This window comes from Panulirus ornatus, chromosome 63 (genome assembly GCF_036320965.1).
Source record: "Panulirus ornatus isolate Po-2019 chromosome 63, ASM3632096v1, whole genome shotgun sequence".
Lineage (NCBI taxonomy): Eukaryota > Metazoa > Arthropoda > Malacostraca > Decapoda > Palinuridae > Panulirus > Panulirus ornatus.
The window spans coordinates 27,921,378-27,993,466 of NC_092286.1; the positions used below are offsets into that span (position 1 = coordinate 27,921,378).

The 72,089-nt window shown below is 40.6% G+C and overlaps 1 protein-coding gene across 1 annotated transcript; it reads right to left on the reverse strand.

Moving 5' to 3' along the window:
* Positions 1-14,001: 14,001 nt before the first annotated feature.
* LOC139746051 (methylcrotonoyl-CoA carboxylase subunit alpha, mitochondrial-like) lies at positions 14,002-57,333 on the reverse strand. Its single transcript, XM_071656883.1, is given in 15 exon segments — positions 14,002-15,227; positions 18,968-19,150; positions 20,677-20,864; positions 22,878-22,962; positions 22,964-23,029; positions 25,706-25,855; positions 26,790-26,911; positions 32,294-32,465; positions 33,664-33,873; positions 39,598-39,693; positions 44,115-44,252; positions 51,527-51,674; positions 51,803-52,020; positions 54,283-54,475; positions 57,178-57,333. Coding segments are annotated over 15 exon segments (2,121 nt in total). The 5' UTR covers positions 57,216-57,333; the 3' UTR covers positions 14,002-15,113.
* Positions 57,334-72,089: the final 14,756 nt, after the last annotated feature.

A 72,089-nucleotide genomic window follows, 5' to 3' on the forward strand; every position in this document is an offset into this window, starting at 1 on the left:
TCTTCATCATGCACCATTACCCCTACCATCATCATGCACCATTACCCCTACCATCATCCATATCATGCACCATTACCCCTTACATCATCCATATCATACACCATTACCCCTACCTTCATCCTCATCATGCACCATTACCCCTACCATCATCCTCATCATGCACCATTACCCCTACCATCATGCACCATTACCCATACCATCATCCATATCATGCACCATTACCCCTACCTTCATCCTCATAATGCACCATTACCCAAACCATCATCCTCATCATGCGCCATTAACCTACACCATCATCCTCATCATGCACCATTACCGCCACCGTCATCCTCATCATGCACCATTACCCCTACCATCATCCTCATCATGCACCATTACCAGTGCCATCATCCTCATCATGCACCATTACCCCTGCCATCATCCTCACCATGAACCATTATCCCTACCATCATCCTCATCATACACATGCACCATTACCCCTAATATCATCCTCATCATGCACCATTACCCCCACCATCATCCTCATCATGCACAATCAACCTGCACCATCATCTTGCACCATTACCCCCACCATCATCCTCATCATGCACCATTACCCATACCATCATCCTCATCACGCATCATTACCCCTACCATCTTCCTCATCATCCACCATTACTCATACCATCATCCTCATCATGCACCTTTACCCCACCATCATCCTCATCATGCACCATTACCCCTACCATCATTCTCATCATGCACCATTACCCCCACCATCATCCTCATCATGCACCATTACCACCGCCATCATCCTCATCATGCACCATTACCCCACCATCATCCTCATCATGCACCATTACCTCTACCATCATTCTCATCATGCACCATTACCCCCACCATCATCCTCATCATGCACCATTACTCCACCATCATCCTCATCATGCACCGTTACCCCTACCATCATCCTCATCATGCACCACTACCCACATCATCCTCATCATGCACCATTACCCCAACCATCATCCTCATCATGCACCATTAACCCTACCATCATCCTCATCATGCACCGTTACCCCTACCATCATCCTCATCATGCACCATTACCCCTACCATCATCCTCATCATGCACCGTTACCCCAACCATCATCCTCATCATGCACCATTACCCCCACCATCATCCTCATCATGCACCATTACCCCTACCATCATCATCATCATGCACCGTTACCCTTACCATCATCCTCATCATGCACCATTGCCCCTACCATCATCCTCATCATGCACCATTACACCTACCATCATCCTCATCATGAACCGTTAACCCTACCATCATCCTCATCATGCACCGTTACACCTACCATCATCCTCATCATGCACCGTTACCCCTACCATCATCCTCATCATGCACCATTACACCTACCATCATCCTCATCATGCACCGTTAACCCTATCATCATCCTCATCATGCACCGTTACCCCTACCATCATCCTCATCATGCACCATTACCCCTACCATCATCCTCATAATGCACCGTTACCCCTACCATCATCCTCATCATGCACCATTACCCCTACCATCATCCTCATCATGCACCGTTACCCCTACCATCATCCTCATCATGCACCATTACCCCTACCATCATCCTCATCATGCACCGTTACCCCTACCATCATCCTCATCATGCACCGTTACACCTACCATCATCCTTATCATGCACCATTACCCCTACCATCATCCTCATCATGCACCGTTACCCCTACCATCATCATCATTATGCACCATTACCCCTACCATCATCCTCATCATGCACCATTACCCCTACCATCATCCTCATCATGCACCATTACCCCCTACCATCATCCTCATCATGCACCATTACCCCCATCATCATCCTCATCATGCACCATTACCCCTACCATCATCCTCATCATGCACCATTACCCCTACCATCATCCTCATCATACGCCATTACCCCTACCATCATCCTCATCATGCACCGTTACCCCTACCATCATCATGCACCATTACCCCTACCATCATCCTCATCATGCACCGTTACCCCTACCATCATCATGCACCATTACCCCTACCATCATCCTCATCATGCACCATTACCCCTACCATCATCCTCATCATGCACCATCACCCTTACCTTCATCCTCATAATGCACCATTACCCAAACCATCATCCTCACCATGAGCCATTAACCTGCACCATCATCTTCATCATGCACCATTACCCCTACCATCATCATGCACCATTACCCCTTCCATCATCATGCACCATTACCCCTACCATCATCCATATCATGCACCATTACCCCTTACATCATCCATATCATGCACCATTACCTCTACCTTCATCCTCATCATGCACCATTACCCCTACCATCATCCTCATCATGCACCATTGCCCCTACCATCATCATGCACCATTACCCATACCATCATCCATATCATGCACCATTACCTCTACCTTCATCCTCATCATGCACCATTACCCCTACCATCATCCTCATCATGCACCATTACCCCTACCATCATCATGCACCATTACCCCTTACATCATCCATATCATGCACCATTACCCCTACCATCATCATCATCATGCACCATTACCCCTACCACCATCCTTATCATGCACCATTACCCCTACCATCATCATGCACCATTACCCATACCATCATCCATATCATGCACCATTACCCCTACCTTCATCCTCATAATGCACCATTACCCAAACCATCATCCTCATCATGCGCCATTAGCCTACACCATCATCCTCATCATGCACCATTACCGCCACCGTCATCCTCATCATGCACCATTACCCCTACCATCATCCTCATCATGCACCATTACCAGTGCCATTATCCTCATCATGCACCATTACCCCTGCCATCATCCTCACCATGAACCATTATCCCTACCATTATCCTCATCATACACATGCACCATTACCCCTAATATCATCATCATGCACCATTACCCCCACCATCATCCTCATCATGCACAATCAACCTGCACCATCATCTTGCACCATTACCCCCACCATCATCCTCATCATGCACCATTACCCATACCATCATCCTCATCACGCATCATTACCCCTACCATCATCCTCATCATCCACCATTACTCATACCATCATCCTCATCATGCACCTTTACCCCCACCATCATACTCATCATGCACCGTTACCTCTACCATCATCCTCATCATGCACCTTCACCCCCACCATCATCCTCATCACGCATCATTACCCCTACCATCTTCCTCATCATCCACCATTACTCATACATCATCCTCATCATGCACCTTTTCCCCACCATCATCCTCATCATGCACCGTTACCCCTACCATCATCCTCATCATGCACCTTTACCCCCACCATCATCCTCATCACGCATCATTACCCCTACCATCATCCTCATCATGCACCATTACTCATACCATCATCCTCATCATGCACCTTTACCCCCACCATCATCCTCATCATGCACCGTTACCCCTACCATCATCCTCATCATGCACCGTTACCCCTACCATCATCCTCATCATGCACCGTTACCCCTACCATCATCCTCATCATGCACCATTACACCTAGCATCATCCTCATCATGCACCTTCACCCCCACCATCATCCTCATCACGCATCATTACCCCTACCATCATCCTCATCATGGAGTTACTCATACCATCATCCTCATCATGCACCTTTACTCCCACCATCATCCTCATCATGCACCATTACCCATACCATCATCCTCATCACGCATCATTACCCCTACCATCATCCTCATCACCCACCATTACTCATACCATCATCCTCATCATGCACCTTTACTCCCACCATCATCCTCATCATGCACCGTTACCCCTACCATCATCCTCATCATGCACCTTTACTCCCACCATCATCCTCATCATGCACCGTTACTCATACCATCATCCTCATTATGCACCTTTACCCATACCATCATCCTCATCATGCACCGTTACCCCTACCATCATCTCATCATGCACCTTTACCCCACCATCATCCTCATCATGCACCATTACTCCTACCATCATCCTCATCATGCACCATTACCCCCACCATCATCCTCATCATGCACCATTACCCATACCATCATCCTCATCACGAATCATTACCCCTACCATCATCCTCATCATGCACCATTACCCGTACCATCATCCTTATCATCCACCATTACTCATACCATCATCATTATCATGCACCATTACCCCCACCATCATCCTCATCATGCATCACTACCCCTACCATTATCCTTATCATGCACCATTACCCCACCATCATCCTCATCATGCACCATTACCCCTACCATCATCCTCATCATGCACCATTACCACCACCATCATCCTCATCATGCACCATTACCCTACCATCATCCTCATCATGCACCATTACCCCTACCATCATCCTCATCATGCACCATTACCCCACCATCATCCTCATCATGCACCATTACCCCTACCATCATCCTCATCATGCACCATTACCCCTACCATCATCATCATCATGCACCATTACCACCACCATCATCATCATCATGCACAATTACTCCTACCATCATCCTCATCATGCACCATTACCCCCACCATCATCATCATGCACCATTACCCCTACAATCATCCTCATCATGCACCATTACCCCCACCATCATCCTCATCATGCACCATTACCCCTACCATATCCTCATCATGCACCATTACCCCCACCATCATCCTCATCATGCACCATTACCCTACCATCATCCTCATCATGCACCATTACCCCACCATCATCCTCATCATGCACCATTACCCCTACCATCATCCTCATCATGCACCATTACCCCCTACCATCATCCTCATCATGCACCATTACCCCTACCATCATCCTCATCATGCACCATTACCACCACCATCATCCTCATCATGCACCATTACCCCTACCATCATCCTCATCAATACCCCACCATCCTCATCATGCACCATTACCCTACCATCATCCTCATCATGCACCATTACCCCTACCATCATCCTCATCATGCACCATTACCCCTACCATCATCCTCATCATGCACCATTACCCCTACCATCATCCTCATCATGCACCATTACCCCACCATCATCCTCATCATGCACCATTACCCCACCATCATCCTCATCATGCACCATTACCCCACCATCATCCTCATCATGCACCATTACCCCTACCCATCATCCTCATCATGCACCATTACCCCTACCATCATCCTCATCATGCACCATTACCCCTACCATCATCCTCATCATGCACCATTACCCCTACCATCATCCTCATCATGCACCATTACCCCTACCATCATCCTCATCATGCACCATTACCCCTACCATCATCCTCATCATGCACCATTACCCCTACCATCATCCTCATCATGCACCATTACCCCACCATCATCCTCATCATGCACCATTACCACCACCATCATCCTCATCATGCACCATTACCCCCACCATCATCCTCATCATGCACCATTACCCCACCATCATCCTCATCATGCACCATTACCCCTACCATCATCCTCATCATGCACCATTACCCCACCATCATCCTCATCATGCACCATTACCCCTACCATCATCCTCATCATGCACCATTACCCCTACCATCATCCTCATCATGCACCATTACCCCTACCATCATCCATCATGCACCATTACCCCTACCATCATCCTCATCAGGCACCATTACCCCTACCATCATCATCATGCACCATTACCCCTACCATCATCATCATGCACCATTACCCCTACCATCATCCTCATATGCACCATTACCCCTACCATCATCCTCATCATGCACCATTACCCCTACCATCATCCACATCATGCACCATTACCCCCACCATCATCCTCATCATGCACCATTACCCCCACCATCATCCTCATCATGCACCATTACCCCCACCATCATCCTCATCATGCACCATTACCCCTACCATCATCCTCATCATGCACCATTACCCCTACCATCATCCACATCATGCACCATTACCCCCACCATCATCCTCATCATGCACCATTACCACACCAACATCCTCATCATGCACCATTACCCCCACCATCATCCTCATCATGCACCATTACCCCCACCATCATCCTCATCAGGCACCATTACCCCTACCATCATCCTCATCATGCACCATTACCCCTACCATCATCCTCATCATGCACCATTACCCCTACCATCATCCTCATCATGCACCATTACCCCTACCATCATCCTCATCAGGCACCATTACCCCTACCATCATCATCATGCACCATTACCCCTACCATCATCATCATGCACCATTACCCCTACCATCATCCTCATTATGCACCATTACCACACCAACATCCTCATCATGCACCATTAACCCCACTATCATCCTCATCATGCACCATTACCCCTACCATCATCCTCATCATGCACCATTACCCCTACCATCATCCTCATCATATACCATCACCCATACAATCATCCTCATCATGCACCATAACCCCTACCATCATCATCATGCACCATTACCCCTACCATCATCCTCATCATGCACCATTACCCCCACCATCATCCTCATCATGCACCATTACCCCTACCATCATCCTCATCATGCACCATTACCCCTACCATCATCCTCAACATGCACCATTAACTTGCACCATCATCCTCATCATCATGCACCATTACCCCTACCATCATCCTCATCATGCACCATTACCACCACCATCATCCTCATCATGCACCATTACCCCCACCATCATCCATACCATGCACCATTAACCCCACCATCATCCTCATCATGCGCCATTACCCTTACCATCATCATCATGCATTATTACCCCAACCATCATCCATATCATGCACCATTACCCCTACCATCATACATATCATGCACCATTACCCCCTCCATCATCACCATGCACCATTACCCCTACCATCATCATGCACCATTACCCCTACCATCATCATGCACCATTACCCCTACCATCATCACCATGCACCATTACCCCTACCATCATCATGCACCATTACCCCTACGATCATCCATATCATGCACCATTACCCCCACCATCATCACCATGCACCATTACCCCTACCATCATCATGCACCATTACCCCTACCATCACCATGCACCATTACCCCTACCATCATCACCATGCACCATTACCCCTACCATCATCATGCACTATTACCCCTACCATCATCCATATCATGCACCATTAACCCCACCATCATCCTCATCATGCACCATTACCCTTACCATCATCGACATGCACCATTACCCGTACCATCATCTATATCATGCACCATTACCCCCACCATCATCACCATGCACCATTACCCGTACCATCATCATGCACCATTACCCCCACCATCATCCTCATCATACACCATTAACCCCACCATCATCCACATCATGCACAATTATCCTGCACCATCCACTCTCCTATTAATGCACCTAGGACCTTAGACCTTTCTTCCATTCCGACTCAGTTCGGTTCCCGCGGTTGCATCTGCTGCCATGTCTACTCCCAGGTATCTAAAGCACTCCACATCCTCCAGGTTGTGCCTATCCAAACCATCCTGTTCTATCCACCCTACAGTACTCACTTTTGTTCACAGTTGCTCCAGATTATCTTCTTTAACACTCTCGCATACCCTGTCACTCGCCTCTGGAGTTCCCTCTGGTGTCTGCCACCCGAGTTATGTCATCTACAAACAAGGGTTGGAAATTACCTAACAACTGTGCCTAATTTTCCCATATGTTCCACAGGTGACGGAAGAATTTGGTAACATGACATTTAGAGCTAGAATATTTCCACAGAAACTAGATACCTAATATTCTCCCTACATGTGCCTGCCACTCTATCTCAAACTTATTTCTAGTGTTTGTACAATATTTCTAAATATATCTATGTTATTCCCCATCAATACTGGTCCTGTGTGTGAAATAACAACAGAGTCTGAAACCAAGTTACAGAAAGACATAAAACCTTCAATTTCCTCCCGTCATGTGCCAGCCACTCTCCCTCATCACACTCATTTCTAGTATATGCAGCATTGTACTTCCAGAAATACTCATGTTTTTCACAAAAAAAAATGGTGTATGAAAAAACAGTAGTGTTAAATCAAGCTGAAAGGAAAGAAACATGATCTCTATGTCCTTCTCACTGGAAGCTGTCAGGTAAGTCAACCACACTCACCCTTTGCCCTTTACTCATCAGTGGGCCAGATTAACACAAACATATTTGCACAAATCGGCCAACACTCGATGGGGTAAGACATGTGTCAGTGGTGCTCTCAGGCCACCTACAGGTTAACATGTCGACCTTAACTTTCTTACTCTCCCCCACAGCATGATACTTTAATTAAATGTGATGGGATCTAATATCTTCATGCAAAAGATATAGTGATAATGAATGAGATATACAAATCAGAAACCTTTAACAGGGAACTGGTGAATTTGTAACTCACTAGAGAAACCCATGTTGGAGATTCGGTCACCTCAGTGTAAACAACGGGCCATGGCCCCTGACCACTGGAGTTGTAGCCCAGCTAACCATAGCCACCCCATAAATTTCCTCCAGGGTCAGAGGGGTGATCGCCTGACCAACTTCCATCATCACAATCTACTTGTACCAACCAGCACTCATAAAGATACAAGAATTGTCCTATAATTACTTCCGTGAACGTCATAAACAATCCATGAACACGTGCACAGCTAAAGCAGCAAACAGCTTAGTTTTCTTGTAGTCATGTGTATGTCAACACTGTATTACTGTATTACAACCAAAGTCAAAATATTCATTGCTTAATGTTCACCATTAAATATACATGTCAACACAATATTCATGCGCTTCAACTTTACATCATCTAATGTTCACCATAAATATATAATATTTGTCAACAAATTACAACTGTAATTCAATCAGTATGTAACTTTACATACTTACTGTTCACCATTGAATACAAAATGCATGTCAACATAATACTATTGCAATTAAATCAACATGTAACTTTTCACATGCAAACTTCAATAAATGTATTTTATTTATTATTCTATTTTGCTTTGTCGCTGTTTCCCGCGTTAGCAAGGCAGTGCAAGGGAACAGACAAAAGAATGGCCCAACCCACCCACATACACATGTATATACATACACGTCCACACACGCAAATATACATACCTATAAATCTCAATGTATACATATATATACACACGCAGACATATACATATATACACATGTACATAATTCATACTGTCTGCCTCTATTCATTCCCATCGCCAACCTGCCACACATGAAATAACAACCCCATTCCCCCTTGTGTGCCAGGTAGTGCTAGAAAAGGACAACAAAGGCCACTTTCGTTCACACTCAGTCTCTAGCTGTAATGCAATAATGCACCAAAACCACAGCTCCCTTTCCACATCCAGGCCCCACACAACTTTCCATGGTTTACCCCAGACGCTTCACATGCCCTGCTTCAATCCATTGACAGCACATCGACCCCGGTATACCACATCATTCCAATCCACACTATTCCTTGCACACCTTTCACCCTCCTGCATGTTCAAGCCCCGATCACTCAAAATCTTTTTCACTCCATCTTTCCACCTCCAATTTGATCTCCCACTTCTCCTCATTCCCTCCACCTCTGACACATATATCCTCTTGGTCAATCTTTCCTCACTCATTCTCTCCATGTGACCAAACCATTTCAAAACATCCTCTTCTGCTCTCTCAACCACACTCTTTTTATTACCACACATCTCTCTTACCCTATTATTACTTACTCCATCAAACCACCTCACACCACATATTGTCCTCAAAATCTCATTTCCAGCACACCCACCCTCCTCTGCACAACTCTATCCATAGCCCACGCCTCGCAACCATATAACATTGTTGGAACCACTATTCCTTCAAACATACCCATTTTTGCTTTCCGAGATAAAGTTATCAACTTCCACACATTCTTCAATGCTCCCAGAATTTTCGCCCCCTCCCCCATCCTATGATTCACTTCTGCTTCCATGGTTCCATCCACTGCCAAATCCACTCTCAAATATCTAAAACACTTCACTTCCTCCAGTTTTTCTCCATTCAAACTTACCTCCCAATTGACTTGTCCCTCAACCCTACTGTACATAATAACCTTGCTCTTATTCACATTTACTCTCAGCTTTCTTCTTTCACACATTTTACCAAACTCAGTCACCAGCTTCTGCGGTTTCTCACACGAATCAGCCACCAGCGCTGTATCATCAGCAAACAACAACTGACTCACTTCCCCATGCTCTCTCATCCACAACAGACTGTATACTTGCCCCTCTTTCCAAAACTCTTGCATTCACCTCCCTAACAACCCCATCCATAAACAAATCAAACAACATGGAGACATCACACACCCCTGCCACAAACCTACATTCACTGAGAACCAATCAATAAATGTATAAACCATAAAATTTGTTCTGTAAAAGTTCCTTTTCTATGTAGGTTGACTTCACTCAAGTGCTTATCCAAAGAGTAGAAGTATTCTACCCAACCCTCATCTTAAGTTGTTTTGAGATTTTTAACTAGTTATTATGAAGTCCCCAGTTATGTTATTCTCAACTGTGTATTTTCAGTAGAGTGGTTGCTTGAATTCAATAACCATTGTTTATAAACTTATTCTTATTTAAAACCATGTATTTTTTTCTTACTTTTGAATGCCAGTCTATCGTTTCATAAAGTCATTTTCATGCATGCAGCTGGACACAGCAGTTAATATTGTTGTGTCCAGTGAACATATGCTTAACTACCCTGTACATGCAAATCATTGCCTTGCAAATACTTTTTTCATTACTAATTCTGATACAAGTCCTCATCATTGCATGGCTTAAATGAAGAAAGCAAAGAAACAGTAAAAAAGTGGACAAGATAGAAGTGAGGAGACAAGCTACAAAAGTATTTCATTTTTCTTTCATACTCTTCCCCATTTCCCACAATCACAACACAGCAACACGAAGAGATGAAGAAAAGGCCTCATTCGCTCACATCCATTCTCTAGCTATCATGTGTAATGCACTAAAACCTCAGCCCCCTATACATAACCAGGCACCAAAAACTTTTCCATGGTTTCCCTGGCTGTTTCATGTGCCCTGGTTCAATCCACTGAAAATACATTACCTTATGTATACCACATCTCCATTATTCACTATATCCCGTGCACACCTTTCATCCTTTTGCATGTTAAGGCCCCAGGTACTCAAAATCTTTTTCAGTCCAATCTTTTGTCTCTAGTTAAGTCTCCCCTTCACCTTTTCCCCTCCACATCTGACACATATTGTATACCCTCCTTGTCAACCTCTCCTCACTCATTCTTAACACTCAAAAGTTATAAAGGAAGTACTTCCTAACGGGGTTGGCGGCAACAGCATCCAAAATCATTACAATAATATCAGCAATGTTTGCACCTATACCATTACTACAATACTTGAGCAACATCACTTACTTGTTTAGACAATCGACATGTTTAAAAGCTTAAAAATCTTCATCCCTTCCCAGACTACCTCTCTTCGCATCAGGATATGAGGGTACTAACCATGAACAACAATGGGGAGCATTAAACATTTAATAGCCTCAGTCCATCCCCTTCTGCTTTCTTACCCTGTCTAAATCCACATGGATTAAGGGTCAGGTTAATGATACTGATATCCAGCAGATAAACTCATTACTGATCATCGGGTTTTCTGTTATCTGTCTTCCCCATGTACCTTATTCCACATGAATACAGACAAAAAAAAGAAAAAAGAAAAAAGAAAAAAAAAGAAGACCTGATGGTCTATAAGAAAGATATCAGCTGGGAAACAGAAGTAATTTTCTGAGGTTATGATCTTATTTGTGAAAGTGACAAGAGAGTAAAGCAGAGGGCACCTCCCTCTGCTTCATAATCATATGATATTAATCTCCACACACCAAACAGATAGATTTTCCACGGCATTTCATCCTAGTATCATGGGGTGAATGAGTAGGAAAGAGTTGTACAGGGTATGTCAATCACACTGTACCTTATAACACTAGTGGGCACATGATTACATCTACTGACTTTAATTTGCGTTGGATTCTGGAAAAATTTCTGCACAGGTTTATGTTTACACATATAGGCGCAGATGATAGTACAAAATTACATAATCCTATATCATTATGTGATTTTTGTACAAAGGATGTTTCATTAAGTCATAACCAATATTTACACTCTTTGTAAAAGATGTAAGACTAAATTATGTAATATTCAATTTAATGCTCTGAATACTAATAATGCTGGACCTCTTGACATATAATCAATATAGCACCAAGTGGAAATCAAAAGCTTCCCCTACTTCACACTTCAGCAACCTACACTGAACTAGGATCTCCCACTCCTAACAAACACAATGTGGGCAAAAAATATAAACACCAAAATGACCCAATAAGCTCTAAACAGCTGTCCTTCCAACCCATCTTGATCATCTCAAACAGTAATACACCCACCTGGAACCACACTTCCTAGACATGTACGAGTTACACCTTCCCGTCTAAATTCTGAACATCATCCATCCATATAGCACTTTAGAAACACCAGTTCCATAATTCCTTCACGCGAAAAAGGCAACTACTATTATGATGAAATTGGACATTTACTGTTCAACTGCCCTGCACACACCCTACATAGACAGTACCGTACACTTTATATGTAATCCTTCCTGGTGAACATGACCAGCTTACTAAGTACTGAAGGGTTCCTATGGAATGAAAGGGCTCCTGGACCAAGAATGTAAGCAAGTTGGTTGAAATTTATAAGAGATAAAACTTCTTTTTTTTTATCTTTCATTATTTTTTTTTTTTTTTTCAAAAAGAAGGAACAGAGAAGGGGGCCAGGTGAGGATATTCCCTCAAAGGCCCAGTCCTCTGTTCTTAACGCTACCTCGCTAAGGCGGGAAATGGCGAATAGTTTAAAAAAAAAAAAAAAAAAAACTTTTTATATTACTTTATGATGAACAAAAAAATTTGCCATAACTGACAGCCTCTACACTCATATATCTTTCTCCCTAACTGACATTAAAAAAGCCTCAATCTAAGAACACTCCAAGAATTTCCTACATTATATAAAATTCATCAAATACTCACATGAATTACTGTTCATCCAGAGGGTGGAAGTGTCTGGAATGAAATACTCAGGCACAACAAGTGGTGTGAGGTGGTTTGATCTAGTTAGTTTAGTAAGTTATTAGAGGGAATGAGAGAGGTGTGATAATAAAAAGTGTGGTTGCGAAAGCTGAAAAGGGTATGATGAAATGGCTTTGACATATGCAAAGAGAGGGAAGTAGAGGAGACAAGGAGAAAGGAGAGACCAAAATGAAGATGCAAGGATGGAGTGAAAAAGAAATTGAGTGATTGAGATCTGAACATGAAGGAGGGTGAAAGGTGTGCACGGGTTAGAGCGAAGTGGAATGATAAGGTATACAGGGTTGCCATGCTGACAATGGACTGAACCAAGGCATGTTAAGTGGCAGGGGAATAATAACAATAATCATAATAATGATAAAATAACATTTATCCCTGAGGACTGGGGAGTAAGAATACTTCCCAAATATTCCCTGCATATCATAAAAAGTGACTAAAAGGGGTGAGAGTGGGGCCTGGAAATCCTCCTCTCCTGTTTTTACTTTTCCAAAAGAAATGGTGAATGAAAACGAAAAAGTCAATTAATAATAATAGATACTTTATCATTCATATAAAATGAAACTTGCATTGTAAATGGAAAGGCCTGTGAAGTGTGGTTGTGGAAGGGGGCTATGGTTTCAGTGTACTGCACATGCCAGCTATGAAATGGATGTGACTGAAAGTGGCCTTTCTTTGCCTGCTGCTAGTGCTACCTTGCTAATGTGGGAAATGGATATCAAGTATGAAAACATAAAGTCATACAGCATAAAATACTCAGGATCTATTGTCACATACTCAAAATACAATAAAATACAGTATTTATTCAATGAAAATATCTACAAATTACTACATTAAACATTCTACCTCCTTGAGAAGATCTACTCATTACAATAGCCCACACATAAACTATCAAACAAATCTTTAAAATACATTAATTTCTGAACATAAACCATTCCCAATAATTCACACGGCTATATGTAGATCTGCTATATGTAGCTGGTTGCGCTAGCATTCACAATTACCCATATGAAAACTACCACATAAATATTTACATTTCTAAACATATCTGAACTACACAAAATAATTCCCAACAATACTCAGTCATTCAGATTCACAATATTTACCCACTTTGTTCACAGTACATGTCTGTATAAGCACACTTAAACATTCCACCCAGCAGGAGAACTGTCGACTTAATCCAAAAATGTGAATTACACGTACAGCAAAGACTTCTTTAAACCATAACACATGTATTACTTCTAGAAACTGAGTACTGACTGGTGAGCAAATATATTTGGCAAATTACCAACATCTTACTGCAATATGTCAGTACTTGACATCAAAAATATGAAATATTTCGAAGCTGAATATCAAAAGGCATTATGACAGGTGGATTTGATTTTGTTTCTTCTAGCAACATAATGCATCTTTACACATACAACTTTTATGCAGGTAAAACAATTAATATGATTAGTCCAAATCAGATCATTATCATTATCAAAAGATGTTATAAGGTGTGAAAAACATGATTATAATGACTTAGCCCTTATCTAATTAGAAAATGAAGAACAAGAGAAACAAGCAGTTCAGGAGATGGACAATGCACAGGTCAACATTGCACTGTCTAACAAAAGTAAAAATTCTTTTCATTGAATAGTTAAGAAAATTAAGACGATAGCTTTCCTTGCATCAATGACAAATAAATAATTTCATATTCTCTCATTGCTTAATTTTTCTATCATACTTTATCAGCACTTTTAACATCAAATAAATACTTACAAGCCCTCATTCAATCAAAACAAGCTGTACTGATTTTGGACTATTTTTTCTACTATACCAATAATCTCTAATACACATTAACAAAGATCTTTTCAACTATGACCAAGTGAGATGACTTCAAATGATGGAATAACTCAGCTCTCCTCAGTTTCTTTTATCTCTACAAGAGGTGTGTTCTTTGCTACGTTGTCACCCTGGCTGAAGAAAACCTTTTCCACCACACCAGCACTGGCTGCTTTGATCACGTACTGTTGACATCAAAAAACATTATTTACAAGACATTTGATCATGAAGGGCTGAACTTAAGTTTGTTTTAAACACCCTATTGCAATGCTTTTCCAGTGAGTAAGGAGACAGCCTAAAGCCCAGACACACAATAACTAGCTCTGAGAATACCATACTAATCAACTCCCCAAAAACTCCCACGACTATGTCACAGATATGGTTTTCAATCATCAATGCACCAAAAACTCCCACAATTAGGTCACAGCTATGGTTTTCAAACTTCAAGTTCACCATGCAACCTCTCAATCTTTGTGCAACCTGCAAAATAACTCAAAATTTACACAAGAGAAAACTTACTTTGACTTTTGAGATTGGTTTCTTCACCATTACTCCTCATCTATCTCAACAAAAGTCATAGTTTGTCCCCATCCATGAAAAACTAGATCAAGATGTTAAAAGAACCAACTGTGCTAGTTTTGTAATGATGTCTGAACAGAAAATGAACAAGAAAATAAATCAACTCAATTTGACGCAGAACCACTGGGCAACAAACATAAAAATTCATGGCGATTGTTAGCTAAAAGAGAAAATATGCTTTAATTGGAGACAAGACATTAATCCTCTCTAATGGCATTTCATACTGGAATCTGCCAAGAATCTGCCCTTCAAGGGCACCCAAACAGTCATTTCATCCTTAACTGAATTTAGCGTAAGAAAGTTTCACTTAAGAGCACTGGAGTGATGTGACATATGCTACACTATTACTCTTCTTCCTTCCTTGTGGAAACAATCCCTAGTTCCTGATTCTCAACATATAAAAGGCTTCCATTTTGTGTGCCCCTTGAATAAAGCAAGCCATTTTTCTAGGGGAATAAATCCCTTTAAACATTCCCTCACCATCTAGAACTAAATGTGAATATATGGCATCATGTATTTTATTCCAATTACTGCCATGAGATAATACTTAGCCGTCAGGTGAGACCTAGTACATTCTATGACGTCTACACCCCATTCAGGAATTACCCACCACTACTCATAAATCACATAAGATTCCCTTCCTCATTACTTTTCCACTGGTCTAATAAAAAGGGTCGTATAATGGTAGCAAGGAATTCAGCTGCCATTCTTAAATCTGTTGCTGCCCAATGTATTTCAGTTCTCATCTAAAATACAGCTTTAGGCAACTTTTGTGCACATAATAAGCTCTGGTTCTGATTTCATAAAAAAATCTAATCAACACAATAAAGGATCCTATTGCATTACTGGATATAACTGGAAAGTTAGAGGGTATAATGTACCCAGTGTGAATAAAAATGGTGAAGATCTTCTGGAGTTGTGAAATGAAAAAGTACGAGTGATTAAGAATATCTGTTTTAAAAAGGAGGACATGCATATGTGGGTGAGTGGGGAAAAATAGTGAGCAGGCATTATCAGGCTATGCACTACCTGATTAACATGTAAAAGAGACACTCTTGGAAGTGAATGTGTTGATAAGGGTAGCTAGTGGGATGTCTAATCATCACCTGGTGGAGGCAACAATATGGGTAAGAAGAGGGTGGTGAAAATTAGTGAGCTCGGAAAAGAAGCACGCATAAATAATATCACAAGAAATTGAGTGACAAAGAGCAAAAGGTAAAAGTAAATGAAACTATGAAAGTGGTCAACAAAAGGGAGGTATTTAGGGAAGAGGTGCTTACATGTGCGAGAGAAGTGTGCGGTATGCAGAAGGTGGAAGGTAAGCATGGAAAAGAGGATAGTGAGAGCTGGGATGAGGAAATTATGTTGCTAGTGAAAGAGAAAAGAGAGCTGTATGGGCATTACTTGCAAGGAAAGAGTGCTAATAATCTAATGACGTATGTGAAAAAGCAACGGGAGATCAAGGGGAAAGTACGCTGTGGAAAAAGAGCAAAAATGAGGGTTGGGGTGAGTGAGCATCAGTAAACTTCAAGGAGAATAAATTAATGTTTTGGAAAGAAGTTAGCAGCGTGAGGGGTAGATGAGGAAGTGGTCACAGGAAGAGATGAGATAAAGAGCAGGAGTGAGTATTTTGAAGGACTGTTGGATGCGTCTGGGGTGCAAGAGGAATTGGAGGTATGCAGAGTGACAGAGTCATGGCATATGCTTTGCTGGAAAGAGAGGAAGCAATGAAAGCCTTCCATACACAGAAGTGAAGAAAAGCAATGGGAATGGATGAGATTGCAGTTGAATTTCTCAAGAAATGGTGACTGAGTTGTTATCTGGTTAGCCAAGTGCCTGTATAAAGCCAATGTGTAAAAGTAAGAAGGACAAAGGAAATGTTCATTTTCTTTAAATGTTGGAGCTCCAGTCACGGACAAAAGTTCACATCAAGGCCGGGCCTTACTTGGAATATAAAAAGGCTAATGAAAGGGAAAAAGAGACAAGGAAGAGTATTTATGAATTTTGGAGGAAGTAAGGAAACTTTAAAACGAACCAGGTCATATTTATTTGGAAAGACATGAGAGGGTAGATTTCCAAAGCTTCGAGGTGTAGGGAAAGAAACAGTTATCAAAACAGCCCACCCTTGAGTTGCCAACTGCCGTACAGTAATCCTGTGATGCAGCAACTACCTGAGTATTGTGTGATCTACCTAGTGTTGGGGGTACACAAGCAGCCAGCCCTCGGGGGCAAAGTAATACCTATAGAAGAGGGAAAGTACACCAATATTGCAGCAAAGGGCAAGTGGGTCAAGTTTTGAAGTTACCCAGGATGAGTTGATAAGTCAGACTGTTTTCAACTCAATTCTGTCAAGTAAAGTTAGAGCTACCTCAGATGTGAAAGCAGTGTTCCACACAAGGGCAGATCAAGTCCTTGCATAAAAGGAGCAGCTTTTCAGAAAAGAAATTTCAACATCTAAATGGGACTCCCAAATTCTTAAAGACAAACTTAGCTGTTTCCGTAAAGTGGGGCTTTCAAGACAGTGTGAAGGTTACAGTAATACCAAGTATCTTGAGTCAAGAGGTGGAATCACAGATCCAACAAAGAAAAGAAGAAACTTGTGAGGACTTTTCGACAGAGATGGTCAGAAACTGGGTCTTGGAGGCATTAAACTTAGTCTGATTTCATCTCTCCAACTGAGATATCCTGTCCAAGTCTGATACTGTTGAGGAAGTTGTGTTACGATAAGATGCAGATCTTAAGTGAGAAGAAGGAGCTGATCTGAAGGATGTGGAGGAATGCAATGCTGAGTTGTCAGCATAAGAATAAAAAGAAGAAAAAGTGCAGGAGACAGGATAGAACCTTGAGGGGAAACTGCAGTGGAATGGTGTGTGCAAGGGAGGCATGTAAGAACAGGGATAACTGGAGACTTTTTCCCCCTTTCCCGCTTAATGGGAGTTCCCAGGGGGAATGGGCATCACAGAGATAGATAGAAAGAATGCAGTCCATTTTATCTCAGTTTTTTAAGGTTTCCTGTTTCACTCTTATAACTATCTCAAAACTTTAATTCAACCAACCATCCACTTTAATACATACTTTACTATTTTGCAAAATCATTTTTTAACATCTAGCAACTTTTCTCCTATCTCCCTGGCACAATAGATTTTCAGTGCCCCCAGCAATGCATTCCTGTTCACTTTATCATAAGCCTTTTCAAGATCCACAAATTAAAAAAACACAAAACTAGTAAATGAATCGACCTCGTACTGTACTAACAAAAACTGTGTTCGCTGGGGTTTCCTTGGATATAAAAGGCAACTTATAATACCATGTTCAAGCTCAAAAAAACAAATACTATGATAATTACCTCCATCTTCATGGCTATCATGACCACAAGAGGATCCCCTGGAGCTACAGTTTCACCTGGGGCGACAAACACTTTCTCAATCACCCCTGGCATTGGGGCAACTGCTCCACCGGCTGCACCACGAACTTTTCCCAGCTCTACCTCAAACTTAGGAACTGGAATAGACATTTTCCATCCACCAGTCTGCAAATAAGATAATAAAAAACATATCTCACTGATAAATCTGCATGTATATAACTGAAGTACATATTCAAAGGTATAGTAGTCCCAACAATATTGTATGGATGAGAGGCATAGACTATGGATGAGTATATATGGAAGAGAGTAAATGTGTTGGAAATAAAATGTTCGAGAACAACATTTGGAGTGTGTTGGGTTGATTGATCAAGTAATGACAGGGTAAGAGAAAGGAATGGTAATAAGAAGAGTATGGTTGAGAGAGCTTAGGAGTGCATGCTGAAATAGTCTGGATATATGGAGAAAACAAGGGAACAGAGGTTGGCAAAGAGGATATATTCGTCAGATGTGAAGGTTACAAGGAATACAGGGAGACCAAATTGGAATTATAAGGAATAAGCAAATATGATTCTGAGTGCCTAAACATGAAGGAGGATGAAAGGGGTAAACAGGGTATACTGAAATGGATCAATGCACTATACAGGGGCGATGTGCTGTCAAAGGCCTGAACCAGGGAATATGAATCTGCTGGGGAATCACAGAAGTATCTGTAGGGACTGTTTGTGGATAGGGGGCTGGGGTTTTGGTGCATTATACATGACAGATAGAGTGGATGTGGATGGATGAGGCCATTTCTTTGTCTTTTCCTTGTGCTACTTTGTTAACACAGGAAATGGCAAATGTGTATTAAAGATAAAAAACTCACTCTGCATGTAAAAGCAACTTCCTTGAAGGCCTCAATCATTAAGTACATATAATATGATGGACCTGATGGCTCTTAATTCAGTTCCATTGGTAGTTTTATCTCTTTAAGACATTAATATTGAGGATGTAATGATCTCATCCAATCATCAGCTCAAAAAATCTAAGGCAACTGGTAATATTTTGTCTAGGAATTTTTTTTTTTTGTTAAATTGGAATTTTTTAAGGTTTCTATTCTTTTTATGGTAGTCTTCCTTATGCATACAGCTGAAATCTGTTTTCTGCAGATTATCTTTTTTATGCAGATTGTCTACAGTCCATGTACCACTGTAATCCTGATATAAAACTGCTATCATTTACTAACATTTATGCTTTTCATTTCCTTCCTTATCTTAGAAAGAATCAACATAAAACACATCCCCAGATATTAATACATGAATTTTACATGCAAATTCATAAACTTACAATTTACACTATTCCTCAAAGAATGCTAGAGCAATCTTATCTTTTTTAACGACTCCAAATCCTTATGCATTTCTCCATATGGTAATCTTCCATTTCTCTACTTCTCTTCCTCTTGTACCACTTCCAGAAGCAAATTTTTTTTCTTCAGGCACGTAACTGGGTGACTTACAGCCCAACTTAAATTACCAAATTCCACATCAAAGTTTTGAAATTATCTTGTTGGGTCTTCAAAAACTGAGGAAATGGATATAATTTGCATAAGGCTTGCATCCTACAGTTATACGCAGTAAGCAGATTTCTACAAGCCTAAAAAACAATACTACAATGAAGTTAGAGCCAATAAAACCTAAATTCATAAACCTTACCTGTGTGAAGAGATGTATATCCCTATTCTCCATAACAACATGAGAACGAGATATGCATCCATCAACGATAGCTGTTAAGTGACGGACATTGTTGTCACACACGAGGGATCCACTTACATCAAAGCTTGTTCTACCCACAGTCATGCGGTATCTACCAGATCCTAGGTAGTCAACCTGGATGTGTTCATCTGCAATAAGTGTAAAATCACATCCATAGAAACACTACATTTATATATCAAAAGCTAATTCAAGTAAAGTTGTGAGGGGAGCAGAGTGGATGTAAACAAAAATTTCTCTTTAAGCCCTCACTTTCTCTAAAAGAAGCTTTCTGTTTTGGCCAAAGCCAAACAGTATACTGTAAAAAACTTTTCTTTCATGCTAAATAAACTGTATACACTTAACTTTAATTAATTATCTTCAGTATACTCACACTATGCTAATCTTTAGCTTTCATTTTCTTGCACCCTAACTACTGCTCATTATTCCATTGCACTTCACCTCATAAGAAATCCTTCAAACCTTAAAAAATTTACACCTTCACACTCTAATCCTTCAGTTATGTGACTAGACCACAGGCGAGACTGTTTTTTTCCCTAGTAGATGCATGGCTTGACGTTCATAATCAGTCAAAAAGTAGCAGGGAAATGTGGACTACTGTGGAGTGAGCAGTTCTTTGAAAAGAATGTAATTTCAATAATACAGCTTCACCAAAGATGACTTTTTGTCCATATTGTAACCTCATGTAGGTAGAGTCCAGTGACACCAATGTATGCATATGCTAAAGTACAACATACAAAAACCCATTAGGAAAATACATGAAAGAAGATTGAAAGAGAGAGTATATTCTTGAAGTTGAGTGGTTAAACGAGGATAAGTGCCAAAAGACAAGATCATAGGGATTCCACATCTTTAGAAAACAGGCTGACAAAAAAGACAATTCATAGCTCAATTTGAAGAGAAAAAGCACAGGTCACACTGCACAGTTTGGTCCAATGAGATTTGCAGAGGAAACTGATTGAAAAGGCCCATGTAAAAGAAAGCAAAAATTATGTTATCAGAACACATAAATAAATAAACCTCCACTGTGTATAAATCCTTGTTTCAAAATGTTTCAAACTTTGAAAAAGCACAAAAACATCTTCAAATGCACTTAGATTGTACTAAATGTAGTGTATTGTAACCTTTCAGAACTCTCAGACACTGTTCAAATGTGTATTTGAAGTCTCTTTGTATGTCTATAAATACAATCTGCCTAATCATACATAATTGTTCTCCTTTCCTTTGCTGAATTTTTACCGAATATAAAGCTATAGTATTTACAGTTGTTACACTATTTCATGAAAACACTGTCAGTGATGCTATTAACATGCTTCAGGGATATCTTATTCAAGTAATGGAGGTCTTTTGCCATATTTTATTACTATTTATTGATAATCAACCATTGTTTTTCACATTTTTTTAAAAGTAATATTTTTTACCATCCAATATCATCTGAGAATTTCAGCATCATAAATTGACAATTCATGGTAAAAGCACAAAAAAGTAAAACTAATAATTTTAATTTCTTAATGGAGATATGACATCACTAGGCCCCACCTGTCACAACCAAATATGCAAAGAAAGGGTTAAAACATTCTCACAGCGCACATAATCATAAAATCATGAAGCATACATATACGGTTAACAAGATATGAAGCACATTGATCATGTAAGGTAAGACGAGTAAGAGTGAGGTATGCTATGCTAGCAAATGCAGCCTGACTGACAGAGCCAACGAAGGGGTGCTGAAACATTTTACATTTCTAGGAAGGATGAACAAAGGACTGACTAAAGGGATTTACATGTTAGAAGTAGGAGGAAATGATTAGGAGACATGAAGTAAAAGAGGCACAGGAGAATCAAGATCTGAATATTCACAGGGGCAAGAGATATGCTTGAAATTGAATGAGATTGTTGTGGTATGAGGGGGGGGGGGGAGCAAACCATGAAAAATCTGCAGGACCTGGTTGTGGATAGGGGGTTCTGGTTTCAGTGTATTATACATGACAGCTAGAGTGTGGATTAAGCAAATGAAGTCATTTTTTTCATCTGTTCTTGGCATTATCTTGTTAACATGGGATATGACTGATGTATAAGAGAACTATAAACATGAGAATATGAATCTCTAACTTCTTTAATACATACAAAATTACATAAATTACCTGCTCCTTCACATTTGAGATTTATGGTGCGTGAGAGAGTGTGGTTGATCCGTGGTGTGGCCCCAGGGCGAAAAGGTGAAGTAGGGCTCCTGGGAGTTAGCCACAGCACGTACTCCTTCCTGTTCCTCTTCTAGTATGAGAGCCAGGGCAGTCTGAAAGTAGCATCGGAATGGCATTTAAGAAATCAGAAAGTTATCTTTTTTCTTTTCTACTGAAAAGAATATGGTATCTGCTCTGGAAACATAAACCAATACTGATCTGAAAATAATGCCAGGTGGGCGATTACAAAATATGGTATGACTCTGAACAAAGTCACAACTCCTCTCACAAGTCACAAGATGTCAAGAAATCTTCAATCATGAGTCGAGTATCCGAGATTAAAAGGTCAAGGATCTACCGACCAGGGGTAATTACTAGATGTTACATACCCTTAGCTCCACACACTGACTCAGATTCAGTAAAGTACATATAAGGCATAACATAAGAACTACAAGGGATCAACAGAATTGTAATCCCATTTTCTCTGAAGGAAGGGAGGGTTGGGAGGTGAATCAGCTGCTGTTTGTGGATGATACAGCTCTGGAAGCAAATACCACACAGAAACTAAAGATAAGCTGGTGACAAAGTTTGGGAAAATAAGTGAAATGGTCAAGTTGAAAGTGAATATAAACATGAGTGCAGCAATGAGCTGAAGACAGATGAAGAAAGATGATATAAGGGTGAGTTCAACCCTTAAACTGTGAGATTCTTTACAAAGGTACCAATTGACTGGCTGCAATGTGCCTTCTGGAAGGCACACTTTGTTTTAAACTGCATGCCTATGAGGGGTAATGGTTCTTATCCTCATTCAAATTTCTAGATGCCATACTGGTTCCATCTCTTATCCACAAATGCACCTAGGAACCTTACAACACAGCTGCAAAACATATTTTGCATCAGTCATCTAATATATCTTCAGCCAGTAACTACATTATCAGGGCAGGAACCCAGACTTAAGTATGGACCAATATGCAATAAAGAAAAGTTCTCTTGTATCAGTGTTTACAAATCTAATAAAAATAACGTTACACTCTTCTTTATTCTTGTAAATAATGTTCTGCGCATGTAAACAAAACATAACTTTATATATATACATTGCATGTAAAATATGTAATATGCATATGTAAAAAATATGTAAATGATAAATATGAGATGCGTACAATCTTGAATGGGAATAAAACCATAAAGGATGTAATATCCTTCAGCATATGTGGAATAAAAACAAACCTGAAAAATATGATCATTATACTGTATACTTATGTAAAGAAGGAGCATCCATGTCACCAGTCAGGACACTCCCCTATGAACTCAGCCCCATACCAATATAAAGGAAAGTATACTATTTTTCAGGGGTTTTCTTCAATAACATACTGCTCAGAAATATTTTGTAAAAGATAAGAAAAGGTCCCCCCGCCACTATCCACATATGGTGAGCATCATTTCATACCATAGCCACAAATTAAGAGTCACATAGGAAGGACCTACAGAAAGTGGAGTGCTTTAAGTACTTCAACCTTGGGGTGGATATGGCAGTGGATGGAACCATGGGGGCTGAGAGAAGTCAATGGTTAAAAGAGAGGGTTAAGGTCCTCAATGTGTTAAGAATCATGTAAAAGAAAATGTCAAGTCTCTATCAGGGTGAAGACACAGAAGTCCCTACAATGTAGTATGGATGTTTGTCTAACTGAAAAGGCCACCCTAGGCATGCTGAAATAGTTTGGACATAAGGAAGAGGATGAGTGATAAGAGACTTGTAAAGAGGATACATTTGTAAGAAGCTGAGGGAGCACGAGAGAATAATTACCCACCTCCAAGCGCCTTAGTAAGACAAGATTTTACAAGATGCAAGGCTAGCACATATGTTTACCACATATATCATTTGGTTCAAAATACCACTGTTTTCTGTACTGCACACTTTGTGCAGTTGTATATCCATAGATGATCTTGTTCTTCCTTTAGCTACATGTCAAGCTTTATTTCCAATGTTTCTCTTCTCACGCTGTTTAATTTCTTATACTGATCAGCATACTGTGAAGTCTTTCCATCTTTCTTGCCAAGTACTTAAGTATCTTTTTCTGGCATCATCTTGATATATCTCCAGGAATATCAGTATGTTAAATTAGATCTTCTTTTCACTATGTGGGACATTTATTCATTTTGTTTAAGGCTTTCTATCTATGCCATGCACAGATTGTTATATATCATTCTTTTTGCCATTCTACAATGAATAGTTCTAATTCTTTCAGCCAATGATGGTGATTTGTGTTTCAAAGGGAGGAGACAGAGGGATGTTTTGAAGGAGGCTATAGAGTACTGATGTTTGAACATTTAGGAGGGTGAAAGGCAAGCTTTGGATAAACAGGAGAGAAAAGAGGATGTATATGGAAACGTAATGCAAATGCTAATGGTTATGGATTAGGTAATATTTAGGTCATGGATTAGGTAATGCCTAAGTAATGGGGGGCTAGGACGACAATTTACCCGTCAAGTAACTCTAACTTCTGTGGGGACGATTTTTCTAAAATAGGCTAACCTATGCTTATAAAAATACTTATGGGCTGAATTCAAATATCTCCAAGCAGTTTGGCTTCTAAATATGGTTGTTCTCAGCAAGAACATGGAAAAATCTGTTTAGGTGAGTACATGCTTTGCACCGGAGATGAAATACTGAAAACAACCCTGCCCAAAAAATTATCAAATGACCTACAAAAACAAATGAACCACTGCCATGAGTAAGCATACTACATAAGAGGCATCAAGAAGTCTCTAGAGACACTGAAAATACTTACTTGACAAAATAGTTGTGGAGAAGGTTTCAAGTCCGGGAACAATTCATTGTGATGGTCAGGGATGAAATCTGTACTCACATCCCCAGCCATGAAGCTTGGATGTGTTGCCAGGCTCATAAGAAAATCAACATTGGTGTTCAAACCTACAATCTGTTGGAAAACGAACTGTGTTAACAGTGAAAAATTATAAAGGACACATATACATTTTAAGTGATATACATAACTGAGAAAAATCTACTATTGCACAAAAGAACAGAAATGAAGCTCTTTACTAGGCTTAATAAGCACTTGGGGAGACATGAAAATATTTTTCTTTCTGATTCATCTCGCTTAATAGGCATTCAGGGAGATGTGGATAAATGCTTCTTTCTGATTCATCATGTTAAAACATAATTTTCTTTAAATGAAGGATAAGTCATAAATAAGTTTTTTCATACCTGATTGACATTTCCCATGTTCAAAAGGCAGTGCCAGGAACAGAGGATGAAAGGCCACACCTACTCACATCTGTTCTCTAGCTGTCATGTGTAATGTACTGAAACCAAAGCTCCCTATCCACAACCAGGCCCCACAGACCTTTTCATGGGTTAACCCAGAAGTTTCACACGCCCTGGTTAAGTCCACTGACAGCATGTTAACCCAGTATATCACAGTGCTCCAATTCCCTCTATACCATGCACGCCCTTAACCAAAATAAGTATATTTCAAATTACAAGATGAAAGCTACACTTACAACTGTACTATAAAACACAAGTGCAATTTATTTTGTTATTTGCTTTTTCAAAAACTCCTCTATTGATTTCTTCCCTACTACCACTGCCAAGAAAAAGTAATCAAAGAAACAGGGTGGAGATAAACTTGATGACATGGAAAGGAAGGTGTAGAAAGGTGTCTATAAGGGAGGCATCTAAGGCAAGTATAAGTGGGGACTCTCTTGCCAAGGCCACCCTCTCGATGGGAGTTTCTGGAGGGAACAGGAATTAGAGATACAGATAGAGGAACATTTTAGATAGATAAGTCTACTAAACTGGACTTGCTGCCTGACAGAACACACAAGACATGAAGTACCTTCAGCAGTACTTACATTATAATCTGCAAGACAGGAAGTAAGAGTATTGAGGGCATGAGCTCGGTCATGACCCCAAACCACTAGCTTGGCTATCATGGGGTCATAATGGACAGACACCTCATCCCCTTGCCTCACACCTGGAAGCAAACACTCGTTATTTTCACAAAACATGAGAATTGGTTTGGTGAGAAGAGAAGGTGGTGAATGCCTTGTGTTAGATGGAACATGACAAAGCAGCAGACAAACCACATCAAACTAGGCATCAAGAAGTAATAACATACAGACGAATAAACCCATAAATATTCATATCCATTACAGCATATCTTTTTTAGAACATAGTGACATTATATATATATTTCGCTGAATGTGTTTGTTTGAATGTGTTTGATGATAGAGTGGCAGATATAGGGTGTTTTGGTCGAGGTGGTGTGCAAAGTGAGAGGGACAGGGAAGATGATTTGGTAAACAGAGAAGAGGTAGTAAAAGCTTTGCGGAAGATGAAAGCCGGCAAGGCAGCGGGTTTGGATGGTATTGCAGTGGAATTTATTAAAAAAGGGGGTGACTGTATTGTTGACTGGTTGGTAAGGTTATTTAATGTATGTATGACTCATGGTGAGGTGCCTGAAGATTGGCGGAATGCTTGCATAGTGCCATTGTACAAAGGCAAAGGGGATAAGAGTGAGTGCTCAAATTACAGAGGTATAAGGTTGTTGAGTATTCCTGGTAAATCATATGGGAGGGTATTGATTGAGAGGGTGAAGGCATGTACAGAGCATCAGATTGGGGAAGAGCAGTGTGGTTTCAGAAGTGGTAGAGGATGTGTGGATCAGGTGTTTGCTTTGAAGAATGTATGTGAGAAATACTTAGAAAAGCAGTGAAAAGTTTTTATCAAGGATGTAAGGCATGTGTATGTGTAGGAAGAGAGGAAAGTGATTGGTTCTCAGTGAATGTAGGTTTGCGGCAGGGGTGTGTGATGTCTCCATGGTTGTTTAATTTGTTTATGGATGGGGTTGTTAGGGAGGTGAATGCAAGAGTTTTGGAAAGTATGCAGTCTGTTGTGGATGTGAGAGCTTGGGAAGTGAGTCAGTTGTCGTTCGCTGATGATACAGCGCTGGTGGCTGATTCATGTGAGACACTGCAGAAGCTGGTGACTGAGTTTGGTAAAGTGTGTGAAAGGAGAAAGTTAAGAGTAAATGTGAATAAGAGCAAGGTTATTAGGTACAATAGGGTTGAGGGTCAAGTCAATTGGGAGGTAAGTTTGAATGGAGAAAAACGGGAGGAAGTAAAGTGTTTTAGATATCTGGGAGTGGATTTGGCAGTGGATGGAACCATGGAAGCGGAGGTGAATGATAGGGTGGGGAGGGGGCGAAAATTCTGGGGGCCTTGAAGAATGTTTGGAAGTCGAGAACATTATCTCAGAGAGCAAAAATGGGTATGTTTGAAGGAATAGTGGTTCCAACAATGTTGTATGGCTGCAAGGTGTGGGCTATGGATAGAGTTGTGCACAGGAGGGTGGATGTGCTGGAAATGAGATGTTTGAGGACAATATGTGGTGTGAGGTGGTTTGATTGAGTAAGTAATAATAGGGTAAGAGAGATGTGTGGAAATAAAAAGAGTGTGGTTGAGAGAGAAGAAGAGGGTGTTTTGAAATGGTTTGGTCACATGGAGAGAATGAGTGAGGAAAGATTGACCAAGAGGATATATGTGTCACAAGTGGAGGGAACGACGAAAAGTGGGAAACCAAATTGGAGGTGGAAAGATGGAGTGAAAAAGATTTTGAGAGATCGGGGCCTGAACATGCAGGAGGGTGAAAGGCGTGCAAGGAATAGAGTGAATTGGATCGATGTGGTATACCAGGGTCGACGTGCTGTCAATGGATTGAACCAGGGCATGTGAAGTGTCTGGGGTAAACCATGGAAAGTTCTGAGGGGACTGGATGTGGAAAGGGAGCTGTGGTTTCGGTGCAATATTACATGACAGCTAGAGACTGAGTGTGAACGAATGGGGCCTTTGTTGTCTTTTCCTAGCGCTACCTCGCACATATGAGGGGGGTGGGGGTTGTTATTCCATGTGTGGCGAGGTGGCGATGGGAATAAATAAAGGCAGACAGTATGAATTATGTATATGTGTATATATGTATATGTGCCATTGTACAAAGGCAAAGGGGATAAGAGTGAGTGCTCTAATTACAGAGGTATAAGTTTGTTGAGTATTCCTGGGAAATTATATGGGAGGGTATTGATTGAGAGGGTGAAGGCATGTACAGAGCATCAGATTGGGGAAGAGCAGTGTGGTTTCAGAAGTGGTAGAGGATGTGTGGATCAGGTGTTTGCTTTGAAGAATGTATGTGAGAAATACTTAGAAAAGCAAATGGATTTGTATGTAGCAAATATGGATCTGGAGAAGGCATATGATAGAGTTGATAGAGATGCTCTGTGGAAGGTATTAAGAATATATGGTGTGGGAGGCAAGTTGTTAGAAGCAGTGAAAAGTTTTTATCGAGGATGTAAGGCATGTGTACGCGTAGGAAGAGAGGAAAGTGATTGGTTCTCAGTGAATGTAGGTTTGCAGCAGGGGTGTGTGATGTCTCCATGGTTGTTTAATTTGTTTATGGATGGGGTTGTTAGGGAGGTGAATGCAAGAGTTTTGGAAAGAGGGGCAAGTATGCAGTCTGTTGTGGATGAGAGAACTTGGGAAGTGAGTCAGTTGTTGTTTGCTGATGATACAGCGCTGGTTGCTGATTCATGTGAGAAACTGCAGAAGCTGGTGACTGAGTTTGGTAAAGTGTGTGAAAGAAGAAAGTTGAGAGGAAATGTGAATAAGACACATATATTCTCTTGGTCAATCTTTCCTCACTCATTCTCTCCATGTGACAAAACCATTTCAAAACACCCTCTTCTGCTCTCTCCACCACACTCTTTTTATTACCACACATCTCTCTTACCCTATTATTACTTACTCAATCAAACCACCTCACACCACATACTGTCCTCAAACATCCCATTTCCAGTACAACCACCCTCCTGCACACAACTCTATACATAGCCCACACCTCGAACCATAAAACATTGTTGGAACCACTATTCCTTCAAACATACCCATTTTTGCTTTCCAAGATAATGTTCTTGACTTCCACACATTTTTCAACATTCCCAGAATTTTCGCCCCATCCCCCACCCTAAGATTCACTTTCGCTTCCATTGTTCCATCCGCTGCCAAATCCACTCCCAGATATCTAAAACACTTTACTTCCTCTAGTTTTTCTCCAATCAAACTTTACCTCCTAAATGACTTGACCCTCAACCCTACTGTACCTAATAACCTTGCTCTTATTCATATTTACTCTCAACTTTCTTCTTTCACACACTTTACCAAACTCAGTCACCAGCTTCTATAGTGTCTCACATGAATCAGCCACCAGCGCTGTATCATCAGCGAACAACAACTGACTCACTTCCCAAGCTCTCTCACCCACAACAGACTGCATACTTGCCCCTCTTTCCAAAACTCTTGCATTCACCTCCCTAACAACCCCATCCATAAACAAATTAAACAACCATGGAGACATCACACACCCCTGCCACAAACCTACATTCACTGAGAACCAATCACTTTCCTCTCTTCCTACACGTACACATATCTTACATCCTCAATAAAAACTTTTCACTGCTTCTAACAACTTGCCTCCCACACCATATATTCTTAGTACCTTCCACAGAGCATCTCTATCAACTCTATCATATGCCTTCTCCAGAAACATAAATGCTACAGACAAACCCATTTGCTTTTCTAAGTATTTCTCACATACATTTTTCAAAGCAAACATCTGATCCACACATCCTCTTCCACTTCTGAAACAACACTGCTCTTCCCCAATCTGATGCTCTGTACATGCCTTCACCCTCTTAATCAATACCCTCCCATATGATTTCCCAGGAATACTCAACAAACTTATACCTCTGTAATTTAAGCACTCACCTTTGTCCCATTTGCCTTTGTACAATGGCACTATGAAAGCATTCCTACAACCCTCAGGCACCTCACCATGAGTCATACATACATTAAATAACCTTACCAACCAGTCAACAATACAGTCACCCCCTTTTTTAATAAATTCCACTGCAATACTATCCAAACCCGTTGCCTTGCCGGCTTTCATCTTCCACAAAGCTTTTACTACCTCTTCTCTGTTTAACAAATCATTTTCCCTAACCCTCTCACTTTGCACACCACCTCGACCAAAACACCCTATATCTGCCACTCTATCATCAAACACATTCAACAAACCTTCAAAATACTCACTCCATCTCCTTCTCACATCACCACTACTTGTTATCACCTCCCCATTAGCCCCCTTCACTGAAGTTCCCATTTGCTCTCTTGTCTTACGCACTTTATTTACCTCCTTCCAAAACATCTTTTTATTCTCACTAAAATTTAATGATACTCTGTCACCCCAACTCTCATTTGCCCTCTTTTTCACCTTTCTCTTGACATCCTGTCTCTTTCTTTTATACATCTCCCACTCATTTGCATTATTTCCCTGCAAAAATCGTCCAAATGCCTCTCTCTTCTCTTTCTCTAATAATCTTACTTCTTCATCCCTCCACTCACTACCCTTTCTAATCAACCCACCTCCCATGCTTCTCATGCCACAAGCATCTTTTGCGCAAGCCATCACTGCTTCCCTAAATACATCTCATTCCACCCCATTCCCCTTACCTCCTTTGTTCTCACCTTTTTACATTCTGTACTCAGTCTCTCCTAGTACTTCCTCACACAAGTCTCCTTCCCAAGCTCACTTACTCTCACCACTCTCTTCACCCCAACATTCTCTCTTCTTTTCTGAAAACCTCTACAAATCCTCACCTTCGCCTCCACAAGATAATGATCAGACATCCCTCCAGTTGCACCTCTCAGCATATTAACATCCAAAAGTCTCTCTTTTGCGCGCCTATCAATTAACATGTAATCCAATAATGCTCTCTGGCCATCTCTCCTACTTACATATATATACTTATGTATATCTTGCTTTTTAAACTAGGTATTCCCAATCACCAGTCCTTTTTCAGCACATAAATCTACAAGCTCTTCACGATTTCCATTTACAACACTGAACACCCCCTGTATACCAATTATTCCCTCAACTGCCACATTACTCACCTTTGCATTCAAATCACCCATCACTATAACCCAGTCTCATGCATCAAAACCACTAACACACTCATTCAGCTGCTCCCAAAACACTAGCCTCTCATGATCTTTCTTCTCATGCCCAGGTGCATATGCACCAATAATCACCCATCTCTCTCCATCAACTTTCAGTTTTACATATATCAATCTAGAGTTTACTTTCTTACACTCTATCACATATTCCCACCACTCCTGTTTCAGGAGTAGTGCTACTCCTTCCCTGGCTCTTGTCCTCTTACTAACCCCTGACTTTACTCCCAAGACATTCCCATACCACTCTTCCCCTTTACCCTGCTTCATTGAAAAAAAGAATCAAATTCCCTTACCAGTTTCAATTCTGACACGCTGGCTGGGCAGTGGTGTTGACAGGTGTTTAAGTGGACCTGCTCCTGGAAGGAAGCCACCTCTAGGATCTTCAGCATATATTCTTGCTTCAAAACTATGTCCTGAAAGTTCAATCTCGTCCTGCGATAGAGGTAAAGGCTCCCCAGCTGCAACCTAATCAAAAATAAGAGGAAATTTCATATGTGTACAGTGCATGGGTAAGGTAATGTTCAGCAACCTATTCAAACTTATATGAAGAGATTTACATCTTAAGTTTGGTAACAGCAATTAAACAAGCACAAAGAACAGACAAAGAAGGTCCAGACTGAGGCTACAGATAAATGACTTAACAGGAAGAAGCTATAAATCGGACAACCAAAGAAGAACTTGAAGTTATCAAACCAATCTGATGATGCCATTAAAGAACAATTCTTCAAAAGATGCAAGACAAGAGCCACTATAGGCCACAACAAAGACCTGTGCATGAAACTTGTTGCAGCAGATGTAAATAAGAATTTTTATCACATCAGAGTCATGGAGAAATGGAATCAGGTAAATGACATAATTGTGAATGCTAACAGTCAACGAAAGTTTAAAAAGTTGTAAGAGCATAGAAAATTCAAGGTATAGGGCCATAAAAGTACAGAACTCCCTCCTTGTACTGTAGAAATAAGTAATTACAGGGCTGGGGTAACCAATGATATGCTCCAAGGCTCAGTCTTAAAGACAGATTTTATTCCTGATCGACATTAAATACTTACCATAAGGACTGAACTTACAGTTACAAATGTTTATGAATGATACTTGGACTCAAGAGAGAAATACGGACTGACCAAGAATGCATGAACTTACAGAGGAACTTAGACACAGATTTGGTTAGATCCTTGAAATAGTTGATAATGTTCAAATCCAGTGAATCCAAATTAGTGAGGATGAGACGGTAAAAGAAGGTATCAGTATGACTCGCATTTGACAGAAAACAAATTTTATGAATCTGTTTGTAAAGAGAAACAGCAATCATAAGCCATAACAAGAAATTTAAAAAAATGTGTTCCAAATAATGTAAAGATGTAATGCTATAGTACTGTATCAGAGTTGTGGGTGGATGGGGTAAACTAAAAGATGAAAAAATGAATACTGACCAAAGATTGATAAGTTGTAAGACAATCAGGAAAGCCTAAGAAATGGGACGTATGAGGTTAGGACCCTTCCAATATTGTGCAAATAATTTTCTTTTCTTCTAGTCTGAGATGGTAAAGGCAACTGAATGCCCTATTCATGGCCATCTCATTAACAATATGTATATATGTATAATAAAGGTCAGTTTCACCTAATTTTGTACATTAAACTTTCCATGGTAGCTATCACTTACCCTGAGCTGCCATTCAACCAAATCAGTGTTGGTAATCATCTCAGAGATTGGATGTTCCACTTGCAAACGTGTGTTCATCTCCATGAAGTAGAAGTTATGTGAGGCATCCAGGATAAATTCCACAGTTCCAGCACCAACATATCCTACAGCACGTGCTGCACGAACAGCAGCTTCACCTATTGAGCGTCGAACTTCCCACGTCAAGCCTGGCTAAAATATAAAAGTTCAAATCATCTTTCCATACTCTAAAATTTCCATAGCAGCATCAACCTTTAAAGGTCATATGAAATTTATTGGTAATATCATGCTCTGAAAAACAGCAGAGTTTACATTTATATATGTTAATGTGTAATATGTCACAAATGACCAATTATTTGCAACAAATATTATGAAACAGGAAATTCTTTTTACACTAATGTTGCATTGATTTACAAAGAGAATAACACATCTAGATAAATGGTAATCTGAATTTCCACTGCAGTGCCAGTGATGGCTTGCTATATATTACCTAGAAAATACTTGTTGAATACCTGGGAAAGTCTGAAGTCTTAAACTGCAAATCATTATTCAAAAATAACTATTTGCGGATTCATTCGTCACTCACTTTCATCTCTTGCTTTCTACCTGACTCTACCTTTTACATCTTCCTTACTTCTGCTCAGCCTCTTGAGTTTATTTACTCTGGCAACCCTCATTCTAATCAACAGATGAATTCTATAAACCCCAACTAACACCTCAATCACTTATGTGATAGCTACACCAACATGTAACATTTTTCAGCAGTATTCTAAGTGTAGATGTTGGGTCTTTTACACCTGAAAGAGTAGACCTAAAATGATTGTTCAAGACAGTGTCAATACCAACCTGCTCTGATGATGGAAAACAGAGTACCCTATGCTTTAGGCACACTCTGGTTTCAAAGCAGCATCATACATGACATATAGAGAATGGAAATGCGTAAATCAGGCCATCATTTCACATGTTCCTGACATCACTTTGCTAAGTGGGGAAACTGTGAACAAGTAGGAAATTATAAAGGTACTGCAGCCTTTTTAAGTGGTTCTCAAGGACACTTCCTGTATGCAATGCAAAATTTATCAAATGCATGTATCCAGAATCTGATCTACAGTTTAGTAATCTACATCATCCCTCAAAAGTTTGGAATAAAAATTAAAAAAAAGAAAAAAAAGAAAAAATTAAATGATCATATAGTGCATGAGGGTTCAAAATGGATGAATGTACAAAGGGATACAGTAATGGTAGTATATGAAAAGAAGATATTTACTGATTGCTCTAATAAAATCCATGTGATTTCTCTGATCAAAATATAGGTTTTTGTGTTTGAAAAACCATTTCCCTACCTTAAGGATAGCCCTAAGACCATCAAGAGCAACTGTCTGGGTGGGGGGTAAAAAAAAAAAATTTCAACCCAATAATAACTCAGCATATTCATGGTACACTCCATTATAATATCACATTGTTGGCTCATGCTTATCCACTGAGATCTAACAACAATAGACTAACCTGCTCAGGTCTATGAAGTCGAGGCATGAGGATGAAATGGTGAAAGGCTGACAGCCAAACCCATGACTCATTGACCAAGGGAATCTGTGCCTCCAGTTTTTCATGGTCAGGATTCAAGAAATAATTTTCAAAATGTAAAGAGAGGAAGGAAGGAATACGAAAATTGAATGCTCATAATACACGAAATATGGAATAGAAATGGCTTTTCATACTTTGGGACATACTATTCTAACCTACAAATAAAGTACAACAGACTTCTGAGACTACACCTACATGAAGGGAGGCATTCCTTAACAAAAAGCATTCATAAAACTTTACAAAAAGGAAAGATCTTTCACTTAGTAACAACAAAGCCTTTGCTCTGGAATGTACTCAAATAAAGTTGGCATATTCAGACTGACACAAATATAGCTATCATTTCATAAAGGTGTTGTTGAAAGCCAAACCTTCCTTCACTAATCACAACAACAGATTTCTACAGAAAACCAAAGAAGAAGCTCTTTGAGCATATCTTTACCATATAAAATATTTCCTTTTCCAAGACCAGGCTGATTCACAAATAAAGATCATCTTGAGCTGAGGTGTTTTGATTCTATTGTTATAGGCCTCATCAGAGTAGCAAAAATTAGGCAAAACTCAAATAGTTAAAATTCTAAGCCAAGAAACAAGTCTGGAATATCCTGACAGCAAGATAATGCTAGAGATAGAACAGGTGAACATTAAAGGGAAAGGATAACAAAGGGGCCTGAATATCATAAGAAGCATCAAAACACAAGATGTCTCTCCCAGGTCCTGGTTACAAGATGTTCAAAGCCAGGGACCAGGATAAGTTCCCAAGAATTCTACCTAAAAACATTGCTTCTCCGATCAAAAGGCTTTACATGCGAAATAAGGTTTAAGGTGGTATGTACAAGGCTGCTAGGAATCATAGTACCTAGTCAAGGGGTTTATACAAGGCTGCTGCCAATCATAGTACCCAATCAAATGGGGTCGATAAAAGTATCAATAAGATAACTGTATTTATTTATTTATTTATTTTGCTTTGTCGCTGTCTCCCGCATTAGCCAGGTAGTGCACGGAAACAGACAAAAGAATGGCCCAACCCACCCACATGCACATGTATATACATACACGTCCACACACACAAATATACATACCTATACATCTCAACGTATACATATATATACACACACAGACATATACATATATACACATGTACATAATTCATACTGTCTGCCTTTATTCATTCCCATCGCCAGCTCGCCGCACATGAAATAACAACCCCCTCCCCCCACATGTGCGTGAGGTAGCGCTAGGGAAAGACAACAAAGGCCACATTCGTTCACACTCAGTCTCTAGCTGTCATGTATAATGCACTGAAACTACAGCTCCCTTTCCACATCCAGGCACCACAAAACATTCCATGGTTTACCCCAGATGCTTCACATGCCCTGGTTCAATCCATTGACAGAACATCGACCCCGGTATACCACATCGTTCCAATTCACTCGATTCCTTGCACCACTTTCACCCTCCTGCATGTTCAGGCCCTGATCACTCAAAATCTTTTTCACTACATCTTTCCACCTTCAATTTAGTCTCCCACTTCTCCTTGTTCCATCGACCTCTGACACATATATCCTCTTGATCAATCTTTCCTCACTCATTCTCTCCATGTGACCAAACCATTTCAAAACACCCTCTTCTGCTCTCTCAACCACACTCTTTTTATTACCACACCTCTCTTACCCTATTATTACTCACTCGATCAAACCACCTCACACCACATATTGTCCTCAAACATCTCATTTCCAGCACTTCCGCCCTCCTCCGCACAACTCTATCTATAGCCCACGCCACGCAATCATATAACATTGTTGGAACCACTATTCCTTCAAACACCCATTTTTGCTTTCCAAGATAATGTTCTCGACTTCCACACATTCTTCAACGCTCCCAGAACTTTCGCCCCTCCCCCACCCTATGATTCAGTCCCACTTCCATGGTTCTATCCGCTGCCAAATCCACTCCCAGATATCTAAAACACTTCACTTCCTCCAGTTTTTCTCCATTCAAACTTACTTCCCAATTGACTTGTCCCTCAGCCCTACTGTACCGAATAACCTTGCTCTTATTCACATTTACTCTCAGCTTTCTTCTTTCACACACTTTACCAAACTCAGTCACCAGCTTCTACAGTTTCTCATACAAATCAGCCACTAGCGCTGTATCATCAGCGAACAACAACTGACTTACTTCCCAAGCTCTCTCATCCACAACAGACTTCATACTTGCCCCTCTTTCCAAAACTCTTGCATTTGCCCCCCTAACAACCCCATCCATAAACAAATCAAACAACCATGGAGACATCACACACCCCTGCTGCAAACCAACATTCACTGAGAACCAATCACTTTCTTCTCTTCCTACATGTACACAAGCCTTACATCCTCGATAACAACTTTTCACTGCTTCTAACAACCTGCCTCCCACACCATATATTCTTAATACCTTCCACAGAGCATCTCTATCAACTCTATCATATGCCTTCTCCAGATCCATAAATGCTACATACAAATACATTTTCTTTTCTAAGTATTTCTCACATACATTCCTCAAAGCAAACACCTGATCCACACATCCTCTACCACTTCTGAAACCACACTCCTCTTCCCCAATCTGATGCTCTGTACATGCCTTCACCCTCTCAATCAATACCCTCCCATATAATTTACCAGGAATACTCAACAAACTTATACCTCTGTAATTTGAGCACTCGCTTTTATCCCCTTTGCCTTTGTACAATGGCACTATGCAAGCATTCCTCCAATCCTCAGGCACCTCATCATGAGTCATACATACATTAAATAACCTTACCAACCAGTCAACAATACAGTCACCCCCTTTTTTAATAAATTCCACTGCAATACCATCCAAACCCGCTGCCTTGATGGTGTTCATCTTCTGCACAGCTTTTACTACCTCTTCTCTGTTTACCAAACCATTCTCCCTAACCCTCTCACTTTGCACACCACCTCGACCAAAACACCCTATATCTGCCACTCTATCATCAAACACATTCAATGAACCTTCAAAATACTCACTCCATCTCCTTCTCACATCACCACTACTTGTTATCACCTCCCCATTAGCCCCCTTCACTGAAGTTCCCATTTGTTCCCTTGTCATACGCACTTCATTTACCTCCTTCCAAAACATCTTTTCATTCTCTCTAAAATTTAATGATACTCTCTCACCCCAACTCTAATTTGCCCTTTTTTTCACCTCTTGCACCTCTTGACATCAAAATGTCCACTGTGCTGGCTAAGGGGGTGAAAATCTTTAGATAAACACATGATCAATGCTACAATGACAAAAGGGTAATCCTAGGCCAAATGAGATTTAAGACAAGTCTTGGCAGATGCCTCTCTCTACCCAGCTAGACATCTGTACTGGTGTCATCCAACCCATCTTCTTACCCCCTCAGCTTACTGCAGTTATTTTGAGGTCCACTGCTCCTCTCGTACCCATTCAAATAAATATACCATTAACCAATATTAAAAAAGGTCCTCTTAAAATACATTAAAAGGCTTAGAGGTATTTTGGCACTCAGCTAGCTTATTTAGAAAACATATGTTAATAGCTTATGGCAGAGATAGAAGTAACAGCCTTGCTTTACATATCCCCTTTTTGATTCATCAGTAACATGCATCAGGTATCCACTTAAGAGTGAACGAATGGAGACACAGCCTCCAAAACAGGCGTAAACAAGACTTACAACCAAACTCTAAGATTGGCAGTAAATGCTCTAAACAGTTACTGTTGCTACCAGGATTTAACATTTACAAAAAGCTGAGGAGGAAGGGAAGTGGTATAGCACATTTGTGTTGAAATCCCACCCAAATAATCATGGTAGGATGCATCATCAACAAATCAACTAGGATGCACAATTCATCAACAATCAGGAGGTTTTACACCAAAGCTGTGTATAATCCAAACCTCCTATAATTACCATGCTGCCCGCAAGAAATTTCTCAATGATAGAAAACAAATGGGGTATACATAATTTTTTTTGTATATCACACATAATTACCTCTCCCCACCTTCCAAAGGTAGTACTAGGGATAAATGAACAAAGGCCTCATTTGCAAACAACCATTTTCTAGCTGTTATGTATAATGTACTTGAATCAAAGAGTACTATCCACAATCAAGCCCAAGAGATGAATCCCTGTTTACTTTACATGCCCTAGTTCAACCCATGTCTTTCATCAAACCCCCACCCCTTTTTTTTAAATGATCAAAATGACACGAGTTAAGCATACGACAATCATGGTCATCTCAGGTCATCATCAGGTGATACAAGGAAAAACTATAAGTAGTAAATGATAAACAAAAACTAATTACTTACAGCTGGGGCTTCTTCAATAATCTTCTGGTGGCGACGCTGAACTGAACAATCCCTCTCAAACAAGTAAACGTAGTTGCCATGATGGTCTCCAAAAACCTAGAAAATAAAATTGCACTTAGAATATGAATGGATATCTTTCATGGATCCACTATCTCGCTAATGCAGGGAATGGCAATCAAGTTTAAAAAAATCTTTCATCGAGTCCAACTTTGTCCATGACTGAAAAGATACAATAGTTAGGAATGAGAGCTTTTAAATACTTACATCTAAAAATCCTACATTTAAAGTTGACACCAGTGCAGATACTTGTGTAAGTGAATGGTGGGTGGGGTGAGGCAGAAGTGAGACAGCAGTTTGAGAGTACATAAGATGGAGGAGGAGGTGAAGGTGAGTATAAGCATGATTAGATATTAGTAATGTACGAGAAAGGATTTTTACACTTATGAGCTCAATCTCTTAAACTTTAAACATCATGCAACTTCCTAGATTTTACAAGACTGTCTGCATTCACAGTCTTATCACAAATCTTATTCTATTCATACCCAGTTCTGTTATAATAGAAATAGTTCAATACATCTTTTCTAACTTGTTTCTTGTTAAGTCTTCTGGTTGCACTTTGCTGATTTCAAAAACTTCTCTCTTAACTTAGTCATCTTTGTTCAAAACTTAAAAGTCATAATCGAGCATCAGCAAATCCATGTTTCCTATAACTCAGCTTCCTTAATCCAAGCACCCTATTGCCTGCCCTCCACTGAACCCCATCAACCTGACGTATGTTTCTTCAGCTTCCTTAATCCGAGTACCATATTGGCTGCCCTCCACTGAACCTCATCTAGCTGACCTGTTTCTTCAAAGCAAATGATGAAACTAGTAAGACATATTCTAATCTATATCCATCTATATGCTATGAGTATTTTGACAAACATTTCCTTATCAATGCACTACAATACAATTCTAACTTTTACTAACACATAATTTGCACCCTTAGTTCTCCTAATATGGTGCTTTGGTAAGAGAAAGGTGTATCAACTCCTGAAAATCCCATTCATACCTAAGTTTATAAGACATGTTTGCAACAGGTCTATTATAATAATGATGCCTTCTTTTACTTTCTCCCATCTTCCATCAACATATACTAGGCTGTTTCTCAATGACTCAGGAGCTTGTCCAATTCTCTTCATAGGATGGCACAATCCTGGTCATTCCTTATTCCTCTCATGATCTGAGTGTTACACAGATATATTCTAGTCTGACACCATAAGAGTTTACCAACCACTCCTCTAACACATTCTCCTTTTCTATCTCTCATTATATAGGTACACTATTTCTGCCACTGTTGGACCATGTTATCATAATCTTATTCCATCATTTCCAACTGGGAACATCCAACCCCTAGCCCCTTCTTGAAAAGCCAACTTTGGAACTATGGGAGAACACAATGATCTTCCTTTCACAGATTTCGTACCAAACTGATTTTCCTTTGAGCCAATGCTACTTCACTGGCCAGGACACATCTAAATGTGCTGCCCATACAGCAGAGGTCATCTTGGTTAGGAATGAGTCCTGCATTCTTTCTTCTACTAAACCTTTATCTCCTCAATTACGGTTAAATCACTTTTTAGATACTTGGTGCATCACAGACAAAGCATACTAGGTATGAATTTTTCACGTTCTGAATCTCATCACATCTTTATTTCTGCTCAGAATCATTGCAAAGCTATTCTTTGTTGAGTCAAGAACACTTTAAAAAAGTATGAGTTGATATGAATTTCTCTTCAAGAGATAAATCTGTCTAGCATTAAAAAAAAAAACCCTTACTTTATTTCCATTGGACAAGGTCTTCAGGGTTCCCTCACAGATTTAGGTTGGCAAGACATATGAACAACATGGTGTACTTTCTCATGGCCTTACAGTGTGTGTTTCCAGCTAGCTCTGATTGTTTAAAATCTATTTCATCTCTGTCTAAAAGCGCAAACTTTCCCTTCTTCTAGGATGCATGCCTTGGTTTAGCCCATCGCTAAGAAAGTATAAAATTCTGGGCCTTCTACTATTTCAATAAGCTGACTTTTGTTATCAGCTGAGACTGAAACTCTACTTAACTCCCACTTTCTTGAACACTTAGAATCCTATTCCTTACTTATAGATCACTAACATATCTTTCAAAGTGCAGTTCTTATATGACTCACCTCTGGTTCTTAAGAATACTAGCAAATCTTTTTATGTGGTCTCTGACATTTCTAAAGCATTTCACCAAGTTTGGCACAAGACTTCGCCTATTAAACTTCCTTTGTAGTCTCTGCTTCTCTCATTCTCTAATATGTAACTTTTTTCTGGTCGTTCCATTGCATCAATAATTGATGGAGTGCCACCTCTCCCTTTTCTTATCAAAAGTAGTGCCCTTAGGGTTCTGTCCTATGGCATATTTTCTTTCTTCTCTCCATTAACTTTTAAATGGTGGTAAATCCCATCAGAAAGTGCAAGAAAAAAAATCCACTTTCTAACATCAGCATTCAAAAGTAACAGAAAATAACAAAAAAAGGCAATTATATTTTTGTACTGGTCAATTCAGAGCTAAGATCCAGTTGAAAGCATGAACGATATGTTTGATGACTCCTGTGGAAATGACGTCTCCTTTCTATTGAGCAAATTTTCCATCCGACCTCTCTTCACAAACAGGTATGGCATTAGTGGCAAATAACATGAATATATTAAGGAATATTATGCCTTTCACACTAACACTGAGGGTGAAAGAGATTGGTCAGCAAGTGTGGGAAATACATTTAAAGATTTGTTTCCCTTGTTATAATGGACCCTCTATTCTATTTTCATAAACATGTACACAGCAGGCAGTAAATTACAAGAACATGAAAGGAAATACTGCACCTTTCCAACTATCAATAAGTGGTTGGACTTGTAGGAAGAATTCTGGAGGCATTTATTCTCTAGAAAATATTCAAGCACTTTACCTGTTATATGTTATCAAAGTCCTCCATAACTCTAGGATTCCATGAAGAGAAAATTAGGTGCGCTAGTTAGTTAATCATACCCTTATGTAATTCTGCTAAAATCATCATGTCACTTACAATCTCACTTTTCTTATATTATTCTTCTTCATTTTCCTTACCAACCAATGCATATCATACCTCTTCCTCACATCAACTTCACTCATCTGACAATCTACATATTTTCTGCAGGGTCACCAAGTATGCACAACCTTCTGGTGGAAGGCTGTGTACTCATTAAGGTGGTAAATGGGGTACCAAGGAGAGCAGAATTTTCCCCTCCACCTTTTGAGCAGTGAAGAAGAACCCTATTGTATACTAATGGTAGGATACGTCAGCTGGACATTTAAACAGATGCAAGAAAAGCTATCACATCAACTGCCATTAGCTGATGGTAGCTGTGATTTCAAGTGTTAATGATCTTTTTTCTACATCCAGCCCTATTCACTGTTAACAATGACCACTCCACTCTGCATAATTCAACTTACTTTCCCTACCCCACTAACTCTGATGCTCACTCATTTTCTCATAATGAACATATTTTCTCTTTTAATCTAAACCTGTGCAACAGGTAATCTGGTTAAATTCAACAAAGCAAAAATGGTTTCTACATACATTTCTGTGTAAATCTCATCTAATTTCTATGATTCAATGATAATTTGCCAAAGCTCAACCCTACAATACTATACACATGCTGAATATAATTATATCTTCCACCTCCACCCACATTAAGGAAATTGCAAAAATCTGCTTCTCAAAAGCACAGGTGCTTGTACAGGTGCTCTGATTATTTGATATGTGAGCAACTATTCCAGCTATTTTGAGGAGTATGAATATTTCCAAAGATGTGCACGAATACAAGGAAAGACTGACCAAGAGGATATATGTGTCGGAGGTGGAGGGAACGAGGAGAAGAGGGAGACCAAATTGGAGGTGGAAAGATGGAGTAAAAAAGATTTTGTGTGATCGGGGCCTGAACATGAAGGAGGGTGAAAGGAGGGCAAGGAATAGAGTGAATTGGAGCGATGTGGTATACCGGGGTTGACGTGCTGTCAGTGGATTGAATCAAGGCATGTGAAGCGTCTGGGGTAAACCATGGAAAGCTGTGTAGGTATGTATATTTGCGTGTGTGGACGTATGTATATACATGTGTATGGGGGTGGGTTGGGCCATTTCTTTCGTCTGTTTCCTTGCGCTACCTCGCAAACGCGGGAGACAGCGACAAAGCAAAAAAAAAAAAAAAAAAACTTTAATACTAAGTTTACATCAAATCTATACAAAGAAAACTGTCATCAAATGGTGGGAGGTGGGCTAAGGGCCCTCAGGGTAAGAGCAATGAGACTTTATTGCACCTATTATGGGAGCAAAAACTCTTTTTTTTTACTGTGCTCAGAGGCCTTCCTCATTAAGAGAAAATATTTTCTTTCCCTAAAGTTCCATTTTTCAGGCTAAAAACACACTGTGGAAAAATTTTGTTCAGCTGCTTCAACTTCAAGATGAAACTCTGGCTCATACCTGAACTTCCACATGTCGAGGACGTTCCACAAATTTTTCAATCAGCATTACATCATCACCAAAAGATTTAATAGCTTCACGTCTAGCTGATTCAAGCTGTGCATCAAAGTCTTCTGCTTTCATAGCAATACGCATACCCTGTAATAAACAACCAGAATTTAATTCTAATGATTCATGAACTGAAGTTAGCCAATATATTTGCTTTTAATGCAAAAACTAGGAATGTTATCAGTTAATTTTAGAGAAACAAAAAGGAGAGATATTTCAAGTGTCAGAAAACATGTCAAAATGTGATCAGCTGAGTGACATTATGGAAAGGAGCAGAAAAACACAAGCATGATTTATACAGTAGAAACACAAAATACCCACACATACTTGTTTCAAAATTTGAAGATACCAGATTACTGGGCTATCATCAAAATTGTACTTTCTTCTCGAAAGAGCAACACTAACTAAGCAGTAGCTATCAGATAAAATGTGCTTGGGCCCCATGTTCATGATGAAAACACAGCAATCCTTGCATGTGCAAAATCAAACTATCTAAAATACTACTTGACAAAGCACTTACCCAATGTCCACATTGGTGCTGGATCATGAACCAGGTATTCAGACAAAAAAATAAGTCACCACACATGCAAAGTTTTAACTATCTGATATGTGAATCCAAGAAAGCCATCCATGAAAGAGAAAACAGGTAATGATGAGAAGTTTGAGGGAAAATGCCAAATTTCTTCTGATTTGTATGAACAGTGGATATCATGATAAACAACACTTCAAACACAAAAGACTGGCGAATGATAGATGCTAACATATAGATGTAATAACAATCTCTGGGGATGGGGAGAAAGAATACCTCCCACCCATTCCTCACGTATCATAGAAGGCGACTAAAGTGGACGGGAGCCGGAAGGCCAGAAACCTTCCCCTCCATGTATTTTGCCTTTCTAAAAGGGGAAACAGAAGAAGGAGTCATGCGGGGAGTGCTCATCCTCCTCGAAGGCTCAGATTGGGGTGTCTAAATGTGTGTGGATGTAACCAAGATGAGAAAAAAGGAGAGATAGGTAGTATGTTTGAGGAAAGGAACCTGGATGTTTTGGCTCTGAGTGAAAAAAAGCTCAAGGGTAAAGGGGAGGAGTGGTTTGGGAATGTCTTAGGAGTAAAGTCAGGGGTTAGTGAGAGGACAAGAGCAAGGGAAGGAGTAGCACTACTCCAGAAACAGGAGTTGTGGGAGTATGTGATAGAGTGTTAGAAAGTCAATTCTAGATTGATATGGGTAAAACTGAAAGTTGATGGAGAGAGATGGGTGATTATTGGTGCATATGCACCTGGGCATGGGAAGAAAGATCATGAGAGGCAAGTGTTTTGGGAGCACCTGAATGAGTGTGTTAGTGGTTTTGATGCACAAGATCAGGTTATAGTGATGGGTGATTTGAATGCAAAGGTGAGTAATGTGGCAGTTGAGGGAATAATTGGTATACATGGGGTGTTCAGTGTTGTAAATGGAAATGGTGAAGAGCTTATAGATTTATGTGCTGAAAAAGGACTGTTGATTGGGAATACCTGGTTTGAAAAGAGAGATATACATAAGTATATGTATGTAAATAGGAGAGATGGCCAGAGAGCGTTATTGGATTACGTGTTAATTGATAGGCGCGCAAAAGAGAGACTTTTGGATGTTAATGTGCTGAGAGGTGCAACTGGAGGGATGTCTGATCATTATCTTGTGGAGGTGAAAGTGAAGATTTGTAGGGGTTTTCAGAAAAGAAGAGAGAATGTTGGGGTGAAGAGAGTGGTGAGAGTAAGTGAGCTTGGGAAGGAGACTTGTGTGAGGAAGTACCAGGAGAGACTGAGTACAGAATGGAAAAAGGTGAGAACAAAGGAGGTAAGGGGAGTGGGGGAGGAATGGGATGTATTTAGGGAAGCAGTGATGGCTTGCGCAAAAGATGCTTGTGGCATGAGAACCGTGGGAGGTGGGTTGATTAGAAACGGTAGTGAGAGGTGGGATGAAGAAGTAAGATTATTAGTGAAAGAGAAGAGAGAGGCATTTGGATGATTTTTGCAGGGAAAAAATACAAATGAGTGGGAGATGTATAAAAGAAAGAGGCAGGAGGTCAAGAGAAAAGTGCAAGAGGTGAAAAAGAGGGCAAATGAGAGTTGGGGTGAGAGAGTATCTTTAAATTTTAGGGAGAATAAAAAGATGTTTTGGAAGGAGGTAAATAAAGTGCGTAAGACAAGGGAGCAAATGGGAACTTCAGTGAAGGGGGCTAATGGGGAGGTGATAACAAGTAGTGGTGATGTGAGGAGATGGAGTGAGTATTTTGAAGGTTTGTTGAATGTGTTTGATGATAGAGTGGCAGATATAGGGTGTTTTGGTTGAGGTGGTGTGCAAAGTGAGAGGGTCAGGGAAAATGATTTGGTAAACAGAGAAGAGGTAGTAAAAGCTTTGTAGAAGATGAAAGCCGGCAAGGCAGCAGGTTTGGATGGTCCTGCAATGGAATTTATTAAAAAAGGGGGTGACTGTATTGTTGACTGGTTGGTAAGGTTATTCAATGTATGTATGATTCATGGTGAGGTGCCTGAGGATTGGAGGAATGCTTGCATAGTGCCATTGTACAAAGGCAAAGGGGATAAGAGTGAGTGCTCAAATTACAGAGGTATAAGTTTGTTGAGTATTCCTGGGAAATTATATGGGAGGGTATTGACTGAGAGGGTGAAGGCATGTACAGAGCATTAGATTGGGGAAGAGCAGTGTGGTTTCAGAAGTGGTAGAGGATGTGTGGATCAGGTGTTTGCTTTGCAGAATGTATGTGAGAAATACTTAGAAAAGCAAATGGATTTGTATGTAGCATTTATGGATCTGGAGAAGGCATATGATAGAGTTGATAGAGATGCTCTGTGGAAGGTATTAAGAATATATGGTGTGGGAGGCAAGTTGTTAGAAGCAGTGAAAAGTTTTTATCGAGGATGTAAGGCATGTGTACGCGTAGGAAGAGAGGAAAGTGATTGGTTCTCAGTGAATGCAGGTTTGCGGCAGGGGTGTGTGATGTCTCCATGGTTGTTTAATTTGTTGATGGATGGGGTTGTTAGGGAGGTGAATGCAAGAGTTTTGGAAAGAGGGGCAAGTATGCAGTCTGTTGTTGATGAGATAGCTTGGGAAGTGAGTCAGTTGTTGTTCACTGATGATACAGCGCTGGTGGCTGATTCATGTGAGAAACTGCAGAAGCTGGTGACTGAGTTTGTTAAAGTGTGTGAAAGAAGAAAGTTAAGAGTAAATGTGAATAAGAGCAAGGTTATTAGGTACAGTAGGGTTGAGGGTCAAGTCAATTGGGAGGTAAGTTTGAATGGAGAAAAACTGGAGGAAGTAAATTGTTTTAGATATCTGGGAGTGGATCTGGCAGCGGATGGAACCATGGAAGCGGAAGTGAATCATAGGGTGGGGGAGGGGGCGAAAATTCTGGGAGCCTTGAAGAATGTTTGGAAGTCGAGAACATTATCTCGGAAAGCAAAGGTGGGTATGTTTGAAGGAATAGTGGTTCCAACAATGTTGTATGGTTGTGAGGCGTGGGCTATGGATAGGGTTGTGCACAGGAGGGTGGATATGCTGGAAATGAGATGTTTGAGGACAATATGTGGTGTGAGGTGGTTTGATCGAGTAAGTAATGTAAGGGTAGGAGAGACGTGTGGAAATAAAAAGAGTATGGTTGAGAGAGCAGAAGAGGGTGTTTTGAAATGGTTTTTTCACATGAAGAGAATGAGAGAGGAAAGATTGACCAAGAGGATATATATGTCAGGGGTGGAGGGAACAAGGAGAAGTGTGAGACCAAATTGGAGGTGGAAAGATGGAGTGAAAAAGATTTTGAGTGATCGGGGCCTGAACATGCAGGAGGGTGAAAGGCATGCAAGGAATGAAGTGAATTGGAACAATGTGGTATACCGGGGTCGGCGTACTGTCAATGAATTGAGCCAGGGCATGTGAAGCGTCTGGGGTAAACCATGGAAAGTTCTGTAGGGCCTGGATGTGGAAAGGGAGCTGTGGTTTCGGTGCATTATTACATGACAGCTAGAGATTGAGTGTGAACGAATGGGGCCTTTGTTGTCTTTTCCTAGCGCTAACTCGCACACATGAGGGGGAGGGGGTTGTTATTCCATGTGTGGCGAGGTGGCGATAGGAATAAATAAAGACAGACAGTATGAATTATGTACATGTGTATATATGTATATGTCTGCATGTGTATATGTATGTATACCTTGAGATGTATAGGTATGTGTGTGGACGTGTATGTATATACATGTGTATGTAGGTGGGTTGGGCCATTCTTTCGTCTGTTTCCTTGCACTACCTCGCTAACGCGGGAGACAGCGACAAAGCAAAATAAATAAATAAAAAAATAAACAATCTCTGTATGACTTTTGTAAATCAGGTACAGAGGAATTGTACAAGGCAGATATTACATTTGGGAGGGTGTAGCCATTTGTGTAAAAGTAAGATCATAGTAGTACGTAAAATAATATGAAACATTTATTTCAAACTGTAAAGGAAAAGAAATAAAACAGGTGCAACTAGCATAATGTAAGATATGTGTTAATAATCACCAGTAAGAAAAGATTTACTGAGAATCTGGGTCACGTGATTGCTATTATGTCATCCTCAAGGTGATAATTACATCAAGTAATCTGGAAAGAATAAACAGAGCATCCCACCTCAAGTAGCTGAGCATCCGCACTCTTTTTGCTTGCCTACATTTCTTTTTTTTTAACTAAAACAGTATGGGCAACTGAATCTTCTTATCAATGTCAACTTATCTTCACTAATAACATTCATATTGATGTGCTGAGAAGGGAAGCTGGTGGGATGTCTAATCATTACCTGGTGAACGCAAGGGATCAGATTTGTAAAAGTTTTCAGAAAGGAGAAAACAGTACGAGTGAGAAGAGGGTGGTGAAAGTAAGTGAGCCTCAAAAACAGATTTGAGTGTAGAAATACCAGAAGACTGGGTGAAGAATAGCAAAAGGTGTATGCAAATAAAGAAAAGGGAGTGGGTGAGAAATGGGAAATACCTGGGGAAGTAGTGCAAGAGAAGTTTGTGGTATGTGGAAGGTGGGAGGTGTACAGCTGAGAAAGGCTAGAGCATGGTGGGATAACATATTGTCCATGGAAGAGAAAAGAGAGTTGTTTGGGTCATATTTACAGGGAAAGAGTGGAAGTGATTGGGAGGTGTACAAAAGAATGTGGCAGGAAGTAAAAAAGGAAGATGTAAAGTTTGAAAAAGAGGGTCAATAAGAGTTGGGATTAGCAAGTATCAATAAACTTCAGGTAGAATAAAATGCTTTGGAAGAAGGTTAATTAGGCAAGAAAAACAAGAGACGATGTGAGTATTTTGAAGAACTGTTCAATGTATCTGATGATTTGGTGGCAGATGTAGGGCTTTTTGGTCAGGGAGGTATGTGAAGTGAAAGAGTCACAGAAAGTGGTTTGGAGAAGAGAGAAGAGGCAGTATAAGCCATGCACAGGATGAAATGTGGCTAGTTGGATGGAGTGAAAAGTACTGCAGCTGTAAGTCTTAAAAACAGGGGTGACTGTGCTGTTAACTGGTTTATCAGTGATTTTCTATGTATGTATGGATCATGGTGAGGTGCTGCTGTAAAAAGGCAAGGGAAACAGATGTACGTTCACTCTACAAAGGAATAAGTTTATTAAGTATACCTGATAAGCTGTATGGGAGACAGGTGAGTGAGAACATGAAGACAAGTACAGAGCATCAGACTGGGAAGGAACAATATGGTTCAGGAGTGGAAGTGGAACTTAAAAGAGACAGAAGAATTTTTGCGTGACATTTATAGAAATGGAGAAAGCAGGTGATAGGGTTCTTAGCGATGGCTTGAAGAAGGTCTTACAAATATATGGTGTCAAAAAAGCTACAAGAAGCAGAGAACCTTTCACCAAAAGTGTAAGGCATGTGTGAAAGTATGCAGAGAGGAAAGTGAGTGATTCCAGGTGAAGATGGGTCTGAGGCAGGGGTGTGTGGCATCACCATGGCTGTTTAACTTGTTTGTAGATGGCGTGGTGAGGGAAGGAACTGCAGGGGTTTTGGAGAGAGGGGTGAGTATGCAGTCTATAGGGGGTAAGAGGAACTGAGAAGTCACTTGTTGTTTCCTGATGGTACAGCATTGATGCTAGCTTCAATAAGAAACTGTACAGGTTAGTGTCCATTTGGGAGTGAGTGCAAAAGAAGGAAAATGAGAGTAAATGTGAATGAAAAGCAAAGTTATTAAATTTAGAAGTACAGAGCGAGATCAGTTGTGAACCTGAATGGATAGACTTTAGAGGTAGTGGAATGTTTTAGATCCCTGGAAGTGGACATGCCAAGAGTGGAACCATGCTAGTGAACGACATGCCAAGGAATGGAGCCAAGGTAGTAAATGCAAGTCATAGGGTAGGTGAGAAGGTAAATGTTTGGAAGCATTACAGAAATAGCTAAGTCTGCCTCTTACAAACTGGGAGACCTGTTTACTTGTCAAATTCTTTTTCTTTTGAACAGCTTCTCTGATTATACAAAGGACTGATTTATTCTTGTATGGAGTACTGACTTCGTACCTGAGGTGGTTCTAACTCTGCAGCTCTCACATCTAAGGTGGGGTCTAACTCTGCAGCCTTACTTGATAGAGATGAATCAAAAGTGGTCTGGCTTGTCAGTTCTCCCAGGGTATAAAGATGAATCAAAAGTGGTCTGGCTTGTCAGTTCTCCCAGGGTAACTTCAGAACTTGATTCACTTGCCCTGCATCACAAAGTTGGCTCACTTTCCTTCTTTTCTAAGTATCATTTTGGTTTTTGCTGGCCACTTGTGTGCCCCCAACCATTAAATAGACCATACAATACTCAGCAAGTTCTTGTGTCACATGGCTACCGTGCGGCAAGCCAAGGGTGCGAAGCAGCCATGGAAAAAATGAGATAAGTCGATGGGGTCTAGTTGTGGACAAAGGCTGTGGTTTTGGCGTATTATACATGACAAGTAGGGAATGGATGTGAGAAAATAAAGCCATTTCTTTCCTCTGTTCCTAACACTGCTTCAATAACACAAGAAACAGCAAACAAGCATGCCAAGCCATCTTCCTCACAGTGTTCTTGCATAAAGCCAAGCATGAGACAAGGACCTCAGAGAAATACATCTTGCCGAAAGGAATTCAGGGTCCAAGATGTACAAATATGTGGTTCTCTTGGCAATCTCTGGTGAAATCCAAAATGTCTCAACAAGACTCAGTGGGGCATAATGCATGATGCTCCATGAATAAATATTTCCCAGGGGGGGATGAAAAATGTGGTTTCTAAATACAATAGTTTCATTCTCAGTCACATTACTAGTTACATTTATGGTATGAAATGCATTACATTTTACCACGCATGGCTACTTACCTTTCCACCACCTCCACGCACTGCTTTAATCATGACTGGAAAACCAATTTTGTCTGCTTCAAGACGTAACCTCTCATCACTCTGGTCATCACCATGGTATCCGCCAATCACTGGTACAGATGCCTCTGACATGATCATTTTAGATGTGCTGCAAAATAAAGATGTGGTACAACTTTCTTTAATAACTGAAAAAAAAAGTTCATCAAATATCTTTGGCATATGTGGTTATCGGCTTATCAACAAAAACTATACATCCAATTAGTGATTTCATCTCACCTTTTAATTCCCATGTCCCTAATAGCTGAAGCTGGAGGACCAACAAAAATTACACCTTCCTGTGCACATAGATCTGCAAACTCAACATTTTCTGAAAGGAAGCCATAACCAGGATGTACAGCTTGAGCTCCACTCTGTTTTATAACGTCCAGGATTTTGTCCCCGCGAAGGTAGGACTCTTGGGACGCTGCAGGACCAATATGATATGCTTCATCTGCCTGCAAACCATATTTGAGCTCAGTACTTTATAACGAGACCAATGTTCAATATATACTGAACTGTAATGAGAGAATGAGTGAGGAAAGATTGACAAAGAGGATACATGTGTCTGAGGTGGAGGGAAGAGGGAGAAGCAGGAGACCAGATTGGAAGTGGAAGGATGGAGTGAAAAAGATTTTGAGATATCGGGGCCTGAAGATACAGGAGGGTGAAAGGCGTGCAAGGAATAGAGTGAATTGGAACGATGTGGTATACCGGGGTCGGCATACTGTCAATGGATTGAGCCAGGGCATGTGAAGCGTCTGGGGTAAACCATGGAAAGTTCTGTGGGGCCTGGATGTGGAAAGGGAGCTGTGGTTTCGGTGCATTACACAAGACAGCTAGAGAGTGAGTGTGAACAAATGTGGTCTTTTTTGTCTTTTCCTGGGGGGGGGATGCTGTTTCATGTGTGGCAGGGTGGAGATGGGAATGGATGAAGGCAGCAAGTATGAATATGTACATGAGTATAAATGTATATGGGTGTAAGTATATGTACATATACATTGAAATGTATATGTATGTATGTATATGTGCACGTGTAGGCATTTATGTACATATATGTGTATGTGCGTGGGTCAGGCCATTCCTTGTCTGTTTCCTTGAGCTACCTTGCTAACGCGGGAGAAGGCAATTAAGTAGGTTTAATAAATATAATTGTACGTCTTTTTCATACTTCTCTGTCAATTCTTCAATTGGAGTAGTTCTAGGAACAAAGAACAGCCTCATTTACTTACATCCACACTATAATAAACATGCATACTGCACCAAAACCAGAGCACCCTATCCATAGCCAAGTCCCACAGACATTTCAGTGGTTTTCCTCGACCACTTCATATGTTTTGGCTCAGCCAACTGACAGCAAATCATTCCCAGCATACAAAATCTATCTAATTTTGTCTATCCCATGTATGCCTCTCACTCTCCCACTTGTTCCAGCCCTGATAACTCAAGGCCTCTCACTTCATCCTACCATCTTCTCGGTATCCTCCTTTACCCATTGCCCTTCCGGAAGGTGACCTCTCTTTCCACATTCTCCTCAATGCAACCAGGACCTCTGCCCATACCCTTACCCAGTGGTTCACTTCACTTCCCACACTTACATTTGCTGTCAAGTCACTCCCAGGAACTTAAAATGCTACCTACTTCAAGGCTCTCCCTTTTCAAACTCACATGCAAACCAACCTCTCTCATCCCCCTACTAAACCCCAAATTCTATTTCTATTCACATTAATTCTTAGCTTTTTCCTTTCACACACTCTCCCAAAGTCAGACCCTAACTTCTACAGTTTCTCAATTGTCGCTGCCACCAAAGCCATGTCATCTGCATTCAGAAACGGACTCACTTCCCTGGCCCCCACACCCATAGCATGCTATAGAGATATCCCTCTCTCTAAGATCCAAGCATTTACCTCATCACCACCACATCCATAAACAGATTATAAAACCATGTTGATAACACACACCTTTGGTAGAGACTCATTTTCACCTTAAACCACTCACCTTAATGTCTCCCTACTTGCAAACATGCCATATTCTCTTCACAAAAAACTACTCATTGCCTCTAATAGCTTTCCTCCAACAACAGACATTCACAACACCTTCTACAAAGCAACTACATCAACTCTAAGCTATAAGCTATATCCAGGCTCCACAAAAACCACAAGCAAATTCTTCTCTAAGTGTTTCTTCAAAGCAAATATCTGGTCTGCACAACTTCTACCACATCTGAAGCCAGTGTTCTTCGCCCAGTCTGATTCTCTGTGCATGCCACTACCATCTCAATCACTCTCTGCCCTGTTGGCAAGATATGGAATTGGCCAACAACTTTTTTTCATTGTTGTGAAAGGAGGTGTCAAGTATCTTTAGTGTGTGAATTTGTCAGGAAACAGTGCTTAATGCTTTCTTGATGTCTAGTGCCATTACTACTGTGTAGTAGTACTACATAGATAGGTAGACAGATAGATAGAGAGACTATTGTAAAACATCAGAACCTCACAATTACAGAAAAAAAAAGATATTGATAACTGAAGAAAATAAACAGGAAATACCTATGACAATGCACCGTAACTGTGAAAGAGAAGTATCACAAAGTTTAGCTGCATATCAACATTTTAAGAAGGCTCTCTGATGAGTAAGCATTTTAGTTTTACTATGAGTACAAAAAATATAACTGATGAGTAAGCATTCTAGTTCAGTATAATTACAAAAAATAAACATATTACCATTGCAACATGCATGGAGTTTTTGTCAGGATCAGAATAAACTGCCACTGTCCGTACTCCTATCTTGCGAGCAGTACGTACAACGCGGCAGGCAATCTCACCACGATTGGCTATAACCAATTTACTGATGGGACGCTGAGCTGCAGCGGAGTGTTGGAGGCGAGCATTCCTTGCCCTCAACGTCCTCCATCCCCTGAGAAGGTAATGATTTTATTCTGTGATCATTTATCATTCTTGTCAAAATATAACATGCATAATGGGCTATACTACTCAGCAATTAATGGCCTTTCAATGGCGTTCTATATCCATGCAAAGTTCTGCTTTACCTCAAATATCCAGAACAATTACAATCCAGTGGTGGCGAATGATGAATAATGTAACCATGGCAAAAATCTACAGAATGCAATCTATAAGTATCAGAAGTAAAAGCTGAAAATGCAGTAAGAAATCCTGAAAGTAAAGCACATCATTATAGAAGTTTCATTCTTCTGATGATTCTGCTCAAACTTCCTCATCTGCAAATCATTCGTTGCACATCAAAAGCAAAATCAATGTGATACAAACATTTATATCATAGGAACTGATTATTCATCTAATGTAAGACAAAGATTTTGACAATCAATGAATACATGATGTGTTTTAGCACTACCTCTTAACCATGAGCATTAACCATCCGATAGGCTCAACCACAAACAAAAGTAACTTTTCACTATACACTTTTAATGTACGAAGCTCACACACACACACACACACACACACACACGCACAAACACACACACACTAAAGATTTAAATTAAGGTTTTAATCAGTTCTGTTGATTTTTTAAAAGTTTTTTACCTGCTTATACATTTAACCAACTCAGTATTTTCTCTAACATACATAACTTCCAAAATTGTCTCATTATTTGATATGATTCATAAAAGATAAAGTTCCAAATGATATTTCACAACCATTACTGTATTCTAAACACTACACTTGCACTACAGAAATATATTACCTAAAATCCAAACCAAAATTTGATTCGAAGTAACCTAATACATTAACATAATTCGTGATAAAGAGTCCAGTTTGGATCAATATTGTTATCATCTCTGGATAGTGAGTGACATTATTTTGCACTGGTTACGCAATGACATTGCGAATCAATTTACAGTGTCATGGTGTAACTTCGTCCATAATATTATCACCACCAAAATGATGAGGGTTATGAAAATCAAGGAAACCGTGAACACAAAACTTTGTAAAAATCATCTGAAGCTCTGAAAATCTTCCCTAAAGTAAACTAGCTGATGAGATTCGAGATAAAAGATATACCAAAATTTTGGGGTACTGGTGAGCAAGGTTCTTAAGCTGTGGCAACAATGTATTAAAGTGTGCAATAAGGCTAACAGGACTGTTAACAATACAACTCGAAGAGTATCATTGCAACTTGATCTTGCGTTGGTGAAACCACATTTGGATTATGCGGCACAGTTTTGGGCTCTGTACTATGCAGCTGGTGTAGACTGTTTAGAGAGAGTACAAGGGCAAATGAGAAAAATGATCCCTGGAATTAGAAACCTCACTTATGAGGAAAGGTTATTAAAAAGACTGAATTTACACTCACTTAAGAAGAGGAGGAAAGCTTGAGGAGACATGACTAAAGTTTTAAAATGAAAGAAGGGCTTTAATACATGGGTGAAGGGCATTAATACAGGTAGCATGAATAAAGGACAAGACATGATGGATTTGAATTAGAGAAAAAGATAAGATTCACGTGGGATGTGGGACGATACTGGTTGGGAAATAGGGTAGTAGATTTATGGGACCAGCTGCTAGCCAGGGGAGGTAGATTTTGAGGTAGATATAAACAAAGGTTGGAGGTATTTATGGGTTCAGACAGTGGGTTGTGTGTGTGGGGGGGGGTTAAGCAGGACCTGGCTGGCATGGGCCAAGCAGTGGGTTGTAGGGGGGACAGACTCAGGATGGGCCTAGCATGGGCCAAGCGGTGGGTTGCAGGGGGGAGGGACAGACTTAGCAGGCCGTGCCTAGCATGGGGCCAAGCGGTGGGTTGTATGGGGGGAGGGACAGACTCAGCAGGCCCTGCCTAGCATGGGGCCAAACGGTGGGTTGTAGGGAGGGAGGGACAGACTCAGCAGGCCCTGCCTAGCATGGGGCCAAGCGGTGGGTTGTATGGGGGGAGGGACAGACTCAGCAGGCCCTGCCTAGCATGGGGCCAAACGGTGGGTTGTAGGGAGGGAGGGACAGACTCAGCAGGCCCTGCCTAGCATGGACCTACATAGAATGAATGAGTTATCTCATTTATATAGATCAATGGGCAGACTTTTCCTTCATACGAAAATACAGACAATTCCGAGAAATCTCGTCTGTAAGTGAGGTTCTCTCCGTCATCTCAATAGGAGTTTCGACCTATTTCTGCTTCAACCTCCCCCCTCCCCCCTAACGTTATCCCTGATCTTCATGAGCTTCGTCAACTCTACCCTAGCCCAGATTACATAATCCGTTTATGATGCTTCCCATCATATTTTCTCGCCTTCTTTACCTTCTTATTTCAACATTGTTCATAACCAATGGCACAACTAAATTACTATCATATGCAAAATAGCGCTAAAATAGCGAGATAATGGCCCACAAGACGTCACTCAAACTATAATTAGAATATCATAAACACAAATGTCTTAATAATTGATAAATGAAATAACTAAGTGACACAAGACATAGATAATAAAATCAACACGGTATTTGCGCCATTGGACCTAAAAATACCAATATGTCGGCAGAATAAGCAAATTTGCCCAGAGCGCCTCCCCCCATACACCCCCAGAGAACCACCCCACCACAGCAACATCTCTCTGGGGGAATTAATTAACTGGGGGTAAGAACAGGAGGTCTTACTGATTAATTAAACGCATAGTGAAGACCCCGGACATCATCTTCCCCAGAGAACTGTGTGTTGCCACCGGCCTCTGCACCACTACTGCCTCTCTCCTCCTCACCCCAGACTCTGGGGGGGACGAGAGAGCAACTCTCCCTCCTCTCCCCACTCTCCCTCCCCCGGGTGCCGGCGCGCACACCCTAGGCGGGAAGATTTGATTAGCGTGTACACCACAGGGGGATGTATATACAGTATACAGTATACAGTATACACCATCTTGTATTCATGGCGTCTCTTAGCATACCACAGACAGACACGCCTGTGGGTATATCTAGTGGATATACTGGTCAGATTCCGTATATACCTATAGAACTAATATGTCTGTATGTATAATGGGTATACCAACCAAGAACAGATGAGTGTATAGAGTCTAACCACCATCTTGTGGGTATACTTAGTATACCAACCAATACACATGTGTGTATACTTACAATACTAACCACCATCTTGTGGGTATACTTAGTATACCAACCAATACACACGTGTGTATACTTAGAATACTAACCACCATACTGTGGGTATAACCAGTATACCAACCAATACACATGTGTGTATACTTAGAATACTAACCACCATCTTGTGGGTATACTTAGTATACCAACCAATACACATGTGTGTATACTTAGAATACTAACCACCATACTGTGGGTATAACCAGTATACCAACCAATACACACGTGTGTATACTTAGAATACTAACCACCATACTGTGGGTATAACCAGTATACCAACCAATACACACGTGTGTATACTTACAATACTAACCACCATCTTGTGGGTATACTTAGTATACCAACCAATACACATGTGTGTATACTTAGAATACTAACCACCATACTGTGGGTATAACCAGTATACCACCCAATACACATGTGTGTATACTTAGAATACTAACCACCATCTTGTGGGTATAACCAGTATACCAACCAATACACATGTGGGTATACTTAGAATACTAACCACCATCTTGTGGGTATACTTAGTATACCAACCAATACACATGTGTGTATACTTAGAATACTAACCACCATCTTGTGGGTATAACCAGTATACCAACCAATACACATGTGGGTATACTTAGAATACTAACCACCATCCTGTGGGTATACTTAGTATACCAACCAATACACACGTGTGTATACTTAGAATACTAACCACCATCTTGTGGGTATACTCAGTATACCAACCAATACACATGTGTGTATACTTAGAATACTAACCACCATCTTGTGGGTATACTTAGTATACCAACCATTACACATGTGTGTATACTTAGAACACTCGATAGAGTCAAATGCATTGTATGTTAAGAATCGTCAAATTCAAAAATCTACACAAATTTTACATAGAATCAAATGCATCGCATGAGTTAAGAATCGTCAAATTTAAAAGTATACACAAATTTTGTATAGGTTCAAATGCACCGTAACTTAAAAAATCGTCAATTTTAAAAATCTACCCAAATTTTACATAGAATCAAATGCATTGTGTGTTAAAAATCGTCAAATTCAAAAATCTACCCAAATTTTACATAGAATCAAATGCATCGTATGAGTTAAGAATCGTCAAATTTAAAAATCTACCCAAATTTTTCATAGAATCAAATGCATTGTATGTGTTAAAAATCGTCAAATTTAAGAATCTACCCAAATTTTACATAGAATCAAATGCATTGTGTGTTAAAAATCGTCAAATTAAAAAATCTACCCAAATTTTACATAGAATCAAATGCATCGTATGAGTTAAGAATCGTCAAATTTAAAAATCTACGCAAATTTTACATAGAATCAAATGCATCGTATGAGTTAAGAATCGTCAAATTTAAAAATCTACCCAAATTTTTCATAGAATCAAATGCATTGTATGTGTTAAAAATCGTCAAATTTAAGAATCTACCCAAATTTTACATAGGATCAAATGCATCGTATGAGTTAAGAATCGTTAAATTTGAAAATCTACCCAAATTTTACATAGGATCAAATGCATCGTATGAGTTAAGAATCGTTAAATTTGAAAATCTACCCAAATTTTACATAGGATCAAATGCATCGTATGTGTTAAGAATCGTTAAATTTGAAAATCTACCCAAATTTTACATAGGATCAAATGCATCGTATGTGTTAAGAATCGTTAAATTTGAAAATCTACACAAATTTTACATAGAATCAAATGCATCGTATGTGTTAAGGATCGTTAAATTTGAAAATCTACCCAAATTTTACACAGGATCAAATGCATCATGAGTTAAAAAAAAATCGTCAAATTTGAAAATCTTTACAGATTTTTACACAGAATCAAATGCATAGTATGAGTTAAGAATCGTCAAATTTAAAAATCTACACAAATTTTACACAGGATAAAAGGCATCGTAAGCTAAAAAAAATCGCCAAATTTGAAAATCTACACAGATTTTACATAGAATCAGATGCATTGTATGTGTTAAAAATCAAATGTAAAAATCTACACAAATTTTACACAGGCTCAAATGCATCGTAAGCTAAAAAATCGTCAAATTTGAAAATCTACACAAATTTTATATAGAATCAAAAGCATTGTGTGTTAAAAATCGTCAAATTTAAAAAATCTACACAAATTTCACAGTATACCTTCGTTTATCCTTCTTCTGTTTCCCCTATTAGAAAGTTAGAATACAAGGAGGGGAGGGTTTTTAGCCCCCCGCTCCCGTCCCCTTTAGTCGCCTTCTACGACACGTGAGGAATGCGTGGGATGTATTCTTTCTCCCCTATCCCCACGCGGGAAATGCTCATCCTCCTCGAAGGCTCAGATTAGGGTGTCTAAATGTGTGGATGTAACCAAGATGAGAAAAAAAGGAGAGATAGGTAGTATGTTTGAGGAAAGGAACCTGGATGTTTTGGCTCTGAGTGAAACGGAGCTCAAGGGTAAAGGAGAAGAGTGGTTTGGGAATGTCTTGGGAGTAAAGTCAGGGGTTAGTGAGAGGACAAGAGCAAGGGAAGGAGTAGCACTACTCCTGAAACAGGAGTGGTGGGAGTATGTGATAGAGTGTAAGAAAGTAAACTCTAGATTGATATGGGTAAAACTGAAAGTGGATTGAGAGAGATGGGTGATTATTGGTGCATATGCACCTGGGCATGAGAAGAAAGATCATGAGAGGCAAGTGTTTTGGGAGCAGCTGAATGAGTGTGTTAGTGGTTTTGATGCACGAGACCGGGTTATAGTGATGGGTGATTTGAATGCAAAGGTGAGTAATGTGGCAGTTGAGGGAATAATAGGTATACATGGGGTGTTCAGTGTTGTAAATGGAAATGGTGAAGAGCTTGTAGATTTATGTGCTGAAAAAGGACTGGTGACTGGTGACCTGGTTTAAAAAAGAGAGATATACATAAGTATACGTATGTAAGTAGGAGAGATGGCCAGAGAGCGTTATTGGATTACGTGTTAATTGATAGGCGCGCGAAAGAGAGACTTTTGGATGTTAATGTGCTGAGAGGTGCAACTGGAGGGATGTCTGATCATTATCTTGTGGAGGCGAAGGTGCAGATTTGTAGAGGTTTTCAGAAAAGAAGAGAGAATGTTGGGGTGAAGAGAGTGGTGAGAGTAAGTGAGCTTGGGAAGGAGACTTGTGTGAGGAAGTACCAGGAGAGACTGAGTACAGAATGGAAAAAGGTGAGAACAAAGGAGGTAAGGGGAGTGGGGGAGGAATGGGATGTATTTAGGGAAGCAGTGATGGCTTGCGCAAAAGATGCTTGTGGCATGAGAAGAGTGGGAGGTGGGTTGATTAGAAAGGGTAGTGAGTGGTGGGATGAAGAAGTAAGATTATTAGTGAAAGAGAAGAGAGCGGCATTTGGACGATTTTTTGCAGGGAAATAATGCAAATGAGTGGGAGATGTATAACAGAAAGAGGAAGGAGGTCAAGAGAAAGGTGATAGAGGTGAAAAAGAGGGCAAATGAGAGTTGGGGTGAGAGAGTATCATTAAATTTTAGGGAGAATAAAAAGATGTTTTGGAAGGAGGTAAATAAAGTGCGTAAGACAAGGGAACAAATGGGAACTTCAGTGAAGGGAGCTAATGGGGAGGTGATAACAAGTAGTGGTGATGTGAGAAGGAGATGGAGTGAGTATTTTGAAGGTTTATTGAATGTGTTTGATGATAGAGTGGCGGATATAGGGTGTTTTGGTCGGGGTGGTGTGCAAAGTGAGAGGGTTAGGGAAAATGATTTGGTAAATAGAGAAGAGGTAGTAAAAGCTTTGCGGAAGATGAAAGCCGGCAAGGCAGCGGGTTTGGATGGTATTGCAGTGGAATTTATCAAAAAAGGGGGTGACTGTATTGTTGACTGGTTGGTAAGGTTATTTAATGTATATATGACTCATGGTGAGGTGCCTGAGGATTGGCGGAATGCTTGCTTAGTGCCATTGTACAAAGGCAAAGGGGATAAGAGTGAGTGCTCAAATTACAGAGGTATAAGTTTGTTGAGTATTCCTGGTAAATTATATGGGAGGGTATTGATTGAGAGGGTGAAGACATGTACAGAGCATCAGATTGGGGAAGAGCAGTGTGGTTTCAGAAGTGGTAGAGGATGTGTGGATCAGGTGTTTGCTTTGAAGAATGTATGTGAGAAATACTTAGAAAAGCAAATGGATTTGTATGTAGCATTTATGGATCTGGAGAAGGCATATGATAGAGTTGATAGAGATGCTCTGTGGAAGGTATTAAGAATATATGATGTGGGAGGCAAGTTGTTAGAAGCAGTGAAAAGTTTTTATCGAGGATGTAAGGCATGTGTACGTGTAGGAAGAGAGGAAAGTGATTGGTTCTCAGTGAATGTAGGTTTGCGGCAGGGGTGTGTGATGTCTCCATGGTTGTTTAATTTGTTGATGGATGGGGTTGTTAAGGAGGTGAATGCAAGAGTTTTGGAAAGAGGGCTAGTATGCAGTCTGTTGTGGATGAGAGAGCTCGGAAAGTGAGTCAGTTGTTGTTCGCTGATGATACAGCGCTGGTGGCTGATTCATGTGAGAAACTGCAGAAGCTTGTGACTGAGTTTGGTAAAGTGTGTGAAAGAAGAAAGTTAAGAGTAAATGTGAATAAGAGCAAGGTTATTAGGTACAGTAGGGTTGAGGGTCAAGTCAATTGGGAGGTAAGTTTGAATGGAGAAAAACTGGAGGAAGTAAAATGTTTTAGATATCTGGGAGTGGATCTGGCAGCGGATGGAACCATGGAAGCGGAAGTGGATCATAGGGTGGGGGAGGGGGCGAAAATTCTGAGATCATTGAAGAATGTTTGGAAGTCGAGAACATTATCTCGGAAAGCAAAAATGGGTATGTTTGAAGGAATAGTGGTTCCAACAATGTTGTATGGTTGCGAGGCGTGGACTATGGATAGAGTTGTGCGCAGGAGGATGAATGTGCTGGAAATGAGATGTTTGAGGACAATGTGTGGTGTGAGGTGGTTTGATCGAGTAAGTAACGTAAGGGTAAGAGAGATGTGTGGAAATAAAAAGAGCGTGGTTGAGAGAGCAGAAGAGGGTGTTTTGAAATGGTTTGGTCACATGGAGAGAATGAGTAAGGAAAGATTGACCAAGAGGATATATGTGTCGGAGGTGGAGGGAACGAGAAGTGGGAGACCAAATTGGAGGTGGAAAGGTGGAGTGAAAAAGATTTTAAACATGCAGGAGGGTAAAAGGCGTGCAAGGAATAGAGTGAATTGGAACGATGTGGTATACCGGGGTCGACGTGCTGTCAATGGATTGAAGCAGGGCATGTGAAGCGTCTGGGGTAAACCATGGAAAGTTCTATGGTCCCTGGATGTGGAAAGGGAGCTGTGGTTTCGGGCATTATTACATGACAGCTAGAGACTGAGTGTGAACGAATGGGGCCTTTGTTGTCTTTTCCTAGCGCTACCTCGCACACATGAGGGGGAGGGGGATGTTATTCCATGTGTGGCGAGGTGGCGATGGGAATAAATAAAGGCAGACAGTATGAATTTTGTACATGTATATATATATGTATATGTCTGCGTGTGTATATATATGTGTACATTGAGATGTATAGGTATGTATATTTGCGTGTGTGGACGTGTATGTATATACATGTATATGGGGGTGGGTTGGGCCATTCTTTCGTCTGTTTCCTTGCGCTACCTCGCTAACGCGGGAGACAGCGACAAAGCAAAATAGATAAATAAAATAAAATGAATACAGAAAGCATTCTTGGCGAAGCTTCAGAAGAATATACGGAAGAAAATTGAAGAAGACATGTAAATCTGAAGCATCAGATATTCATTGCGGTACACGTAGTACTGTACTACCCCTTGTGTACATGAGTGTACATAATAGTTTTATGGTTTGGTTGACATGACCGGTCAGTCGCGGGCGAAGTTGATCGCTGGCTGAACTGTTCGCTGGTTGTCTGTACTGTCTATAGTTCCGCGTCCTGTGTTTATAAACACGTCTTATAAGATGGATAATTTGAAGTTGAAATTAAAAATGAATTGAACTTTGTTTTTTTTCTTACTTATTATGTACGTAAAATATTACAGCTCTTTGTTCCACTAATTTTTCAAAAAAAAAAAAAGGATGGAATAGGACTTGAGGTGTGCTTTTGACCAAATCTTATTTATATTAACGTGAATATAAATGCATCTGGGACCTCTTCATAACTTTCATGGGAGTTGAAATATACATTACAAATACTTATCATTTCATGAATTAAAAATTCAAGATAATATCCCTTTTCTGTATTTGAAATGTAAGGATCCTACCTATGGAGAGAGAGAAAAAAATAAGGCTGATTATATAATATTACAGGACTCCTTTGTCTCTCTGAGCATCGTAAATAATATTCCCGATATTAATATAGTCGTAAATCATGAATTTCTTTATACATGAAAAACTATTTTGATTTAATATATTCATAAAAAAAATGTCTTTGAATACTGAAATGCGTAGTTATTGAATAAATGAAGGTGACTGTAGCTCTTCAGTCTTATGAAGTAAACATGGCCGCTACAAGGTTGGTTTGGAGCTGCGCAATGCCAAGCCATCTCGACTAATGGTCGTTCCCTCATGCTAATGGTCGTACTATCGTGTCTAAGGATAGTACCGTCTTTCTCCATTTTCGTGCTCTCTCGCTTATAGAAGGTCTCGCCATATTGCTGACAAAGATGGCATTAATAGCGCTTAAGGGGCTTCGAAAGTGAGCGGTTCAGGAGGGTGATTCGTGTGTGCTAACTTCAGGCTAGATGGTATGAACTAGCTTCAGGCTGGCAAGTATATGGTGGCTTGATGTAGGCAGGTGTCCGCTAGCTTCAGACTAACTAGTGTCCGCTGGCTTCAAATTGACTAGTGTCCGCTAGCTTCAGGCTAACTAGCGTCCACTAGCTTCAGACTGGCTCAGGGTTCACTAGCTTCAGACTGGATAGTGTCCGCTAGCTTCAGACTGACTAGTGTCCGCTAGCTTCAGACTGACTAGTGTCCGCTAGCTTCAGACTGGCTTAGGGTTCACTAGCTTCAGGCTAACTAGTGTCCACTAGCTTCATATTGACTTGTGTTCGCTAGCTTCAGACTGACTAGTGTCCACTAGCTTCAGACTGGCTCAGGGTTCACTAGCTTCAGACTGGATAGTGTCCGCTAGCTTCAGACTGACTAGTGTCCGCTAGCTTCAGACTGACTAGTGTCCGCTAGCTTCAGACTGGCTCAGGGTTCACTAGCTTCAGACTGGATAGTGTCCGCTAGCTTCAGACTGGCTCAGTGTTCACTAGCTTCAGACTGACTAGTGTCCGCTAGCTTCAGACTGACTAGTGTCCGCTAGCTTCAGACTGGCTCAGGGTTCACTAGCTTCAGGCTAACTAGTGTCCACTAGCTTCATATTGACTTGTGTTCGCTAGCTTCAGACTGACTAGTGTCCACTAGCTTCAGACTGGCTCAGGGTTCACTAGCTTCAGACTGGATAGTGTCCGCTAGCTTCAGACTGACTAGTGTCCGCTAGCTTCAGACTGACTAGTGTCCGCTAGCTTCAGACTGGCTCAGGGTTCACTAGCTTCAGACTGGATAGTGTCCGCTAGCTTCAGACTGACTAGTGTCCGCTAGCTTCAAACTGGCTCAGGGTTCACTAGCTTCAGACTGACTAGTGTCCGCTAGCTTCAGACTAACTAGTGTCCGCTAGCTTCAGACTGACTAGTGTCCGCTAGCTTCAGACTGGCTCAGGGTTCACTAGCTTCAGGCTAACTAGTGTCCACTAGCTTCATATTGACTTGTGTTCGCTAGCTTCAGACTGACTAGTGTCCGCTAGCTTCAGACTGGCTCAGGGTTCACTAGCTTCAGACTGGATAGTGTCCGCTAGCTTCAGACTGACTAGTGTCCGCTAGCTTCAGACTGGCTCAGGGTTCACTAGCTTCAGACTGGATAGTGTCCGCTAGCTTCAGACTGACTAGTGTCCGCTAGCTTCAAACTGGCTCAGGGTTCACTAGCTTCAGACTGACTAGTGTCCGCTAGCTTCAGACTAACTAGTGTCCGCTAGCTTCAGACTGACTAGTGTCCGCTAGCTTCAGACTGGCTCAGGGTTCACTAGCTTCAGGCTAACTAGTGTCCACTAGCTTCATATTGACTTGTGTCCGCTAGCTTCAGACTGACTAGTGTCCGCTAGCTTCAGACTGGCTCAGGGTTCACTAGCTTCAGGCTAACTAGTGTCCACTAGCTTCATATTGACTAGTGTCCGCTAGCTTCAGACTGACTAGTGTCCGCTAGCTTCAGACTGACTAGTGTCCGCTAGCTTCAGACTGGCTCAGGGTTCACTAGCTTCAGGCTAACTAGTGTCCACTAGCTTTATATTGACTTGTGTTCGCTAGCTTCAGACTGACTAGTGTCCACTAGCTTCAGACTGGCTCAGGGTTCACTAGCTTCAGACTGGATAGTGTCCGCTAGCTTCAGACTGACTAGTGTCCGCTAGCTTCAGACTGACTAGTGTCCGCTAGCTTCAGACTAACTAGTGTCCGCTAGCTTCAGACTGACTAGTGTCCGCTAGCTTCAGACTGGCTCAGGGTTCACTAGCTTCAGGCTAACTAGTGTCCACTAGCTTCATATTGACTTGTGTTCGCTAGCTTCAGACTGACTAGTGTCCGCTAGCTTCAGACTGGCTCAGGGTTCACTAGCTTCAGACTGGATAGTGTCCGCTAGCTTCAGACTGACTAGTGTCCGCTAGCTTCAGACTGGCTCAGGGTTCACTAGCTTCAGACTGGATAGTGTCCGCTAGCTTCAGACTGACTAGTGTCCGCTAGCTTCAGACTGGCTCAGGGTTCACTAGCTTCAGACTGGATAGTGTCCGCTAGCTTCAGACTGACTAGTGTCCGCTAGCTTCAAACTGGCAAGTGTACGCTAGCTTCAAACTGACTAGCGTCCGCTAGCTTCATATTGACTTGTGCTCGCTAGCTTCAAACTGGCTAGTGTCCGCTAGCTTTAAACTGGCTAGTTTTCGCTAGCTTTAAACTGTCTAGTTTCCGCTAGCTTTAAACTGGCTAGTGTCCGCTAGCTTTAAACTGGCTAGTTTTCGCTAGCTTTAAACTGGCTAGTTTCCGCTAGCTTTAAACTGGCTAGTGTCCGCTAGCTTCAGGTTGGTAGGTGTCTGCTAGTCAAACCTGAAGTTAGCACACACCATTCCACCTAGGTTTAGCATACAATACTCAACCTGAAGTTAGCACATCAGAACCTGAAGTTAGCACATCAGAACCTGAAGTTAGCACACACTATGCCTGAGGTTAGCACACACTATTCGACCTAAAGCTAAGCCATACTAGTCCACCTGTAGCGAGACCCGCTGGTCAACCTGAAGCTAGCGGACTTATGATAACCTCAAGCTTGACAACACTTGTCTACCTGAAGCTAGCGTAATCAACCTGAAGCTAAGCGTAAACTAAACAAGCTGGAGCTTGCGTAAACTTATCAGCCTTAACATAGCGTAAACTATTCAACCTGAAGCTAGCGTAAACTATTCAACCTGAAGCTAGCGTAAACTATTCAACCTGAAGTTAGCGTAAACTATTCAACCTGAAGCTAGCGTAAACTATTCAACCTGAAGTTAGCGTAAACTATTCAACCTGAAGCTAGCGTAAACTATTCAACCTGAAGCTAGCGTAAACTATTCAACCTGAAGCTAGCGTAAACTATTCAAACTGAAGCTAGCGTAAACTATTCCACCTGAAGCTAGCGTAAACTATTCCACCTGAAGCTAGCGTAAACTATTCAACCTGAAGCTAGCGTAAACTATTCAACCTGAAGCTAGCGTAAACTATTCAACCTGAAGCTAGCGTAAACTATTCAACCTGAAGCTAGCGTAAACTATTCAACCTGAAGCTAGCGTAAACTATTCAACCTGAAACTAACGTAAACTATTCACTCTGAAGCTAGCGTAAACTATTCAACCTGAAGCTAGCGTAAACTATTCAACCTGAAGCTAGCGTAAACTATTCAACCTGAAGCTAGCGTAAACTATTCAACCTGAAGCTAGCGTAAACTATTCAACCTGAAGCTAGCGTAAACTATTCAACCTGAAACTAACGTAAACTATTCACTCTGAAGCTAGCGTAAACTAATCAACCTGAAGCTAGCGTAAACTATTCAACCTGAAGCTAGCGTAAACTATGCAGGCTGAAGCTAGCGTAAACTATTCAACCTGAAGCTAGCGTAAACTATTCAACCTGAAGCTAGCGTAAACTATTCAACCTGAAGCTAGCGTAAACTATGCAGCCTGAAGCTAGCGTAAACTATTCAACCGGAAGCTAGCGTAAACTATTCAACCTGAAGCTAGCGTAAACTATGCAGCCTGAAGCTAGCGTAAACTATTCAAACTGAAGCTAGCGTAAACTATTCAACTTGAAGCTAGCGTAAACTATTCAAACTGAAGCTAGCGTAAACTATTCAACCTGAGGCTAGCGTAAACTATTCAAACTGAAGCTAGCGTAAACTATTCAACCTGAAGCTAGCGTAAACTATTCAAACTTAAGCTAGCGTAAACTATTCAAACTTAAGCTAGCGTAAACTATTCAAACTTAAGCTAGCGTAAACTATTCAAACTTAAGCTAGCGTAAACTATTCAAACTGAAGCTAGCGTAAACTATTCAAACTTAAGCTAGCGTAAACTATTCAAACTTAAGCTAGCGTAAACTATTCAAACTTAAGCTAGCGTAAACTATTCAAACTGAAGCTAGCGTAAACTATTCAATCTGAAGCTAGCGTAAACTATTCAAACTTAAGCTAGCGTAAACTATTCAAACTTAAGCTAGCGTAAACTATTCAAACTTAAGCTAGCGTAAACTATTCAAACTTAAGCTAGCGTAAACTATTCAAACTGAAGCTAGCGTAAACTATTCAAACTTAAGCTAGCGTAAACTATTCAAACTTAAGCTAGCGTAAACTATTCAAACTTAAGCTAGCGTAAACTATTCAAACTTAAGCTAGCGTAAACTATTCAAACTTAAGCTAGCGTAAACTATTCAAACTTAAGCTAGCGTAAACTATTCAAACTTAAGCTAGCGTAAACTATTCAATCTGAAGTTAGCGTAAACTATTCAAACTTAAGCTAGCGTAAACTATTCAAACTTAAGCTAGCGTAAACTATTCAAACTTAAGCTAGCGTAAACTATTCAAACTTAAGCTAGCGTAAACTATTCAAACTGAAGCTAGCGTAAACTAATCAGATATTACGTAGACTAGCGTACACTATTCATCCTGAGGATAGTAAACCCCGGTAAACCTGTGGTTAACGAACACCTCAACCTGAAACTAAAGGACACTTACCAGCCTGAAGTGGCGACCTGAAGCTGGTCAACTTGAAGTTAGCATGCATCCGCTAACTTCAAGTTAACGTTCACTTGCTAATTTGAAGTTAGCGTTCACTCGCTAACTTGAAGTTAAGATATAGCAGTTAATGCCAAGTTAATAAACGCTATTCAATGTTAACATAACAAACGCTTGCCCATCCTGAAGTAAGAGACAGCTTATTAACTTTAAGTTAACATAGGTAAACCTGAAACTCGGTAAACCGTTCCAGCCAAGTTTCAGGTCCTGAAACTCGGTAAACCGTTCTAGCCAAGTTTCAGGTCCTGAAACTCGGTAAACCGTTCTAGCCAAGTTTCAGGTCCTGAAACTCGGTATTCACTAGTGAATACAGAGATAAGGAAGAGTTGCACATCTGAAACAATCGTTAAAGGACAATTAGAGATATTCGGCAGGTTACGGTCGACAAGTTGCAATTGCCACTACGACCTAAACAATCTTTATTATCTTTAAGTAATAATATAATTCTAAGACCATACATATATATATATATATATATATATATATATATATATATATATATATATATATATATATATATATATATATATATATATATATACTTCCTTTTTTTTTTTGCTTTGTCGCTGTCTCCCGCGTTTGCGAGGTAGCGCAAGGAAACAGACGAAAGAAATGGCCCAATCCCCCCCCCATACACATGTATATACATACGTCCACACACGCAAATATACATACCTACACAGCTTTCCATGGTTTACCCCAGACGCTTCACATGCCTTGATTCAATCCACTGACAGCACGTCAACCCCGGTATACCACATCGCTCCAATTCACTCTATTCCTTGCCCTCCTTTCACCCTCCTCCATGTTCAGGCCCCGATCACACAAAATCTTTTTCACTCCATCTTTCCACCTCCAATTTGGTCTCCCTCTTCTCCTCGTTCCCTCCACCTCCGACACATATATTCTCTTGGTCAATCTTTCCTCACTCATTCTCTCCATGTGCCCAAACCATTTCAAAACACCCTCTTCTGCTCTCTCAACCACGCTCTTTTTATTTCCACACATCTCTCTTACCCTTACGTTACTTACTCGATCAAACCACCTCACACAACACATTGTCCTCAAACATCTCATTTCCAGCACATCCATCCTCCTGCGCACAACTCTATCCATAGCCCACGCCTCGCAACCATACAACATTGTTGGAACCACTATTCCTTCAAACATACCCATTTTTGCTTTCCGAGATAATGTTCTCGACTTCCACACATTCTTCAAGGCTCCCAGAATTTTCGCCCCCTCCCCCACCCTATGCTCCACTTCCGCTTCCATGGTTCCATCCGCTGCCAGATCCACTCCCAGATATCTAAAACACTTCACTTCCTCCAGTTTTTCTCCATTCAAACTCACCTCCCAATTGACTTGACCCTCAACCCTATTGTACCTAATAACCTTGCTCTTATTCACATTTACTCTTAACTTTCTTCTTTCACACACTTTACCAAACTCAGTCACCAGCTTCTGCAGTTTCTCACATGAATCAGCCACCAGCGCTGTATCATCAGCGAACAACAACTGACTCACTTCCCAAGCTCTCTCATCCCCAACAGACTTCATACTTGCCCGTCTTTCCAAAACTCTTGCATTCACCTCCCTAACAACCCCATCCATAAACAAATTAAACAACCATGGAGACATCACACACCCCTGCCGCAAACCTACATTCACTGAGAACCAATCACTTTCCTCTCTTCCTACACGTACACATGCCTTACATCCTCGATAAAAACTTTTCACTGCTTCTAACAACTTTCCTCCCACACCATATATTCTTAATACCTTCCACAGAGCATCTCTATCAACTCTATCATATGCCTTCTCCAGATCCATAAATGCTACATACAAATCCATTTGCTTTTCTAAGTATTTATCACATACATTCTTCAAAGCAAACACCTGATCCACACATCCTCTACCACTTCTGAAACCACACTGCTCTTCCCCAATCTGATGCTCTGTACATGCCTTCACCCTCTCAATCAATATCCTCCCATATAATTTACCAGGAATACTCAACAAACTTATATCTCTCCTCTGTATATATATATATATATATATATATATATATATATATATATATATATATATATATATATATATATATATATATGCTTATGGCATGAGAAGCATGGGAGGTGGGTTGATTAGAGAGGGTAGTGAGTGGTGGTATGAAGAAGTAAGATTATTAGTGAAAGAGAAGAGAGAGGCATTTGGACGATTTTTGCAGGGAAAAAATGCAATTGAGTGGGAGATGTATAAAAGAAAGAGGCAGGAGGTCAAGAGAAAGGTGCAAGAGGTGAAAAAGAGGGCAAATGAGAGTTGGGGTGAGAGAGTATCATTAAATTTTAGGGAGAATAAAAAGATGTTCTGGAAGGAGGTAAATAAAGTGCGTAAGACAAGGGAGCAAATGGGAACTTCGGTGAAGGGCGCAAATGGGGAGGTGATAACAAGTAGTGGTGATGTGAGAAGGAGATGGAGTGAGTATTTTGAAGGTTTGTTGAATGTGTTTGATGATAGAGTGGCAGATATAGGGTGTTTTGGTCGAGGTGGTGTGCAAAGTGAGAGGGTTAGGGAAAATGATTTGGTAAACAGAGAAGAGGTAGTAAAAGCTTTGCAGAAGATGAAAGCTGGCAAGGCAGCAGGTTTGGATGGTATTGCAGTGGAATTTATTAAAAAAGGGGGTGACTGTATCATTGACTGGTTGGTAAGGTTATTTGATGTATGTATGACTCATGGTGAGGTGCCTGAGGATTGGCGGAATGCGTGCATAGTGCCATTGTACAAAGGCAAAGGGGATAAGAGTGAGTGCTCAAATTACAGAGGTATAAGTTTGTTGAGTATTCCTGGTAAATTATATGGGGGGGTATTGATTGAGAGGGTGAAGGCATGTACAGAGCATCAGATTGGGGAAGAGCAGTGTGGTTTCAGAAGTGGTAGAGGATGTGTGGATCAGGTGTTTGCTTTGAAGAATGAATTTGAGAAATACTTAGAAAAGCAAATGGATTTGTATGCAGCATTTATGGATCTGGAGAAGGCATATGATAGA